Consider the following 72,089-nt stretch of genomic DNA (forward strand, 5'->3'; position numbering starts at 1 on the left):
TTTTGCACAGAGGATGAGACTGCTGAGCTCATCTGTTCTTCTTTGAATAATGCCAGTACGTAGGTTGAACTCAATTGCCATTATTTTGGATTAAAGAATCTCCGTGTGGAGTGACCATCATGTTATTCCTCAGCCCTCCAATGGTCAATTCACCAACTTCAGTTCAGTTTTTCAGACAAATGGAAAACTTGTGATGGTGGCGGGGATTCCCCTAAATGATACTGATAATAATGATAGCACCTTAAGTTACAGATTGTTTTAACAGACAAAGCAAAAGCAGGAAATTTCAGTAAGACAATAACAGAATAAACTCAACACTTTAGCCAAACATAATTAAGCCAAAACAATGAAGTTGAAAAAAGAAGGTATAATCATATGAAAACAAACTTAAATGTGTTTATGAATAAATAAATGCAATAAAGGATGATAAGACAATACCACCACATAGAAATAATTAAAAATAAATATAAAACCAGTGAAAAGAATAAAAAGATAGAATCTGAAAGAGCCGACTCCACATAGAAGCAAGTCTTTAAAAATGGTTTTCAAGAAATGATTTATAGGAAGTTGCCAATTTTGCAAGCCTCATCTCCTCAAATAGTTTGTTTCAAAGAAGAGGGGCCCTGATGACAAAACACGGTCGCCTTAAGTTTGAAGCCTCAACTTTGACTTGACTACCTATACATGTGTAATATTACAATTCTTCTGCAGCTTACAACCAGGAATGAGCGACAACAGGGGCCTTATTTACCAAAGTATGCGCTATGCTGTGGAAATCAGCAAGTTATACAAGCAATATTCTGGAAGTATCCAATCAAAGAAGTCCTGCCTCCTCCCTTCAGAGCCACTCCTCTAAAAAAATGTAAATGCCTACTGCACTACACATTCTGCCCTGTAGCTGTCACAGCTAGCTAGCTGGTAAATAATATTAGCTGGTAGTTTGCTCAAAGCGCTCTCTTATCTCTTAGCCACTCTTGTAAATGCAGAAATGACACAATCATGTAAACTAAATAAAACAGCTGTCACAAATGTACCTCAGTCTAAAAGGCTAGCCAGCATAACAGTTACTCCAGCTGTGCACTTATGCTGACATCAAACGCCAAAGGAGGCGGTTGATGTCACTACATCTGCAGCACTAGCTTGCTAATAGGTTTAGTAATACATCCATCTAGCCCTGAGGAAGACTCCGATCATACACATTGAGTGTAAAGTTCAAAGAAGTGGACGCAGGCCGGTAGGCAGGCAGACAGACCGCCTGACTCTCTTTTCATGAAAGCCTGTTTGTAGAAATCATTGTAAAAAAAAATGTCAAATAGCAAAAGTAAAATATCATGATAAATAAAATGTGCTACCGGAAGGATGATTAACCGCACATCAAGAAACAGTCTTTTACTGTAATTGTTACTGTCATATGTAGAACACACAATTTTACTGTGAAAAAACACAACATTTGAGTAAAGCTCATAGGGAAATAATGGGAAGTAATCATCCCAAAAAATTGACGGTACATTTCTGTCGGTATTCCAGATTTTGCTAATAAATAAATAAAATGTGCTAGGCCACATAAAAAAGATTTAAAAAACAATTTCTTGGTAATAACCATGTAATAGTATTTTACATAATGGCCCAGTAAATCAGGCTTTCTGAATAAAGTCAAGTGATTTCTAGTAAACAAAGGCCTAATTTTTACTGACATTGTTATATTTTAAAAACAGTGATATGATTTTCCATGTAATTATTTTTTTCATCATGATGACAAATATATGCAAGAGCGACCAAAAGAACCCACAACAGGCGTATCATGTCATCCAAATAAAACAATTCAGAGAAAATTATGAAATGGAAGGGTGGCTTGCTAATTGTAAAGAGAGCGAGAAGGAACAGACAGATTAACAGATGAGGACAGAGAGAGGGAGACAGGGATACAGTGAGACAGACTGACAGACGGAGAGAGGGAGGAGAGACATGACTCTCATCCAGTGATAATGGAAATCCATTAGCCTGGCCAACGAAATGTTTAGTTGTAATTTCTGTAGAAGGTCTATTTGTTTTTAATTTCAGAGGATGTCCTTCCCATCTTCTCTTATCCCCTTACTTTTTTCTTTTTCGTCTCATAACTGCTACCAAGGGTCGTACCTGACATTGACCTCATCAGCTTCTCCGCTGTACTACTAGTCCACTGTTCTGATCAGATTCCTTGTCAAGGATAAATAGCGGTGAGTGATTGTAAAGTTCAGTATATGTTAATTTAACATCACAAAGCTTGAGACTCATTTTTTTTTAACACTGTCATGTTCGAACAGTGCAATAGTTGACATTAAGTAATGCATAAATGCATTGCATAATTTAATCGATTTCAACGTTTTGTCCATCTCAGATATCCAAGTCCTTCTTTGGTTTTTGGTTTTTAATTAACTACTAGAATATAGATATTTTGTTCCTTATGGAGACTTGGCACAAACCAATGGATTGCTGCCCCCTGGTGCTTTCTTCACTACCTTGTCTATGTCTTTACCTGCTGTATTTTTTTTAAAGATTAACATTAATGTAGATGGTTGCTCTAAATCCCGAGCCATACAGTTTTTTACTCGATAAAATCATTTAACACTCACCTCAGCAAGGTGCCGCTGGGGAAATCAAAGCTGCCAACTCTGCAGGAATGTGGGAGCAGCCAGCAGTCTAGTTTGTTGTCAATGTCAATATGTGCACATTTTCTGCAAATTCAATGAATAAATAATCCAAAGTTACCACAGTGAACGGCCTCCTTTAAATTGCATTTTTAATTATATAATGGACATATAAAAGGTACCTGCTCATATTTGGTTATTTTTCTCTTCTTGTGTAGAACCTTTGTGCAAATGTGCAATTAAGTGTGCAACAAAATATGAAATATTAATGAATAAAATATTAATTGATAGGAAATCCTATTTATTTGAAAACAAAATAAATGTATGTCTAAAATGTGATTTTTGTGATGTCTGAGTCTGGGATTCATTTAAAGCACTTACATGTACTTTGGCGACTCTCATCTGTAGACTTTAACTCTCTAAAAATAAGGTAAAAAGAAGTTTGTGTTGTTTGACTGTGTTAAGGCTACATTTTGATTTTGTCTGTGTTTTTCTGGTCCATGTCAGACTTACATACCCAAGCCACATCCATGCAACAAAAGTAGCCCGTCTCTTGGGTCTTGACAGGTCAGGCTCCTTTTCCTGTTTGGTGTCACCCCTCTTCTCCCCAAGGAAGATGCAAAATGTTGTCCAGACGAGAAACTATTATCCTTAAGAGCACTAATGCAACACAAAAAAAAACAACAGAGCATAATAAATATCACATTTTTGGTGAACCTGGGACTTCCTCTGAGTCATATTCTTCTGACCTCATTTGCACTTGATTATCCTTGGAGCTGAAGGCTTACATAATTAGCTCGGGCTTGTAACTGTCTGACCAGTGAGTTATATCATGTTCCCACCAAATCACCTTCTATGACCTCTTGCAGTAGCCCTTTTTACACAGCGTCTCCGCATTATCTCCGGAGCGGTCGTCCGCCAATTCTCTGCCGATGCTGATTCACACAGAGCAAAGCATCTCCGCCGTACTGCCGTGTAATTCACACAGAAAGCCGGCGCTGCAGCTCCTAAAGAGGCGTGACGGTACACGTCATGTTGATGACGTCAGTGTTTCCCAGGTGTCCCCCTGAGGACGGATGCTTCTTCAGGTACAGCTGTGGTATCTGTTCTCTTCATATAAGTTACCAAAGACAGTAACAGTTACTACGTTACTTTTGTTTGGGCCTGTAACATTGCTTTGTGGGACATTTCTCTGTATTTAGTTGAGTGAAGGATCTGTGTAGTTATCAGACTAGTCAGACCCCTGCTCCGCACCTCCGGATTATCTGTTCACACTGGGGCGGTTCACCAATAATGCAGCCCTGATACTATGTCCAGAGGCGATCAGCGCCAGAGCAAAATTTCCTCCCTCTCCGCATCTGAAACTTTAACACAGAGGAGGGTGCGGAGAATTGGCGCAGGATCCAGGCATGCAAACAGCAGTGTGAATGGGGCTAGTAACTGTGGACACTTGGCAACCATTTTTTGGCAACTTATCTGGAGGCTTGTTAACAGAAGCACAAGCTTTCATCAGCTCAGAAACAACAATTCATTTCTCTCCATAACTGTAGGCTTCGCCTTTTCCCCTCTGGAATCTGGAAGCTGTCTACCCCATCTGCAACACTGACAGAGTGGCTGGGCAAGGGGGAGAGAGTAGCCCCATTCACACTGCCTTCAGTACAGGAAAAATCAGTGATGGGTATAACGGCGCTAAAAAAAATGCTGTTAATAACGGCGTTATTTTTCAGTAAAGTGTAATCTAACTTATAACTATTTCCATCGTTACAACGCCATTACCATTACCAACAATTAAATGCGGCGTGTTATAAACTGAAGCTACTCATTGAAGCTGTTGTCATCCGACTCAACTCTCAGCCACAGGAGCTTCAAAGCTGTTTTTTTGTTTTCTTTGGTGAGGGAGGATGGAGGGGCGTGACAACCACATCAGTGATGATGATTGTCTAAGGTAGAGTAAGAGTTTGTAAGCCAATCAGAGGCAGTGTTCAGTTTACACACGAACCACACACAGCAGCCTCAAACACACAAACTAGCAGAGGTGAGCTGCAGCAATCGCAAGTCCAGAGGGAAAGTTGGCGTTTTCAAAGTGGAAGTACAGACACTACTTTAATCTCCTTGAGTTAAAAGGCAAGAACGTACATGTGAAGTGTACATTATGTCCCAGAGTGAAGAGTTTGTCCACGTCCATTGTAAGCAACTCTAATCTAATGAAGCATCTCTCAGCAGCACACGCTTCTACAAAACTAGTGGCCAAAAACACCGTTGTTGACACTGTTGATGATGACAGCAGGCCAGGTGTGGCTGTCCAAGCAGCTACAGCTGGATTTTTCTGCTCCAGCTTCACAAAAACTTGTGACACAGACTGAACTGAAGGTTCTGTGTAGATACCTGTCTATGTAGTTCTACTCTATACAACTGGCTTGTGAAAAAATCCAAATTCTTAGACATATTTAACTTGGAAAAAAAGGTAATGCAATAGTTACTTTTATAGTGGAGTAATACAGTTACTAACTCAGGTACTTTTTGGGAAGTAACTTTTTAAAAGTAACGTGCCCAACACTGGAAATAATGCACCGATTCTCTGCATCGTCAACGTTGTGCATCACAGAGATTTCAATGCTCTGTGCTGTAAAACAAAAAACTGTGAATGTTTGTCAAATGAAACGAAATGCAGCCACCAATTTTCTTGCTTGGATCTTTTCTTGTATGAAGCTGAAATCCTCAGTGCTCTCCATCCCCAATGAGTGTAGTGTTTTCTCTGATTTATTTAGAATTGGGGCTGGGACGTCTGGCAACACCTTAGTGATGGCACTGATTATGATGCTCATTAAGCTCAATTAACACCAGAATGATATCCCAAGACATTCATTAGTGTAAACCCTTTGGCATCCAACCATCCATCCTATGATGGAAATGGTTAGAAATCAGTCAAGTCTCTGATGTTAAGACACTGAATCTTTTCATTGTCTTTCCCAACTGAGTAAAGATGGTACTAAGAGAGGAATTCTGCAATGTACATTGACACAAAAAAATTAACAATGTCCTTTTATATCAAAATAGGCACTAGTTCAACTCCACTGAGTCAGTGTTTCCTGTGACAAGGGATTGTCCTTTCTTATACGATGTTCCCTTATACAGTGTTTTGACTGTGACCTTTGTGTTGGTCTCAGTGAAGCCAAGCCATCTTGAATTGCTTTACTGTATAAAATAAATTGAACCTCCTTTGATTTGCAGGACAGCTTGACCAATTGATCCCACTGAATGTCTGCAGCATCTGGTATCTCTCAGAAAGAGTAAGCCAGAGGTTTTTAAAGTTCTTCAAATTCCTTGCACATCTCTTGAAATAGCTGTTCCTACTTGCAAGAACATTGTCAACAATGTCTTTCAGCTTCAGAGTCAACTGCCACACATCATCTGATTTATTTTTTACTCTGTCACCAATTATGATAGGCAGCAGTCTCAGAAAATTCCAATTCTGTATGGCATGTCCTAACAGTTAAGCTGCTTGAGGGCTAACCCCGCTTGGGTTTGTAGAACCATAAGAGGTGAAGCATTTCAATTGTTTAATGCAGTGATTCAAAGTGGAGTATGTGAACCATGACTTTTTCTTCATGAAATACTTGAGATTGTTTAGATTAAAGTGCAACATCATAAAACAAAACACCTTTGCAGATGTCATGTCCTAGACAAGGTGGCAAACCTGGCTGACAGACAATGAAGTACTTCAAAGAATTGAAAACTGACTCGAACTTTGCCCTTTCAACATCTGGTGTATCTTCGGTCTGGAGGTGATCAACAGCACATTTGTAGCTCTCAATGGTGAGCTCTGGTCCGCAAAGATTTGGATCATCACCCTGAAATTCAGACTGGGTTATTATGCAGTACCTACAGAAATATTGTGAGTGCCTGATATGAGGCAAAATGATCTCCAGCAATGCAATACAATGTTCCACTGACTACAGTCTCGTCTAATACTAAAGTCCTATTCCCCTACAGTTCTTTAAAGTCTGCTTGTAATTTAGAGAACACCTTTGCATGCCCAAATTGTTTGAAATCTTTCTCTCTGCACAATAAAACAAGTGACATGTGGTCTGTCAGACCATACTTGAGATAGTAAATAAGCAGCAGACACATAGAAAGATAAGATTTAATACTTTAATGTAAGATGTAATACTTCATGGCTTGTCCTTGCAGAGCCTAAAGGTGACTTCATAGGCATCCCTCTATAGCACAAGTTTGAGACTGCGCTCTTGAGTATGCTGTCCTCATTTTCCCTGTATGCAGTGTTGGGCACATTACTTTTAAAAAGTAATTAGTTATAGTTACTTCTCCAAAAAAGCAACTGAGTAAGTAACTGAATAACTCCACAATAAAAGTAACTAGTTACCAGGGAAAGTAACTATTGTGTTACTTTTTTAGCGTACTTGGCATCTATGTATATAGAAAATGTCTTTCTGCATGGCGGACCGGCACCCACTCTCCCCGGTATTTTGCCAATGAGGGCTCTGAAGGATTCTGAGTCAACTGTTGATAGCGGGAGCATGTTCTCAACAACATACCTGCCTATAATTGCATTCAGTTCAGTCTGTCTCACAAGTTTTTGTGAAGCTGGAGCAGAAAAATCCAGCTTTAGCTGCTTGGATGGCTCCGTGTCCTTCTTTGTTAGCAGAGCTCACATTAGCCACACCTGGCCTGCTATCATCATCAATTGTGTCAACAACAGTGTTTTTGGCCACTAGTTTTGTACTCTAGATTAGAGTTGCTTACCACGGACGTGGACAAACTCTTCACTCTGGGACATAATGTACACCTCACATGTACGTTCTTGCCTTTTACCCCAAGGAGATTAAAGTAGTGTCTGTACTTCCACTTGTCCACTTTGCGGTTGTCCCGCCCCTCCCTCCTCCCTCCGGTGACTGAGAGCCAAGTTGGATGACAACAGCTTCAATGAGTAGCTTCAGTTTATAACACGCCACATTTAATTGTTGGTAATGGTAACGGTAACAGTAACGATGGAAAAAGTAATAAGTTAGATTACCCGTTACTGAAAAAAGTAACGCTGTTAGTAACACCATTTTAACGCTGATATTCCCATTAATGGAGTTATTATAACTAAAGTTCAGGAACAGGACCACGCCAATCCACTTGCCGACCTGCCACCCAGGTCCAGCCACCTCGTCAACCTAACCACCTGCGCCTCATCAATCAAATCACCTGCGCCCAATCAACCCAACCACCTCCACGCTCGATCTCATCACCATTCCAGCCTACATAAGGTAAGCCAAACCATCTCTCTCCCGTTCGTCGCACGTTCTGATAACCCCCCCCCCCCCAGACCCTCTCTCTCTCCACCAACCCTTCTCTCAGGACCACTGGCAGCCCAGCCTTCGTCACCACCATTCCACGGCAAGGAGACACCAGAGTAGGGACCCGGGCCATCCAGCACACAAGCGGGGGGGAAGATGAAGCCACGCCCGTAAGGACGCGCGCTCATCGAGACGTACCCCCACCCTGAGTCTCGATCGTCTCCCCCCCCCCCTCGGCCACACGATGGCTCGGCCACCCCCTTTCATCCACCAACCCCGGCCCCCTCCTCCTCATCCAACCCCCCGACCCTTCTTCCTCATCCAACCCCCTCGACCCCCCCCTTTTCGTTCCATCCTCTCCAAATCGTCTCAATACATAATAAACTATTTCAACCGTTCAACTTGGCGTGGTCTTGTTAGTGAACTGCCTGTATGACATGCAGAGAACAGATAAAATCCCCAGACAAACAAACTTTGGTGATGTCCTCATCTGATAATTATGAGTCCTTTTTTATACATTCAATTAACTCAGTGTATATGTTTGACCCAACTCGTGTATGTTTTGCATTTCCTTTACAATGTTCTATATGGTCGAGACGGGTAGCAGAAATTGCAACTTCAATTAGAATAAAAAAAGGAAAAGATCACTGAAATTTTCCGACTTCATCTGTGCCAGTATCTGAACCTGCCTCATACATGTGAGTGCCAAAAGCATCTGATTCAGTTGGAAAGGGTGATTACTGAGGAGTAGATTCTCAATATTAGTCACTGATATTACTATCTACAAAATCTCTGTTTCCATAACATGTGAGCAGTAAATGAAGATTTGACCTTGAAAACATTTGTGCAGCCTCTTACTGGACAACTCACAGTACGTCCTTCCCCTACATGCTCCTTCATGTGAGATATTAGATCTTTCATATCTTGACACAGGTGTTCACACAACGCCATTGCACATTTAAAACTGTGCGGGGAGTAAGGTTAAGCAGGAGCAGATACATTATGTCTCAGATAAAAATTAGCCTTACATGCTCCATATCTGCAAAATGTCTACTTGTAACCGTCTTCAAAGAACTTAAATAAACAGCATGATTCATTTCGATGGAATGTGCCATGAAGTACATAGCCCCTCAATGCCTTAATGGACCTGCCACAGAAATTACATCCAAATATTTCACCCTTTGGAGAAAATAACTGAAACCAATCACTTCCTATAACGATCAACAAGTTTCCTATACCTCTCAACTGGAATTTTGGACCACTCGGAGGTCTCTCAGATTTGAAGGGCGCCTTCTCGCAACAGCATTTTTGAGATCTTTCCATAGGTATTCTATGGAATTTAGATCCGGACTCATTGCTGGCCACTTCAGAATTCTCCAGCGCTTTGTCTCCAACCATTTCTAAGTGCTTTATTGTTTTTTCTTAAGGTTTTTTTTGTTTTCCGTGCCTTTTTTCTGCCTTTCTCCCGGTCGAGAATTATGGAGGCTGCGTTGGCAATTATAAATAAAAGTTTCGACAGCATTTTGGGTGCAAATTCAGGAGGCTCATCAGAGGAGTGAAATCTTGAAAGATGATTAGATGGATTACATGCACGGCAGCATGCGGTAAGGAACATTTTTCTATCTTTCAACAGGCTCACCAATTATTATTGCAGTTGTGCTGCTCCAACAAGGGCTCTGGTGCGATCGATCCGGGGGATAATGTCAGTAAACTTTGCTTATCCCGTGCAAATGCACCGCATGAAACACAAACATGGTGGGGTAATTGCTAAATCACTTTAGGTCCCCAGGTAATACTAGTTCTGTGCGAATAGTGCTCATGACTGTATATAGAGAATGAAAAAGTAAACATAACATTAACTAACAGGTGAAATAAGGCAACGTAAAATTGCAGATAACACATGTAAAGGCTAAGCTGACCTAGCAAACGTATACAACCTTAAGCTAGCACTAAGGAAGTTTCAACATTTGAACAAACGCAAATAAACCTCCCAAATTTGACTCTGTGGCGATTTCTGTAGCCATGACTAACCTTAACAAATAAATGTTATGTATACAGAAGTCAGGACATACAATCATGAATGTAACTGTATCCCCACATAAGTGTTATCCTAGCAAAAATAGTGCTAACTTCGAAAGCGCTAAAAATGTTTGGTTTTTTACAATTGAATTTAGGCTGCTAGTAATTTACCCTAAAGTTGAAGCTTGCAATAAGATACTGTAATAAATCATAAAGCTGTACTGAGGTAGACTGTAATAAGATTTAGAAATTAAATGTTAAATTTAAATATTACCATAATTTACCAATGGCAGGTTTATATCAGGTGTTTTAAATAGAAAGTCAAATGTCAAATTTGCAGTTGCCAAAACAAGATCCGATAATATCTTTTACTTTTTCACTTTAGTTTTTTTAATTCAGCAACCAAGGCTGCCTGTTTCCTCATAAATCGTACAGATTTGTTTTTACAGTGAAACTAGTTTGTCTGGTTTTTTTGTCCTAAAGGTGGGAGCTGAGCTGAGGCATCTTATGGGACCAAGACCTTTACCCTGCGGCACTGTATGTATTCCTAACTCTGATACCTTGGACCATTATAGAAGAATGCCCCACTAAAATAACTGGCTTTATTTACATTTAGTCAGTGATTGATTGGCCTGTTATGGTGCTGTATAGCTTTATTGTTGAAATTATACAATAAAGCTTTTTTTGTGCAGTTAAATCTTCAATTGTCATTTTTTTGTATCACATACCATAATTTATACAGTAACTCTGTAAAAAAATTTGATAGTAACATTTTCATACAGTATTTACTTTAGCATGGTAAAAATGTAATACTATGACAAAAGTTACTGTAGTTAGATTTGCAACAATTTTATTATGGTAGGTATTACAGCAACTACAGGATAACTGTTGCTGGTAAGTTACTGTAAATTCAACAATACACATTTTACAGTCTAAGTATCAAACCCTGCCTACAATCATATGCTTTACTCTGTCTACTTCATAGCACTGAGATCGGGATTTCTAGGTCAAATCAGCATTCTTACAGATGTAAGCAGGAGCCATGTTGTTATCACTGGCTTTGTGGCAGTGGTGCTAACAGCAATACCACAATGATCGGAGAATTTGAAAATGTGTCTGTTTCAGCTTTGAGTTATGCCATAAAGGTAGAATGCCTTCTGTTGTGACGCACCTACATCACAGTGAAGTACCTATGGTACATACTGAACTGAACATACGCTGCTCAAAAAAATTAAGGGAAAACTTTAATCACTCATCTTGATGTGAGATCTTGATGAACTAAATATTCATGTTGAAAAATATTTGCTGATGTACATTGTATAATTTGTTGAGAACAAAATGACATAACAACGGTCAATGGAAACCAAAATCATCAACTGACTAAAGGATAGAGTCAACTAGATATTGAAATAACAGGCTGATCCAACTTGTGTACATTTTATCGCAGCAAGTCATAATGTGACTCAGTAGTGTGTATGGCACCCGCATGCCTGTATGCACTCCCAACAATGTCTGGGCATGCCCCTGATTAGTCAGTGGATGGTGTCCCGGAGGATCCCCTCCCAGACCTGGGTCAGGGCATCAGTGAGCTTCTGGACAGTCTGTAGCAGTAGTTTGCGGCACCAGATGAACCGATACACAATTGGATTTAGGTCAGGGGAATGAGTCAGCCAGTAAATGGCATCAGTCAGTACGTTTACATGCACAGCTTAGTCGGATTACAGCCATAGTTCGACTATGCTACTCAATCAGACAACTGCAATTATCCGAGTATACATGCCTGTGAGAAAATCGAACTATTGGCCGGAACATGTCATACCCCGGTAGGATAGGTGGCGCTGTACCCATTTCAACTAGTGGTAACAGAGCCACCTCCGGCTGACCTCTTTACGTCACCAGCAACAACAAACTCTGCCTCGGCATTCGAGAACGATGGCGTACGAAGAGCGAGACGAAGCTATATCTTTGTGCATTTCTTATATGGTGTACATGATAATTACAGAAACTAGATGCACAATGGCGCTCTTGCTTGCGGTGATTTGGGAGGAAAGATGCTGCTGTCGCCATCCTTCTACTTCCGCTGCCTGCGCAGAACACAAAATCCGATCCGATCAGATGGAACGTATACATGCAGGAGTAATGCGACTATCAACTGAATAATCTAGGTGTTTTAATCCGACTATGAGAAATCCGATCCAGTCTGACTTTAGTCAGACTAAGGTGTATACATGCAAATCCGATCATAGTCGGACTAACCCAATAATTCGGTTTTCTCGAGTGTCATGTAAACGCACTGAGTGCCTTTGTCATCCATGAACTGCCTACACTCTCAGGGCCCTGATTTGGCTGCAGGTACCGCCTCATGCTACCATTATTGACAAGGACACTAATAGAACACCAAACTAGAGAAGAATCAGCCAGGACTGATACGGGGAGAGCAGTTGTTTGTGGCCACCACATGCAAAACTGATCAAAACTGGTGAAATTGATTCACAATCACTTGTGCTTCCTAAATTCATAGATTGATACCCCTAAGTTTAACTGACTTGGTGTTATACTGTGACAAGAAAGTGTTCCTTTTTTTATTCATTTTAAATCCGTGTAGATACTTTAAGACAGTGGTCCCCAACCAGCGGGTCGCGGACCGGTACCGGTTGTTTGGTACCGGGCCACAGAGAAAGAATAAATACATTATTTTATTTCCGTTATATTGACGATCATACTCGGAAAGTTGTTTTATTTTGAAAAACGGATTCTCTTTTAACAACATCCGTCTGTTCCTCTCGGCGCGATTGACACGTACATGTTTCAGTCACGGACCGGTATACCCTAAAAAATCAAGCTAGGTGAGATTAGTGGAAAACAAACGTCTTCGGAGAGCTACTTTACAAAGAAAAGGAAGACAACTGACCAAGCTGCCGTATTTGACATGTTAAGAGTGAGTATGTGTTGCAGTGGTAAACATAGAGCCCTAAGCAGAATTTTATTTTGCGCTCTGCGTGCACCTCACTGCAGCGATGCACATCCTTTGCACATTTGCAGAGAATGCGTCCCCTTGCGCAAAATGGGGCCCCCCATGGATCGTGGGGCCCTACGCACAGCACGTGTTCTGCGTGTAGGTAGGGGCAGCGCTGCATAGAGCTCTATGCCGCATGGAAATACGATTTAGCAGGCTTTGGATGCACAGATTATTCTTTTTGTGTGATCAATTTATGCTTGGTTTGGGTATGGGATTTGTTGACCACAAGAAAAATATAGAACATCTCTAGATTTATTCTTTAACTCCTGTCCAGTTATGAAAATCTGACAGTCAACCCACGCTTCACCCTCCACCCCTCTGGCTCCAGATACAGATGACCAGTCTATAAAAAAGACAACGGCTTTGGGATGAGTGTCGTGTCGATTTGCAATTACCTAACCATGATTTGCATGAAGCGTGTGCTGAAAGTTAGGACATGTGCAAAAGATCCGATTTTGTAAATTTCCTGCCTGACTGGAGGAGTTCTCTGTTCTTATGTCGGAGCAGATCTGTATTCACAGCCACAAAGTTCCTGCAGGAAAGAGCTGCTGCAACACTGGCCTGATTCTCTCTGTGCAGATTACAAATTAACATTTTTTCAAACAAGATGTAAAAGGGAAATAAAAAGGAAAAGGGGAAATAAAAGTGTTTTGATCACAAGGACGCACACACTCAGACACACAACTCAGAAAACAGTGTTGTGCTGTTTTAATGGTCTGGACAACTGAGCCCCTCTGCTGTTGGTTGTCCATTTAAGCAGCCAAACTTGGCAGTGGTTCAGATCCTCTCTTTACATGCCAACTTCTCTCTCGCTCACTCGCCTTATGCCTCTCTCTCTATATCTCTCTGCCAACCTTGACGCCAGTCTGCCTGCCTGTCAGGACCAATGCTTCAGGCTGCCATTTAACAAGCCAAGCCCAACTATTCAGACAATGCCTCAATGTTCAGAGTTACTAATGATTATCTTCTGGCCAAGTTCCTGCTATCTTACACTAATATCAAATATGTCATTGTTTTCTGTAAAGCTGCTTGAAGGAGATGTGTGGTGATATGCTAATAGTTTCAACAATGGGGCAAGTAATGGTTAATGGTAATTATTTACTTGCTAGTTACACTACTGAAACCTGGGGATCTGGTGAGGCTGCTGGACATAGCTTGAATACCAAAGCAACTTGAGGACACCCCCACAAGGAAAGAAGAATAACCCAGAGTGATATCCAGGCTAGAAAGATCCAGCAGACACCACAGATTTAATACACATGCCTTCCTCTCAACCTCAATACACTTAGTCCTTTAGAAAACTGACCATTTCTAGTTGTGTTTTGCAGAGCCTGCAAGAGCCTGCAAACAACAAAAATTTATACCTTAACCCTCACTGTCCAGTAAATCAACCTGGTTGCAATTTTTACTCAAAATTCTTATCTCCCAGTGACTGAAAGCGAATTCACCTCAATTCGGAAAGCACAGCCTTGATGACTTACATTGCATTCCCACCATCAGGTATACTTGAAAGCAGCAGCTTTTTTCTGTCTGGCAGTTACTTAAAGGAGGCTCCCAAGTGATTGGACTTCAAATTAACCTAGGCCACAGTCTTCAACCTCTCTGGACAGGCAACAGACTGTTTTTGTGTTGAATAAAAACACAGCCTCTCATCCCTACCACCCTGGAGAAATGGACCATTGCTGAGCCTCGCTTTGTTCACCAAAGTGGACTCTATGCTACAGCGGCAATGCCATTCATCCACGCTGAGGAAAAAGCTTGATTAATGAGGCATACGGACATACGTAATCGTGACCAGTGCAATCGAACTAAGACAGGCTTCATTAGTGTCTGGGCATAATTAAGTATTGCAAACTTAAAGCTGCATTTATTACGGGTTTAGTGGACTCCCATGTCTTATTTTTGCACTGCTTCTGAAAACTTTAAAGTATTGTGAATGCTGTCTGCCTTTGTGCTCATCACAAACTGGTGAGCTTTCCCATTTTGTTTTCCAACAAGGACCGGGGGAGGTGACCGTGCCTGAGTTCGTTCAACGGCACCTGAGTAATAGAAAAGCAACCATTATGTCAACGGTCATTTCCTCCTCCCTACTACATACAGAGTATCAACTCTTTTTCCTTTTTCTTTCTTTTTCCTCTCCACTAAGCCTTGACCTTACCAGGTGGTATGCCAGTCAACAGCTTCACATCTTTACACCTTGGTGATGGTCAACTAATAGCAGCATAGGACACATTTTAGCCTAGATTCAAGGCTGCAACAATTACCAGCAAACAGATATATCTTTGTATGAACTGAAATTTAAATAGGCTATTGTGCAGTCTCTAATATCTTGAGAAAAAGCTCAGTTTTCCACATGGAGATGTATCTGCCATCAATATTGCCATCAGAGTGTGTGCCTGACCACAACACATCACTAGTTTAGTTACATTATTAACTTCTAAGCCCGTCTAACATCACAGTCATCTCATTCTTCCAGCAATCAAATTTACAGCTTTAACAACTGGACTTACTTATGATTGCAGGTAGGGCAAGGTAGCTTGCCCTACCTGCTACCTTATCGGTGACGGCAAAGAGCCCTATCTTTGTGACTTTTGCCATCTATGATCAAGAACCCAAAATACTACTTGTTACTGTCTGCTCAGGACAGCTCTGTTTGCTATTGCCCCTTCATTTTTGTAGCAAACAACACAGTAGCAATGTTACCTTAATTTGCTGATCGGCCATAGGTTAAGCTGATTTTAGAGCGCCCTCTGCTGGATCACAAGGCAATCGATGGCAAATAGCCAAATGTGCTTATAAACTGTACATTTCAGACAAGTTATCACAGCTGTGACCAGCACGGCAGCAGTGTTCCTCAGACACACACATATATATACACACACACACAGACACTAATCAAGGAATCTAATTTCACTGGCAACACATCCAACATAAAATCCATTTAGCCTTCATTTTCTTTCACAAACCATGTGATCCTGCTTACCCCACCCGCACACACAAAGAAACACACACACATGCACACACACATGCACACACATAGACACCTTCAATATGTCAACAAGCCTTGTGACCTTGTCACAAGAACCAACATCAATTTAATTTAACATTTAAGGACTGCTGTTAGTGGCAGCTTGTTCCCCATTTCCTTCCTAATTGGACCACTGCAGCACTGAATTAAAAGATGTATAGTAAAAAAAAAAAAGTATGCCATGGTGAACAAAAGAAATAAAGGGTATTAACACATCTGTACAATGCACCAGCAAAAACTTCCAGACAAAATGTCCATGCATCATTCACCTCATCGATGGTTAAGGTAACAACAGAGATCGAACCCAAACGCACGACACAGAACTCAGGAGAGCAAAATCAAAGTCAATATTTATTTGTGACATGGTGAATAACAACGGTGCAGGAGGGGAAGAAAGGCGTGCAGGAGAATCCCAGGGTCCCGTGAGGTGAGGTGGCAGGTGAGTGAAGTCTCTTTGTTTGGCCTCCTCCGGTGTAATGGCGGAGCCGTGTGTCCACGCGGTCAGCGTCCCGCTGGTCATCTAGTTGCCAAGGCAGTGGACTCATGGCTGAGACCGGTGATTTATCTGGAGCACCGACCGGCAGGCAGATGACAAGAGCTTGAACACAAGCAGGCAGGAGCAGTAGACTGACAGGCAGGCAAGCAAGTAGGCAGGCAGGCAGGCGAAAAAGGCTGAAGCAACTGTGGCAAAGGGATACAAAAAGTCAGGATAGCTGCACAAGCTATGTACACAGAGAACAACACTGAACACGAGTGAACCAGGAACAGGACTCAATACCGCTCTGGCTGAAAGTATGATCTGGCGATGAGTGGCTGGAGATCCAGAGGCTTTATGGAGTGGTTGATTAGTGGAAGGAGTTTCACCTGGCGCTCCTGTAGGATGTCCATGCTGCAAGGGGAGTAGAGAATACTTTTGCTCGATATAGTAATAAATTGTCAATAGAGTATTTCTCTATTTAGACATGACACAGCTTGCTTGAAAACACATCTCATGATAGACAACTGACAGCTCTAATTAGCTTACGTGAGACAAGTCATTGTTGGTGATAATGGCAGCTGGTAGCATTATGATAAGCCAAACTACAAGTTAGTTTAAGTGGTGGGAAATAACCTGATTCCACTGTCCCAGACCATGACTTAGCAGCTGGGAATAAGAGCACAGATAACAACCGCTCCAACCCTCAAGTACCAGTAGCTTATATGACATTCTTGCACTCTTCCACAAATAGAAAAATCCAGACACCACTCAGGTGCCAAATGTCTAATGCTTATGATATTAGATGCCTGAAAACATAAAGTTTTAGTCATATGGAACTGTGTCAATGCAGGATGATTAATCAATCAAATGTCACAAGTACAGTGGCAGTTTGTTCTCATTTTTGATGATATGCAAATGTTGTATTCCAACAAACTCCTCCTAAAGCTTTAACACCACAGACTTCGGATTTTCACCGGCCAATCTTAACACATTTTGTGATGAAAGAGTACTAAGGTTTTGTTGAGCAGCAAGAACTTGGCAGCATAGCAGGAAAACAGGAAGCCGTTGCAACTCCACTGTACATGGTAAAATCTGCCCATAACTTAACATGTTTGATAAGATTTTGAGTCTGATCACAGACTGATCACATTAACATGTCAAAATAGCTTACAGTCATAACGCCACGTACTGACAACAGGAAATGTTTTTTTACATATATGTATTCCTTCCAGCAGGTTGACCAAATCCACCTAAAATTTGGTCAGGAAATCCTGAAGGTAGCTGGATTATAGCATATGGTGAAGGTGAAGGAGTTTTAATTCTTTTTATAACCATTCACCATTAAACAGGAATAAGGTTTTCACACACTACGAGAAACTTGTGGGTGGCTATCAGAAGCAACTAATTGAGGTGAAAATAGCCATTGGTCATATTTTCAGAAGACCTGCAATAAATTCATTACTTAAACGAAACTTCATGAAGGTTTTCTGTGACAAAGTAGAATGTGTTCCACTCATTCATCAAAGAAAAATGACAGCTGTAGAACTCATTGGAACTCAAAACTGCCATTTTCTTTACAAGTGGATGGAAACTTTTGACTGCAACTGAATATATAACCCTTCCGTGTACAGTCCTCTTATTACTAAGTCATTACCCAATAATTACATAGCATTTTATTGGGTAATTACCACTAGAAATAAGTAGGTAACTGCAGAGAAACAGCTGAAAAACAACTTTGCTATTACCCATCAAATCAATCAACTAAGTATGTAGCTGTGACCAGGTTAGGTTGGTAATAACTAAGATAATTTTGTACTTCCAAGGAAAGTAGGCAACCAATTCTTAGAAACACCTCCTCCTGCTACCCATCGATTCAAGTTACAATTGTAGTTATCCATGGTCTATGTTGTAACAACCCAAGTTTAATAATGTACCACCTAGAGTTTGAGATAGTACTTTTAGATAAATAACTTTGTCTCATAAATGTTCGTGGCTCATAAAAAAGTTTATTTAATTTACCATGGAAACTAGGGCCATGCTTTTATTTAAGTTGAAAAATTGCATCACTTCTTAGCTGGTAACACACACCGCCAGAACTGTAGGGTTGTCATTATGGTACATCCTCTTAAATACTGATGTTTTTACAATTTACTCAGTAAGTAAGATGAAGTTGGACTGTATCTGAAAAAAACTAAAAAACTGTCACTTTAACATCTGGGGAACGTTAATGGGAAACATTCTAGTATCCTTCCTGGAACATTTAACTAGCCTTCCCAGAACATGCCTGGAACAGAACAGTAACATAGTTTGTACATCAGGAAAAAATTGACATTTTGACATCAAGGGAACGTTATGCATAAACATCTAGCAAATGTTTCCAGAACCAAAAGAAACATTCCCAGAATGTTTGAGGAACCAAAATTTGTTTCTGAGACAATTTGTATCTGGCACTGATGGTGTGAATTGTCCTGTAACTAATTCTCTAGCCATTTTTAAACACCTAGTAAGACGAGGGTTGCTTCGCTGGGATTTCATTGCAAATACTGGTAATCTGCATCATGAAACTGTTTGGTGTAATAAAATTGATTCAGGGATTAATTACAGAGTACTACTCAGATTGTGCTGCGAATACCTAGTGTTTTTTATGGGATCATTCACTGCAGTTTTACTTTTTCATTATGTGCCAAACATGCTGGTTTTGTACATTTGTGGACACACTCCCATAGCCTGAAACAGGACACGTTCTCTACTGGGAAGAAACAAGGCAAGCAAAGCTTAGTTACAGCTCAGATGAATGTTTAAGATGGTGAGCTGGTGGACTTTACCACCTTGACAAGAATTCTAAACAGGATAAGGTTTTAGGTTTTAATGTAAGTGTTATTAGTCTTGTCTTAAAAACTGTGGTTTGAGCTTATTCTGAATAAAACTATCAAGGGAAAGATCCTCAGAGGCTTGAAATGTAGACATTTTACCTAGCCCATACTGTACCTTCCTCTTTATGATCCCAACTGCAGCACCAATCATTGTCAATTCTTAGGTATAATCAAAGTCTTACTCAGTGCTTTAGTTAATAGCTCCGACTGAACAGTCACTTTGCAAAAAACAATAAAACACAGTATAATCCTGTGACCACCAAAGTGGACAGTCAAGTTCTCAAATTTTGTCCATGAAAGTCCCAGTCAGTCACAGAGAATGCATCTAAACTCCTGCCAGTAATGCAGGATGTCTCAGAGCAACGCAATGGCCATGGGATGGAAATAATCAAAATCTATTTTTATTTTTTAAGTAATGATTCAGCACAGTAAATAAATCCATTGATTTCCCCCTGATGCCTATTTTGTCCACAGGACCTGTCTATTAAGATATAGCAAGGACTCAAACCCATGTAGAACCCAGAAATGTCAGACCGTAAAAGACACAGACCCAATCGGCCATGATTTCACAGCTGGTTGCTATTAACAAGCTAAGTGTAATTTACAATTTGTTAAAAGTTAGTTAGTTAAAGGAGTCATCACCTGGTTTTTTACATATCCAGTCCCTCTTGGATCGCTTTGGATCAATTCTTAAAACTTATTAGAAAAAAAAAATTAAAAAAAATCAAACATAGAGCTTGTTTTGACACTTTTTCATACCGCGACTTTCTCACGCGAGATTATGCGCGAGGTTTTGACCGGTCCGGATGTGCATTGTATTAATAAGTAATGAGGCGCGCGTTGATTGGCCGCAGGAAGGACAGAGCCGGAATGGGGGGCGAGCCTGCATGCACACACAGACTCCAAAACATAAACAGCCCCCTGTCATGGCGCACACACTAAATGACGAACCTTACGGAATTCAGGCATTTATGTATGAGATGTCTCTGAATGGTAAATTCTTTTTTTTTCCGTCTTACTTTTCACACTCAGTTTTAATGCTGGCGGTGACGATGTATGGCGTGAAAATGACAAAGAAATAAGCAGATTTGGCATGCTCACTGGCTGAGGACGGCTGTGAGCTGATGTTTATGCAAGTAGCCTCCTGTGGTACCATCACCACAAGAGCAGAGTCAAATCTCGTGCTTTAGGAACGCGCACTACTGTGCGCTCTTCCTGTTCGGAAAAAGAGCCAAAGCTAAAAAAATAAGCCACTGTCAAACTCCAGCTTTTCAGGCAAGTTTCAACAGAGGTCCAACACCAATATACATGATTTAACGAGAGAAATTGCGATTTCCAGGTGATGACTCCTTTAAAGTTAGTAGCCTACTACCCGTGACATACAGTTGAAACCAGAAGTTTACATACACTATATAAAAAGACACATATGCTTTTTTTTCTCACTGTCTGACATGAAATCAGACAATCACTTTTCCTGTTTTAGGTCCGTTAGGATTACCAAAATTATTTCTATTTGCAAAATGCCAGAATAATGAGAGAAGGATTTTTTTAGACAATTTTTGATTACTTTCTTCAAAGTCTGAAGTTTACATACAGTAAGATTACTATGCCTTTAAACAATTTGGGAAAGCCCAGATGATGATGTCATGTCTTTGGAAGATTCTGATTTTATTGTTTATTGACAACATTTGAGTTAATTAGAGACACACCTGTGGATTTTAAGGCACACCTGAAGCACACTGCTTCTTTGTGTAACATCATGGGAAAGTCAAAAGAAATCAGCCAAGATATCAGGAAGAGAATTGTGGACTTGCACAAGTCTGGTTCATCCTTGGGTGCAATTTCCAGATGCCTGACGGTGCCACGTTCATTTGTTCAAACAATTATATGCAAGTATAAACACCATGGGAATGTCCAGCCATCATACCACTCAGGAAGGAGACGGGTTCTGTGTCCCAGAGATGAACGTGCTTTGGTCAGAAATGTGCATATCAACCCAAGAACAAAAGCAAAAGACCTTGTGAAGATGCTGGCTGAAGCTGGTAAGAGTGTGTCATTATCCACAGTGAAACGAGTACTGTACCGACATGGGCTGAAAGGCCACTCTGCCAGGAAGAAGCCATTACTCCAAAAGAAACATAAAAAAGCCAGATTACAGTTTGCAAATGCACACAGGGACAAAGACCTTATTTTTTGGAGACATGTCCTGTGGTCTGACGGAACTAAAATCGAACTGTTTGGCCATAATGACCATTGTTACGTTTGGAGGAAAAAGGGGGAAGCTTGCAAGCCTGAGAACACCATCCCAACTGTGAAATACAGGGGTGGCAGCATCATGTTGTGGGTTCTTTTGCTGCAGGAGGGACTGGTGCACTTCACAAAATAGATGGCATCATGAGGAAAGAACATTATGTGGAAATACTGAAGCAACATCTCAAGACATCAGCCAGGAAGTTAAAGCTTGGGCGCAATTGGGTCTTCCAAATGGACAATGACCCGAAGCATACTGCCAAACTGGTTACAAAGTGGCTTAAGGATAACAAAGTCAATGTTTTGCAGTGGCCATCACAAAGCCCTGATCTCAATCCTATTGAAAATTTATGGGCAGAGCTGAAAAGGCATGTGCGAGCAAGGCGGCCTACAAACTTGGCTCAGTTACACCAGTTCTGTCAGGAGGAATGGGCCAAAATTCCTGCCAACTATTGTGAGAAGCTTGTGGAAGGATATCCAAAACGTTTGACCCAAGTCATACAGTTTAAAGGCAATGGTACCAAATACTAATGAAATGTATGTAAACTTCAGACTTTGAAGAAAGTAATCAAAAATTGTTTAAAAAAATCCTTCTCTCATTATTCTGGCATTTAGCTAATAGAAATAATTTTGGTAATCCTAACGGACCTAAAACAGGAAAAGTGATTGTCTGATTTCATGTCAGACAGTGAGAAAAAAAAGCATATGTGTCTTTTTATATAGTGTATGTAAACTTCTGGTTTCAACTGTATATAGCTCCTCACCCTCATTGACAAGACGGTTCATAGGTTTCCTGTTATTTCTCACTGGCTGATTGATATGCTTTTAAAAAGAAGCGCGCCTGTCTTAACCAGGTCAAACAGTTTGCCACACATAATTCACAACAGCGCGTACTTTCTTCTCGTGTTTGTCCACAAATTGCATTAAGCAGGCCCAGACAGAAGACTGGTTGCCAGGTTTGACATCTTGTTTTTTTTTTTTTTTTTTTTCACATTAGTGAAAAAGGACCTGAGTCCTGGGTACATATGTGTCAAGATGATTGTCGGAAGAACATTTAATAAGAACTAAAAATGCAGAGCTCGGCCAGAGATTGATATATTGGCCTTGATCAGATTAGAATGGTGTGAGATGAGTGTGTGTGTACGTGTGTGTGTGCGTGTGTGTGTGTGTGTGTGTGCATTGCCATTGTAGACTTGTCTACCTCTACACCATATGAGTACTGTGAAGCAGGCCAGCTGCACTACCTGTTTGATCTTCAGTCTATCACAAAGGAGGACATGCGATGCTGTCACAATAGCCTCTTTCACATATGAACTCCAGAGAATATCCAGAGTATCAGATCAGGATAGTGTCCAGATGTATTTGTTCACACATGCAGCACACAACAGGAGACCATCCATGTCAGATGTGTTCACACATGTTGGAAATACTCTGTATGGTTTGGGTAAGAAGCAGCGCTTAAATACTACCAGTGTTTGGACAAATCCACAATACAGACGAAAGAGGTAAGTGTTATATACATGCAAGCAGAGAAGAGTATGAAACCACTACACTCGGTACACGAAGATCTCACCATCAAAAAGAAAACTGCAGGATTTTGGATCTGTGTCCAGCAGCAGCATGAACGAGCAATATGGAGGCACGAGAGATTGAGTGGGGAAATATTCTAGGCAGATGTTTTGCAGAACCTTGAAGATGAACAGTTTAAACACCATTTTCACACATCCTTGTGTATGTTTGTGTATGTGTTACAGCTGATTAAACCAGCACTAACACAGAATATTAGACATCGCTGACAAGCCCCGGCTTACTACTCATCTCAACTGCAGTGGCGTGTGTGCGTACTTGAGTGTAATCGTGTTATGGTACTTAATAGCGACGTTTTCCAGCATAAACTCTAACCTTGTTGGGACCAGAAGTCCACACTGGGACCAAAAACCTAATGTGGCAAAAACATAATTTATGAGATCTTTGTTGAGGTAAGGTTTACGGTGTGAATGTCAAAGTTAAGGATTGATATAAATTCTTAACGGTCAACAATTTATGGATTAGATAAGATAAGGGTGAGGGTTTGGTGTTTGTGTGTGTGTGAGAGAGAGGGAAATAGAGACACTGAGCACATGTGCATCACTTAAAGTCATGTTAATCCAATCAGCGTGGTTCTCAACAACTTCCACTTGTGTTTGGGTGTCTGTTCAGCACAGTGTATTCTTAGTCACACACATGCGCTTTCTGTGGCCTGCACATGGTTTTTGCTTGCATCCTGTCTTTTTGTATCATCATAATTTAATAAAGCTGCAGCTATTTTCAGTAATATGACTGAACTCTCTCTCTGTGTCAAACTCTCCACCTCTGCCTAGCCTTTAGTGCTCCTCTTCGACCATTTTCACACCAAACACAGTCTGTATATTTGGGCTCATTCAACGTGCGTAAACCAACCAAAAATAGATGACTGAAAGAGTGTGTCACGCTCAACCTGACTATATGGTCTGTTTTCAGCTCTTCTAGAATGCTCTCGAGAGCAAGGGTAGATTAGTATATAGATCATATACCACATCAGACTACTTTTTATCAATGGAATTCTTAATTTGACACATCATTTTAGTCAGAGGTGATAATAGAAATATCTAAGGAGTGAGCCATTTTGCCTTCTTTCTCATCTCTGTTATAAGTGCAGTACCAGTCAGGCAGCTGGCAAATATCTGGTACTGACATTGAGGCCACTTACAATGTAATGTTGATTTTACTTTGTTTTTCATTTGACTGTCTTTCAAGGTAAATGCCAACTGAATCATGATCAATTCCAGCAATGGATGGTGAAGTATTTATGCACCAGCGTCCTCAACTTCAGCATGTGGCACAGCAACGGGCCAGACCAGGGGTGAAAATCAATGCGTCCAGATTGGAGCTGGAGCTGAAAAACAATCCTGACCCCGAAAGAATGCTGATTTTACCCTTTCCCATTGAAGACAAAAGCCAAGGGTAAGTGGGTGTTAGTGGGTTTTTATCCAGTGCGAAAGGGGTATCTCCCCCTTGCTCTCCCTCCCTCTTCCCTCCCTCCCCTCTCTGTGTGGGTGTGATTGTACGTGGGTGTGATTGTACACGTGTGTTGGAGCAGAGCCCCACCAGCTGCATCTGATCCTGTAATCAGGACTACAAGAACTCAGCTCTGCTTCATCCATCTTGCCAGATCATAGAACCTGCTCAGTTATTCTGCAAGCCTAATCCTGTTCTCCTCTCCCTGTAGTTTTGTTGGCTCTGCTCAGCCTTCGGTGCCATCTACCCTGCTCTCCTGCCCTGGACCCCCGCTCCGCTCAGCCACTCTCTGGATTCTTCAGCTACGGCTTCCTCTCTGCTAAGCACAACCAGGCACAAGCTCAGCTTACAGCTTTTGCCTCTGCACGGCTCCTCTCTAGCTCACACCCCATCCCTTTAAAGCTGCAATAAATATTCTTCTTTTATTGAACTCCAGTCTTCTAGCTTCCCTGTGTGTCACACTTGGATTCTTTAGCCTCGCCTTAACACAGAACACCATCTTGACTGCATTTATGTGATTCTCTGAGGAATTATCCACAGCAAAACATCAAAACTATCACCTGAGTTTGTAAGACGTTCTATTTGTTGAGAACATACTCTGAAAACACCCACTGCATGTGCAAAAACATGAATTCATCCGAGCTAGTGGGCTTTGTTGCAAGTCAATTCACTCTTTTTCCCAATGTTTTTTCTGTCTGTCATGTACAGTGGCCGACAGGTGCAAATCACAACAGCAAATCCTAATCACAATGTCAAGAAAGTGAGAAAATCGACAGTTGGAAACCACCACTGCTAATTGTAAAACCACACCGACTTAACCAGAAATAACATCAGAGTTTTGTCAACCTGAAAGGGCGGGACTTTTACTTAGCATACCATAAGAAGCCTCGCCGGCGCACATCCTCACTGGTAATTCTGTGTGTTGCTGCTGTGTGTAAGTATACTTGATGGACAGGCATTGGAAGTAATGATATAGCTTTGTGTGACTGAAGAACTGTCAAACTGGAAGATTTATTAACTTGACAATGCTGTCTAACTATGATTGACATAGAGTAGGCAAAACACCCCCAAACTTTTGCTATGGGTTCAAACACTGTGGAATAATTCTCTCTCCTGTTATGTCCTTACATGCATCTCAAAATCTTGGATTCATCACTAAATAGAACTTTTTTACTGTATCCACTGTCAAATTCTGATATTAGCCAAACTCAACAGTCCTAAGCGGTCACGCTAAAATATAAACTGTCTGCTCCATGACACGACAGTGTGATTGTTTGGAATGCAAGATGATTGATCATGCTTCAGTGTTGGAAAGCCATGTTATCAGCATACGCCTTTGTCGTTACCATAACAACCCATGCAGATGAGATGGTGATATTTGGACACAAAAATCTGTTCTGATCACTTGCAAATAACAGAGCAGAAACTCCATCCTTTAGATTTGCCAGCTGTGTGAACATTAAGCCAATGGGTCTGCCTTACAGTGGTTTTGTTTCAACTGATCCAGTTTCTGCAAACCGTTTAAGAGTTCCATGTGCCCTCAGAAACTGTTGGTTTATCCATGATTGGATGCTGAGAAAGACAGTTTTCGGTTTAAAGAACAATTTGACTTTTGACACTTTTACTTACTTTCCAAATTATTTTAAGAGACAGGTTTAAGTGACGATATTAGAGATTTTCAGTGTGACTTTTTCAGATTTTCAGACTGTGAACACCGATGTATGTATGCATACATAAACATATATGTATACATACATATGTGTACTATAGATAAATACTGTAACATGTATTTCACATGTGTGACAGCCTTTTGAACTTACCTAACCTTCAATACATAAAAAAAAGTCCCATATCTGATTTGCTTTTGACAGTGTGAACAGCACAAGTCGCATTGAATCTAACATTTTCTAATCAGATTCAGGCCACATTTAAATGTGGTACTGAATCGGATACATATCAGATTTTTTGGAATGCGACCGCAATCTGAACAGCCAGGTCGCATTTAATGCGACTTTGACGTCATTCTGACCCGCGCTGCACTGTTTTGTAAATGAATGACAAATAAAGTTGATTGAAAAAAAAGTGTGCCACAGGCGGGAGCGAGCGGGAGCCACGAACATAATCAAAACAAACATGGAGGACAGCAGTGATCCTGCTCAGTGTAACCAGCCACATCCCGATCCCACCACTCCTGGCTCCGACGCCGCATCCAAATACTCCTCTGTACGGATGTTGCCGCTATTGCTCCGCAAAGAGCCATCATTAAAATATGAATTTTCTTTCTCCTCTTCCTCCTTCGTGATATCACCCGCTCACAAATTTGCTGGCTGCCGCCACACACTGTTTTTAGCATTAAGCCATACAGTCCCACGTTACCGGTTGCCGTTGCCATGTTCGCTTCCGTAAACACCGCTGTGGCGTGATGTCATCAATGATCAACTGCGCATGCGGGTCACTTAAGGAGCGTGAGCTGTTCACACAGCAATCCGTAGACAGGCCGCATTTAAAGAGGTAATGTGAACAGCCAAACAAAAAATCGAATTTGAGCAATAAATCGGAATTGAGCATTAAGACCTGCAGTGTGAACGTAGCCTTTGTCCAATATTCTTGTCATGAGAAAGTGTTTCTGGATGGTTGACTGATCTACTTATATTGCGGACATTATTGCCTGTCACATAGCATGTACACTAAAGATCTGCAGTATGTCTCATGACTTTGAACCCAGTGTTAAGATCTCCTGTGCCCTGGTTCAGGAATGAAGCTGAACTCCATGGCAATTTGACATCTTGTGGATTTCTGTGTGTGTGAGAATAGAGGCTCTGGTACTGGTGTGGGACGGCAGTGCATTTCTCTTCCATTAGCTGGGAACAAGGGTTGGACAGAACCTGGTACACAGTGGTGCTATACTTTGTACCAATCCTGACACCTCAGGCCACCAAGAACGGCCCAGTATGGCGCCCTTCTCTTTCTAGTTTCCTGTGCAAGTTCCCCTGACAACATGACATCAAAGCAATTTTTGACTGGATTAATCTCACACACCATATGCTTTGCAACTGTGGCATCGTGTGGCCCAGGGAAGGTTCAAGTCTTGTTAAAGAATGGTAATGCTTTATGTTAAGGTTCTCGTCATAAGCATTAGATAATAAACTTCCTTATTGGATGCTTATTAACACAATTAATCATGTATGAGTGGAGCACAGCATAAAAATGTTTATTATCAAACTATTCATTAATAAGTACTAACAAGAAACGTGTTAACTCCTTAAGAAGTTTACGAGAACCTAATGAGTTTCTTTTAGTTATTTATAATTAGAAACACATTTATTGAGTTTGACCAACTTACCTTTACTACTTTACTGAGCTATTTTAGTTGCTTTATTAAGATAAAAACAAACTGTGTTTGGATAATACACTTCTTCTCAGAGTCTGCTGGTACAACCCAAGTCTCTGAATTTGAATCTGAATTATATCGCACTCAATCTTTGCTTTAAGTGGGAGTAGTTATGGCCGTCCCAAAGCTCTTCTCCAAGGAGGGATACATGAGAACAGCCTTCTTTCAGCTGAACACCATGACATATGATTACCCCACCCCTACATCTGCCAAATTTGATGAGATGGCGAATATCACCTTAGATGGTGCTACAGAGAAAAACATCATAACTCTCAAAAAACACTTCCTCAATTCTTCTCTCTTCCCGTGGTTTTCTTTCACCAATCCATGCACTTTTGGTCGAGGGTGACCAAGTGCGGGAAACATGGGTGTGAGTAAGAGGCTTTGGATGTCACACTCTTGTGTATATCTGAGGAGCTGCTTCCCCTTTTTTCTCCATCACTATTTGAAATGAAGTTTCATGATAAGGAGTGTGGTGCAGGATAAACGTTTGTTTATCCTTGGTTCTGTCCATCATTGATTGATTTTTATACGATCATTTCAAACATGTTAGAACAAAAACATGAGAAGAGCAATGAAAACGGAAAGAAAAGAAACCCTTAACAAGAAATTCATTTAAAAAATAATAAAAAAAGAAACAACAGTTGAAAAGGAACAGGAAGAAGTATACACTCAAAAATTTAACTTGCTCTTGCTGGTTTCTCCAATCTTACCAACCTAAGTTTTAACTGCAAACATCTCTAAGTGTAGCATGATTTGTTTTCCACCTTACACAGACTCCAAACAGTAAATCATCACCTTGCTTTTTTGCAGCGATCTAGAAAAACCACAAGCGACAGAAAAAGTCTTCTGTCTCTTTGCACCTAAGTCACAAGAAATCAATGGGCAGTGTGACCAATACGTTGAACTCATTAGTGTGTGTGTGTGTGTGTGTGTGTGTGTGTGTAAGGCAGGCATTGATGAGAGTCTATGGCCCTGCATATATGTGCCCATGAATAACCCTTTGTCCAAATGATGTACTATCCAGTGGGTGCCAAGTATCTACCCAGTGTTTCAAAAGCCTGGTTAGTGGGCCTCCAAGCCTCATTATGAGCCTGACTGCTATTATGCCATGGACACACACACACTCACACACACACACACACACACGCTCACACACATGCACGCATATCCATGTATGAACTCAAACCTATAGCAAGACCAGTCCTAAACTTATTTTTACATTTAAATCTTAACCCAAATCTGAAGATCGAACCTGCAGAAAAACAGGTCTTAGGTACAAGGTACAAGAACACCCACTAATCGAGGCAGCACCCAGCCAAAAGAGGCCTGGTCAGGGTGCCAGTGCCCAGGGCATCACCAGGGAGGTTGCACCCAACAACCCAGCACAAACACTGCATTTCTTCAGCAGCGAAAGATCCAGCTTAGCAACAGCTTTGTCTCTGTCCTATTGGCCAAACTCAAACAGCACAAACAAACACATGCACAGATGCACAAGGAATACACACACACACATTATCCATACTCTCATTGATAGGCTTTTCATGTACAAACCTTGCAGGAACATTAGGAGCTGAAGAAATCTAGGGATACCAGGGGGTGTTACATAACACCAACTATTAAGATGAATGAAAAGCCCTTTAAAAGTGATGAATATCTTTTGCAGCAGGAGTCAGAGAAAAACAGTCTCTAACATTCGATCTTTTTAAGACATCAACATCTCATTCCACTCAAGTTTTCCCCGGAGACATTCCCTAACATGCTGTGTATTGACTGCCACTTACTGCATAAAGCAAACAGGCGTATAACTCACCTCAGAAAAGACATCTGAGTGAGATGAACTAAAACAGAAGGATATCCTCTTGTCGAGTCTTATAGACACTGCCTCTGGCCAGACAAAAAACGCAGCTACAATAGCTGAGCTGTTTCTGACACTCATATGTGACACTTCTGCTCTAGCAACCAGACCAACCTCCATCTCAACCTTGAACTACCCAGGCCATCTGGACGAAGGTGGAGCGGTCTCCGGGTGATCTCCTCTCCACCTGATGAATAGCTGATGATTATGTATGCTGTCCTGCTGCTGATGCAACTGTTGTTTGAGCCACATCAGTACAGGTGTCCCACCTATGTCTACCACTGCTGCTGTGGCTGCAACATCCAGCTCTTTGAAAACAGGCTTGCTTACTTTGTGTGCACCTGCACCTTGCTTTATTGTTTCGGATGAAAACTGTTAGCTTACTTTGTGTGTGCCTGCTCCTTAATTTCTGGGATGAAAACTCAAGAGCTCCAGTCATCCAAATACATAGCACATTTTTTACCTGGTTGGGGTGTCCATCCCAATGACCAGTGGTAGCTCAAAGCTGGGTCTTTGGCTGGAGCTACCACCTAAGTCTTGAAACCCTTAGGATTGTGGGGAATTGAGTCTTTGGCTCCTTTTGTAACAGACAGAGGGTATGTGGTCTCTTGAAAATATCAGTTTCAAAGCCACAATTAACGGATTAAGCTGTGGATCAAAACACTGCCGATTTCAATCAAAAAGACCTCAGAACTTTTTCACCCAAATTCCAGTAGCATGTTCAGATCCCCACCAGAGACAGTAAAACCTTGAACCATGTTTAAAAACATATTCTGGCTACAAATCCCTCCCAGATCCTCCCTTTGGCCATTCCGAGCACAATTCCCTGCAAATTCTGCCTACTTAATCTGAGCTGATCAAAAGGATTAAACCATCAGTCATAACTAGTGTGGATAAGCGAATCCTCAGCAGCCCTACAGGACTGTTTTGAGTGCACAGACAGGCAAATGTTCATGAATGCTGCAACACTGTCCAGATCTAAAGATATGTGGCAGGCGATTCAAAATGTTATAGGTTTTAAAAGCAGATTTGCCCCCATCAGGCAACACAACAGCTACCTCCAATAGCTGTCTGTTGACTTAAGCTCAGCCCCCAAGGGCTGTGTGCTCACCCCTTTCCTGTTCACACAGTACACCTGTGATTGCACTCCCAGGCATCAAGTGAAGTCTCTAAGTATGCAGCGGACAACACCATCATCATCCGCATTACAAAAACAGTTCATATCAGGAGGAAATCAACAATCTTTCAAAGTGAAAATGCAAGCAAAACCAAGGAGCTGATTGTTGATTTTAGCAAACACACACTGTCTACATAAGTGGTGCTGAGGTGGAGCAGGTGAACAGTCGTAGGTTCCTGGGAATCAATATCACAGAGAACTATCACTTACGGAAGTTTAGGAAGGCTAAATTCCAGAGCCAAATTCTTGACAGCTTTTTCAGAGGAGCAATAGAAAGCATCCTGACTGGAGACATCACAAAATGACACGGTTCATCATGACCCAGGACTCTATATTAGTTAATGAATTAATCAAAACCACCAAGAACATCACTGGTACCATTTACAGAGTGACATCAGTGAAGTGAGATGTCTGCACAGAGCCCAAAGATACTAAACATCCATCCAGCCACAGTCTGTTCACCCTGCTGCAATCTGATAAAAGATACAAAGATATCTGCTGCTGTACTACCAGACTACAGAGTGGTTTCGATCTTCAGGTGGTGGGACTCTTCAAATCATCCTCCACACTCCGCTTTATAAAATAGTTTGCTGTGTTTCCGTTGTTTTATGTGATGTAGCAGAAAGGGACTCAAACTCAGTTTCATTTGTTATTGTAGGGTTCATTTGTCTGTGTTGTTTCCTTTGCTATGGGATGCACTTTGTCCTTTGTGTTTGTGTGAGAGGTGCTGTATAAATACAGTGGAGTCATGAAAAACTCAATATTCATTCCAGGCACTGTAGGCTGTAGATGTTTTTTTAGATTGACCCGAATAACCAATTATCAGTTTTTGACCTTTAATTTCTCTCTTGCAAATCTAAATTAGTAGATGATACTGACAGTTCTAGGTTTCATGCATTTAAACCAATCGGATTTTTCATAATGTTATACAAATAAAAGATGAAATTTGTTTGAGGTTGTAAGTTGTCATTTTAAGTCTATAAAAGGCCACTGCCTTAAAATAAATTGGTGAAAAAATATTCTGCTATCCCTGAACTGATCCCATTCCTACATTTCTGAATAGATTTTCTTTGTCATTTTATTGGTGTATACAACAGAATTCAGGTGCACTGCCTGTGCAGAGCTCCAACATATAAGATTATTAAAAAATGAACAAAAGCATACTAAAGACCAAGATAAAATATTGGGCTGTACATATAAATCTTACACGCAGCCACTGATCCGCAAACAGTCATACACACCTGAATTTGCATTTTGCTAACATATGTTCCTATTGAGTTCCACTGATACTGAGTCATAAGTAAGAATATAAAACTAACTTTTTTGTGTCCAGATCAGAGTAGCATATCCATGGAAGATGGATATTATTTTGCCTTCAGCATCTCCTGGCTCTGGCCCTGAGCTCCTCCCAGGTGAATTTACTTGGAATTACTTCACAGGGAGCATCCAGGACACATCTTGATAAGATGTCCAAATAACCTCAACTGACTTCTGCACAAAAAAGCAGCAGATCCCCTTGTGGATGTTTGATCCATGTGCCTAAGGCTGAGCCCAGATGCTTTGCTGCTTTTATCCATGATTATTCAGTAATAAACACACTGTACCTGGACTTGAAATCATCATGTGCCTTCACTGCCAGTGTCAGACACACACAGTGTTAAACACACACAAATAAATATATACACTTAGGGCTACTTTTTAAAGCCAAATACATTTTAAAATGTATTTAGTGCAGGTAAACTTTTTTAAAATCTAAGTGACTTTAGATCTTGCCACTACTTTTCTGCTGTGATGACTGTTTATCCTACCACTATGGCAGGAAGAGGGGTAAGTTTGACAGTCCTTGGTTCAGGGCTCCTTAATCCAGGGACCTATAGGGCTCATCTGGTTTAGCTCACCATCAATCTTCAACTCAAGTGGAAAACCCTGACCTGCAGTCATTGGCCAGAATAGTTCATTAATCAATAGGTTAAGCATTCTAAATTCGTTTAAAGGTCCCATATTATACAGTTTTTCAACAATTTCACACAGCTGTCAGAAGTCCAACAACACTGTATTTGAAATGTATTGCCCCAAACCCATCTGTGATCCTGAACTTCAGCTGTCTAAAAGTTGCTCTACTGGGAGCAGGCTGTTTCTGTGCCTGCACCTTTAAATGCTAATGAGCGCCATCTGTCAACGTCTGCCTTGCCTGCTACACACCCCTCTCAGGGAGAGGATGGCGCTTACGCTAGCGGTAGCATGTGCTAATGTTTACGGTGGATGTAACGCTATGGCTCGCGGAGATGCTGTCATTCAACCATACCACTTTGACCCAGAATCAGACCCAGAAGGAGAGGCTCCTGAAGAGGTACAGACTCTGCGGCTGCAGCAGGACGTTTCAGAATGGTTAGTGTGTCTGAATAATGTTACTTTATTCGTATGTGTTGTTACAGTTACTACCATGTAGCTAATGGCTAACAGCTAGCGAAAGCTGTGTTTGTCTCCAACACAGTCTCCAAACTCTTGGACACTGTTCGCATCGTCTCTGTCTCTAGTCTGCACATGTTTCCAGACTTTTCACTGTGACAACCAAGCTCCATCGTAATATTATTAACACTTAACCCGCTTCACACGCCATTACATAGCGGACCAAAGCAGAGCTAACTAGTTAGTCAATTTCCAGCTGACTTCACCAGACTCGTAGACAACTGTAAATACTATCAAACCGCGGCGACACTTACCTGTGGCTCGGGTGCAGTTGATGGGTCCGGTATGGTTGGGACTGATCCTTTTACGATGGTCAGTGTCGAGGCAAAGCCAGTTTTGTACTGACCCTCGTTACTGAAGTAGTCCCATGTGAAGTTGTTAGCACACGCAAACTAACACGAACCGTAGCTGGCATGTTGTTAAAAATGAAATGCAACCACTATTTCTTCTGTTGTTCTGTAGATGGGACAGAATATAGGCACTGATGTTGATTTATACAACCAACAACAAAGCAATTTGCATGTTTAACTCTGAGCGATGACATTGTGGAACACTGCTATCTCACCGCTGGACACACCGAACTTCACCTCGGGGATGGGTATCTCCTATCATCGCGCAGAGGAGGCTGGTCTACGAACATCTCTCCTTGCGTTACATAACGAAAGAAGCTGAATGTGAACAGCCTGTAGGAGATCCGTATATATATATATATATATATATATATATATGTACACACACAACGCAGCGGACCCATATCCAGACAGACAAAAACTGCACTAAATGAGTGTTACGGCCAATTTCCACTGGATACGTCTCCGCTTTGTTACGTCTATTCGGAGCTGATAGGTTGATGTGTCAATTTCCATCAGGTCCGCTGCACTGCGCATCTGCTCCGTCCTAGCTCCGGCAGTTCGGAGCCCTCCGGAGCAGATACGCAGGACTTCTATATCTGGCGAATGCCGGTGCACAACTCAGCAATTCAGCTGAACTTAGCATGGAGAAGACAGGAAGTCAAGCGCCGAAATAACAAACAGCATCTGGTTACTTTTCAAAATAAAACACTCCGTGTTGACACCAGCACACAAATCAAAAAAAAAAAGAGACGAAAACAAGTTCTTCTGCTAATCCTTAGGTCGGGAACACTTAGTGTCCTATAACTGCAGTCGCGAGTGATCATGTGACTATTGCGGGAACTCCTCGGTCTTGCGACATCAGCTGTCTAACGTACTGCGCTGTGGCGGACTTCAACCGCAAACGGTGGGGATTGCCAGACAGCGGAGCAAAACCGGACCGGAGCCATAACGTAGCGGACACGTATCCAGTGGAAATTGGGGGATACTGGCACGAACATTATCGGTGCACTGAAATGTTGGAAGACATACACACATGCAATCTAGATCATGTTATGCAAATATTATAAAGTGATAAAAAGCAGACAAAACATGAAAACTAATATGGAACAGAAAATTGAACAAATTTTGCCCTTTATCTGCAGTTATATGTATGTAACAGGCTTAACAGGCTATTGTAAGGCTCATGGCTCATGACAGGCTGTAACATGGACTTGTACATTATGAACATAAACACGAAAATGCTGGAATACGTTTCCGTCTCCACCAGTGAGGGAGTAAGCTTGACTAGTTTGGTCTAGCTACCAGAAGACGCGGATGTCAACAAACAGGTACGTGGCTGCTTGCACAAACACACTGTTTTAACTACTTTTTTATTCATTTTGAGTCATACACGCTACAGTGCTGTGTGCTAAGGTGTCTGCTGATGTTGCATAACTTTTGGTGTGAGATGTGGAGCATGTTAAGAAGCTTAAAACACAGTGTAAAGTTCTGACCCCATGCTGTTAGCGTTCAATGCTAAGTCTCCGTTCACGGACCTCTGTAATGGCTGGACCAAATGTTTTTCGCGTCTTCGGTACTGGCAAGTCAAGGGTAGCTTGAGCAATGAATCTGCATGTTTAAATCGACCGAAGTTCTCCTTTAATGTTGTGGCCATACTTTTTTGTGTTTTGTTTTGTGTCCTTCTTTCCCCTCAGGTGCCCTCTTCCCGACTCCTCCTTGCCAGCACACCTGATCCCGATAACCATTCAGGCCTGGTGCGAGTGGGCAGGCAGCAACTGTAGTGTACCATGACAGCTAAAGTGACTGAGGCAACAGCGACATTTTCTTTAGAAGACACTTTTTTTTCTTGATTATATTTAAACAAATCTTCTTTTTTGTTTAAAGTAGGGCTGGGACTTTAACGCGTTAATTACGATTAATTAATTACACAAAAAATAACGCGTTCAAAAAATTAACGCATTTTAATCGCACTAATTTTTGCACCGTGGAACGTTTCTCACTGGATGAGTTTCAGGGGTACCGATTATACTGGAGCACCAACAAACATTCGTGCATAGCGTTCATACAGTGTTGGGCAGTAACATCGCTACAAGTAGCGGCGTTACTAGTTTAACTACATTTCTCAGTAGCGTGGTGGTAGCGTCGCTACTTTCTGAATGAAGTAGCTTAGCTCTTTTATTGACCAAGTAGCGCGGTAGTGTCCACACAAGCTACATTTTTATGAACACCTCTGAAGTTCAGCGCAGCGGAGCTTTCTGTTGCGGTCTGAAATTAAAGGATAAGTCGGTGATGCCACCGCCACACATGGCCGTGTATGTGGAGCCGACAGAAGCACTTCCGTATGACGGTGACACCACGGACTAATCCTTGCATACAACGTCTCTGCTGCACGGGAATACAGACAGGTTAGCTTGAGTGAGTTACGTTACTTGATGGAAAGATGGCAGAGGGTGAGGAGGACGGAGACGAGTTGATCCCGAGGGATGCAAAAGACAAACTTGGATAATAAACAAATACAGTAACAGAGAGACATTACTCTGAATTGTTACTTTTGTCATTTTTAACCAGCACAGGATACAGCAAAAATGCAATTTCTACAAAACCAAAGTATGGTGATTAGTCAAAATGATTATCTTAAAATGTATGTAGATATAGCTACTACTACAGAGTGGGCTTAATAAAAATACCACTTTTGAAACTGCCAGTTATATGAGACACTGTTTGATGGATAGAGTACTTTATTAATCTCAAAGGGAAATTAAAGTGTTACAGCCACTTGACATAAATCAAAATCCAAAAACAATGAGGTAGGTAAAAGAAACAAATACAATTAAAGGCTGAATTATATACAATAACTAAATAGACTAACTCAAATATAAATTATAAAGCTGAAACTAGAAGACTAGAGAACCTTAACGAAAACTACAACTATAATATACTATTTGCTGTTTAATTATGTTAATATGCTAAAGTGTAGGACACTGTCCATTAGTGTAAGTCAGGTGGATATTGCTGTGGTAGCAAGGTGAATGACTGTCCATGGATGTTAGAATTAAGTGTGCATTGATAGTTGAATAATAAAATATACAAAATAGTGAGAACACAAATTATTGTTTAATAAACAATTGAACGTAACATTTTTGCCTGCTTATCTGTCTGATTGATAATTTTATTGATCACTGAGATAGCTTTGACTTGGACTGAAGTTGTTCCAATTTAAAAAAAAAATAGCTTTTATGTAGTTAAGCTACTTTTGCCATTTTGCTGTAGCTTAGCTTGCTACATTTCTCTGGGGAGTAGCTTTGGTGTAGTGAAGCTTCATTTAATGTAGAGTAACTTGTAGCTTAGCTCACTACTTTTTTCGAGTAGCTTGCCCAACACTGCGTTCATGACTTCAGACAACAACAATGAACGAAGAAGCAGATGAGACCGCTCTGGTTGGCCCCGTGGATGGGAAATTTTGTTTTAAAAAGCGGACGGATGGCAGCGTAGATAAGAGCACGGTTGTGTGCAAATTATGCAAGAAGGAGTTCGCGTATCACCGCAGCATATCAAGCCTCAGGTATCACCTAAATGCTAAGCGACTATTTATTATGTTGTTGTTGCAACTGGCACTTTATGTTGAACTGTTAATTGTTTTGGCCAAGGTTATTTACAGAGAGTTGGACTGAAATTGATCTGTTTAGATCAACTGTTGGTAAAGTCTGTTATGGCCTCTGAAGATAGACGTTTTCTAATAGTCAGGTGTATTGTGTTTTACTTAAAAAACAAAGTGTTATAGTTTACATAAGGTCTACCTACCTATAGGCTACCTGAATCTCTGAAATGTATCCCTAAATAAGCTATTACTACACTTTATGGCAAAAATTGCACTGGTCTGTTGGTCTTGAAAAAAAAAAACCCAAACAATGTTTTGTTGCTTAAGCTTATGTATTCAGTCATTATTCAATGGTATACTAAAATCCATGTGAAAAAAATTGCTTCTCACTGTTCTCAGGTCAAATATTTATATGCGATTAAAATGCGATTAATTTCGATTAATTAATTACAAAGCCTCTGATTAATTCGATTAATTTTTTTAATCGAGTCCCGGCCCTAGTTTAAAGTGCTCCCCTCATCCCCTGACTTTACGGGGACGTAAGATATTCAGGGGCTTGTCAGGAATAATAAAAGGGTGGGTTGTTAATCATGACTCTTAGCAGAGACAGATCACTCTGATCATTTTGAAGGGGGAAATCTGCGACGCCAAAGATGGCGCATATCCCGCCCCTTTCACCAACAGCCAATCACCTGCGTTGTCACAGCCGAACCGGGAAAATTATAGCCCAATCATGTTGTTTCACCAGCACATGCACACAAGTAGTTTTTACGACAGAGACAATAGAGCCAGAGCACAGCAGCCGGCACAGATTCAGCCGTACGATGGACATCGGTGTCGTAAATCCTCGCGCATGCGCAGTGGAGTTCTCCCTGTAGGAAAAGAGCGTTTTAAACATCATTTCTACGGTAAAGTCGATGTTTTTTTGGTTTTTATTTGTATCTTATTTCACTGGCGAGTATGTCTGTATGTTTTTTACGTCCTGCTATCACATTAAAGGGTGGATTTGACCATGCCTCCATTTATTTAGATAGGGGTCTGGTCTCTTTGGGCTTTTCGAGGCGTCACCAAGATGGCCGCTGAGTGGCATGACTTGCCTAGAAGGACTTTGCTCTTAGTCTCACTAGCAGCAGGTCTCCCTAGATCGTTGCTATGCTGGTTGCTATGGATGCTGCTAAGCTTAGATCTGCATGACTTGACATGTTCAATTTCTGTTTTGTGTTGACTGCCTTAGGTGGCCTTCATTCCATTTCAATTTAACGATTGATGCAGCTGCAACCTGAATCCAAATGCCACTATATCTTTTAAGCAAAGGAGTTTTATGACCTTAATTTGTAAAATGTAAATCTGATCATCCAATTTTAAGTTTTTAAGAATATGTGTTTGATGATTTATATGAAAATCAGATTTTCTGACGTGTAAAGATTTGTCTAGTCTATGCAAACAGTACATAGGTATGTTAGACCTGTGAATAGGAACAGGTTGGTATTTTCAGCCCTAATCCTTGCATTTCAGGCCTTTTCTCCAAGCCTGTAGTCATGCAATAAATCTTAATTGTATATTTTGGACCTTCACAGAGCTCCTTGTTTGTGTCCATGTCATAAGAAAATTAAAACTTTGTTCTATACCTAAACCCAATGCATCCTTGTAAAGGTCTTACAGATTCTAGCTCACTCTAGTAACAGTTGTGCTAAGAAGAGGAGCAGCCAGATTGTACATCTATCCTGAGTTTGTTTGTATGGGATCAAATGCAGCCAAGCTTTGTTCAAGCCCACAGAGCTTTACATTTACATTCTAGTCAGATACCAAACATGTCAGGCTGTATTTCATGGAAGTGTATAGGCTACTGTCCATGAGTATGCCTGACACATCTGGACTTTTACATTTGATGTAGCCTAATGCCTCTGGTACAGCCATTAAAAAAGGCATTTTAAATTTCAGTTCAGACTTTTTTCTTGATTACTTTTTGTGAAAAATCAACTTACGACAAAAGAGGCACTTTTAAGATTTACCGTAGTTTCGGTTTTGGGCACGTTAATTTTGAACGGGAGTGCATGGGGCAGGACATGCTAGCATCAAAATCGCTATTTTTAGAACACTAAGAAGGCTCGACACAACATGAAACTTTGCTCGTAGCATCACTAGGGTCTCTACCCATGAACAAGAGCATTGAGAACATTGTTTGTGTACACAGAGTTTATGAAAAAGAAGGTTTTTGAACTACTCACGTTAGCTGCTGCAGCTCCTGCGCGTCGCCGTATGCCAGACAAAAAGTGTCGATCCCCGAGTGCGACCTGACAGCCAGGAGAGTAATGGTGAACCGCTCCTCCTCCTGAGTAGAGACCCTAGTGATGCTACGAGCAAAGTTTCATGTTGTGTCGAGCCTTCTTAGTGTTCTAAAAATAGCGATTTTGATGCTAGCATGTCCTGCCCCATGCACTCCCGTTCAAAATTAACGTGCCCAAAACCGAATCTGCGGTAAATCTTAAAAGTGCCTCTTTTGTCGTAATTATGCTTTCACACGAAGGTTTGACTCATAATCAATCCCAAATAAAGCCTCGGTTGCTTTTGGCGAGAGTTTCGCTTTAAAGGGACTTGGGGGTGCAATTAATAGCAATGGTATAAGTACTAAGCCTACCAATCAGCCATCACAAGAGCAAAGGTTTTTGGCATAACACCAACCTGCCATCATTGAAAACCTCAAAGCATATCCACAAAAAATAGGTAAAGCATTCATAATATCAAGCAACTAGCCAGCAAATGCATCCATTATCATGTCAAGATTCATATCATGTCAACTTAAAACTACTTTCTGTATTGTTTTGGCCTGTAAACTACACTTTAAATGCTGTTATTTTAAATCATTTTGCCAGCAAAGAACGTGGATCCACCTGTCTTCAGGTTAAGCAGAGAGCTTAATTCCTCCTGTAATATTATTTGTGTCTAAAGACTAGGACAGCCTCTGAGCCTGCTATTTGGTGTAGTAGACCTCTTCTATATGTATGTGGCTGATAACCACAATGCATATTTAATATTTAATATTTAATAAGCATTAAAAACCTTGAGTTTGCGCAGGTGCACTGTTTATCCTTGTTGCTGGACATTCGTAGGATTCCAAGCGAAAACTGATGTGAAATTTAATGTACAATGTCGTGCAAAGCATTTCATGAGAATGTGTTGGCAGTGGATAATGCTACAATTCAATACATAAGCATCTTTGACATAAAGCCAGAGCTGTTACTTGGTCACACGGTTGATAGGATTAACACATTTTTTTTGTTTTAAACTAAAATCATGTCCGGATCTTACTAGTTGCTCCTTAAAAGCTAAAAGCTTTGATAACACCTTTTCATCACAGCTATGCAATCAAATGGGCCTGTAGCTTTTACAGTCTGTTGGGGTTTTACCACTCTTTTACCACACTACTGTGATAACTCCCTCCATCAGGGTTTGGGCTAGACAGCCTATTTGGAAAGCCTCTGTGTACATATCCAATAGTACTGGGGCCAGTTTACTCACGTAACATTTAAAGAATTTGGCTGTAAAGCCATAGAGGCCAGGGGATTTACCAAATGGAAGGCTGTTAATGATGGCCCCAACCTCCTCCACATCGATGGGTGCATTAATGAATCATGTTGTTCTTCTGTTAGAGTAGAAAGTTTCAGGCTGCTAAGGAAGGATCTAATATCTTCACGGTTTGCTTGTAATTCAAAAGCATACAAGTAGAAATACAAATGTCTATACTCTATACTGCGTTAATGTCTGTAGAATTAGTTACAAGCTCCCCCCTTGATCTCTAATCACTGGGATGGCATTCATACTCTCCCTCTGTTTTATATATCTTGCCAACATTCTTCCTGCTTTGTCCCTCTCTTCAAACTGCTTCTGTCTGGCTCTGAATTGGGCATAATCAGCTTTCTAAGTGAGGAAAGTGTTAAACTGAGACTTAGGTAGGTTAATTGTATGGGTGTCATGTCTTGCTTGTAGGCATCCTCTGCTCTATGAATTTGCTGCTCTAATTCAATTTGTTTTGCCATGTTTTTCTTTCTTAAATGTGGCATGTTGAATGATATATCCTCTGAGGAAAGTTTTCATGGCTTCCCATGATAGACCCATTGAAGGGGCTGTTGGTGAGTTGGTTTCTTTGAAGAGGGTAATTAATGGACAACGCGGAGGCCTTAGAATCGTCCGACATGCAGCGGACGAAGTCCATTAATTCCTGATTATGGACACCTCGAAGGGCATTATCCTGCTTATACCATGGTCACTTGCCAAAGAAAAGAAATTAAGACCATTAATTTATATTCTCATGCGTTTTACAATCAAAATTTAACGTTTTTCATAACTAAGTTTCCCTGGTAACGCCTGAGGGTTTGAATAATACCTGGAACAATCATTACCCTCCCGTAAGGTTCCTATGCGATGGAAACGTTGTTCACTCCTCTCGTAAATAGTAGACCATAGACACGACTTGGCAACGGGAGATATTCTAGTCCGCTCAGTGATGAGCCAGAAAGCTAACGCTGTGCGAACAAGATTCAAAGTTAATAACATTGAGTACGGTTGACAAACAGTAAATATAATTTGACAGTATGTTTAACAACAAGACTAGCTAGCCAACCAGTCATGTCATTGTCTCCAAATCAATATCAAGATTTTCACATACAAATGATCGGCCGTGTGTAACGTTACAGTGGCCGCAGCCTGAAGTAGGGAGTTGAACAGCGAACGGGATGTGAGATTATTCGCGTATCAGTAAGTTTAGAGGGGAAGTGTACTTTCTGCAGCATGTGTGTTACAGTCACCATCCTGTGGTGTTCAGAGGATAAGGCGCTGAAAGACTGACGGACTGCACTCAGTGTTGGAATTAAATAATCAGAGTTGATATGCCAGCTAGCACATTAATTTAGAGCAGTGAACAGACAATTTGACTGGAACTACTTAGTAGGTGTCCATATATCAGGGATTAATGGATAACCTGCAGCCAATCAGAATCAAGTATTCCCCCAGACCATGGTACAACTGCATTTATATTTGATTAATCAAGATAGCGACTAACCTATGATGGCTGGACCTACACAGTATAGACAAATGTCCCTCCCACCCAGGATATAGTTTTCTTGTCTCTTGGTCTAATTAATGTATTTCCTGAAGGAACCTTACATCACAAAGCTTTGACTTTGTCACACCACAGTGGGGGGTTTCTTGTCTGTGAATTTCCGGCTTTATTTTGAAAAGTAACTCTCCTCTCGTTTCAGGTCACTTGCCCTTCCTCATGTGTCACCACTCTGACGTCTCCCCTGATCCCTGATTGTTTCCACCTGTTCCCCATCACCCTCATGTGTTTTATAATCTGTGTCTCCCTTTGTCCTGTGCCACAGTGTTTCGTATTCGTTGTGCACTCCAGCCTATGTTCACAGCCTTGCTCAAGCCAAGTAATCAAGTTTGCATTTCTTATCTTGATCCTCTTAAGTGAGTGACTTTTTGTTTGTAATTGAAGCATATTTAATTTCCTAGCCTTTTGTTTGCCTCCATTGGAGTGCCTCTTTGGTTTCCTAAATTTTCATAAGTCAGCCGATAGAGTAGTTTTTTAGTTTTCTTTGTCCAATCTGTGAATTGAATTTTTGCAAACATAACAGCATGGTATATCAAGTACAAAGCTGGTATAATGTCTAAACATGCTAACCTAAGTCACGTTGAAACTGACGGGAGAATATGGAATCTGGTTTATTGTGGCGCCAGTGCATTTCTCACATGAGATATAGTGGAGGTTTAGATGCTGGAGGAGCAGATTAGCCATGTTTCCAGACAAAATGGAGAGAGGTTTTCAGGAATAACTTTCAAAAGGGAAAGTTGTAATTGTTTTTCCATGTCAGCTAGCATTGATCATGTTGTCGTGACCCGCTGGCCGTGATCCTGGCCTCCTTCATGGTATGTGTGTGAATGTAGTCTTTGCTTTCTTTTGCTCCCTTTTGGTGTGCTTGGTGTGTTTTGGTTTGGCATCTGTCTCCGTGTTTTGCGCTTTCCCTCATGCTCTGGAAGCCACTGGTGGGAGTGGTCATTGGAGCTTCTGCCTATACACCTGCCTACACACCTGCGGCTCATCACACTACTCTAGCACACCGGTTCATCATCCTACAATCAACTCACTCTTATAAGCCAGGCTGACCTTCCAGTCCCTGCCGGATTGTTGAATCAGCTTGTACCATCTGGCCCTGAGCCTGGAGCCCAGACCCTATTCCCACTCTCTGACTCATCTGAAACCCCAGCCACTCAAACCACGATCTGTTTGTGCTTTTTTTTTTCAATAAATTCACCTGTATTTGAAACTTCAACTCTGGTCTGCATCTGAGTTCTGGTCACCGGTCCTGACACATGTTGCATGATGTCTGGAGACAACAAAGAAATCCAATGAATGTAATGCACACAGTGAAAGTGATAAGATGGTGACGAGCACCATATTGTGGAAACATTGTTTTTTTTGTATCATTCAGCTTTTGTTTAATAAAGCTTGCCCTTAGTTTCTGAATCCTGTCCGCCTCATGAGTGTTTCTGCATTTGAGTCCTACCCTTTTTTCACAAGTGTAACAAGTAGACTTAAAAAGCAAATGGCTCTACCCGTATGATAGCTGTGGAACTTTCCAGCAGGTGTTACTATTGTTATGTGTGTGTGTGTGTATGTGTGTGTGGTGTGTGTGTGTGTATACGTATGTATATATATATATATATATGTATATATATATATATGTATGTATATATAATATGTTATTATATATATGTATTGTATCATATATCTATATATATAGTATATGTATATACATGTGTCTCTCATCTATCTATATATATATATCTCTTATATATTCTATCTATCTATCTCTCTATCTCTATATCTCTTATCTATCTTCTATCTTATCTCTCTATCTCTCTCTCTGTGTAGTATCTCTCTCTCTTCTCTCTCTCTCTCTCTCTCTCTGTGTCTGTGTATGTCTCTCTCTATCTGTAGTCTTGTGTGTCTGTCTCTCTCTCTCTCTGTCTGTCTCTGTATGTTTGTCTTCTCTCTCTCTCTCTTCTGTGTCTGTCTCTCTTCCTCTGTCCTCTATGTCTCATTATGTCTTCTCTCTCTCTCTGTGTCTATTCTCTCTCTTTGTGTCTCTCTATCTCTCTCTCATCTCTGTCTCTCTCTCTCTCTGTCTCTCTCTCTCTGTGTGTGTGTTGCATATCTCTCTCTCTCTGTCTCTCTCTCTCTCTCTCTATATATCTCTATCTAGATCTATATGTGTATGTGGTGTGGTGTGTGCATATATATATATATATATATATACACACACACACACACTATATATATATATATACACACACACTATATATATATATACACACACACGTGTGTGTGCGCGCGCAAGCGTAATTAGTCACAAAGCGCAGGTGTGTCACTCGATGGTCAGGACTTGTACGCCTTGCCAGTGAGTGTCTGTAAATTAGCGTTGCTAGTATTTCAAATCAAGAACTGATATCACATGGATGAGTGTATAATTTCATTGGTTAATTCTGGGTTTTGTGTTTAAATTGCAGGTTTACAACCTATCTAATTAACGTCACTGACTAATTAACGAGCTGACTGTCGGCAGGCTAGCGTAGCGGTAGCAGTCAAGCTAGGTAGTGTGTGAATTCATAAAGTGACTGGAGTTGTATCTGTCATACTTGTCCTAATAACCCCTCCAGAGGGGAGTTTATTGAGACCCGGAGTCTAGGAGGGAAGTGGCCGGTGTTTCAGATTTACACAGGTCCATGTTAATTGGCGACCGTGAGCCGAATGCGTCTGTGGTCGCTGTAACTACACCAGATGTTGAAAACGGGAAGAGAAGACGTAGCTGTCCTCAGATATGCCTCTTTGTTCAGGTTTTCTCTGTACAAAACATACCAGATATGTGTTGGGTCTCCTGTCTGAGTAAGTGTGTGGCTTATCCTCAGTCGCTGTGTTGTTGCTGGTATATGTTGCTGGTTGTTACGGAAGACGTTGTAAACAGGAAAAGGGAGAGTTGCTCTTCCTGTGAATGTTTTATCTCTAATAAACCTTAATGAAATGCACTTACTCATCTTTGGTTTCTGTTTGAGTAAACCTGCATCACATAAAGGAACTATGGAACCCTTTTGAAACGAAAAAGGAAAAAAAGGAAAAAAAAAGTACGGGACTTGAACTTGTACTCAATGAGGGAAAAAAAACTGTATAACCGACGGTATAACCTATTTTACTCTTCACAGCATACACACAGCCACCCTTTGGACACAAATAAGCAGCCGTTCGAAACATTTTCCCCACCAAATTTAAGCAATTTATGTTAGTGTCTGCAAGATAATGTTACAGGCCACTTTAAATGTGTGCAACAAAAGCCCAAAGTATGCAACAACTGGACAATACCAAAATCAGTGAAAATAGCCCTAGTCATTTTCCATCATTCAAGCAATTTTTTGTCTTCAATATAACAATGCATTCAAATTATATAGCACCTATGACAATCTGTAAGCTAAATCAAACTTCATGATCAAATCAAAGAGCCACTCTGTTACCATGGGCTTGTAATATACGCAGGCAAAAAGAAAATTAAATGTCCATTAAAACTTTCCCTTGTGTTTTTGTGATATATTTTCAAAAAGGTCCCAACAGTTGAGACAGCGTCAGACTCTTTTCTATTTAGCAGATGTTGTTTTCCAAAGCAACTTACAATAAGTAAATTTGTCATTTTGACATTGGTGGAGTTCGTTCCACCACTGAGGCGCCAGAAAAGTCGTGATGTCGCTGAGAGACCATAGTTTTCTCTCAGCAATGGTGGTACTAGCCGGCCAGCCTATGTAGGGCAGCAAAGAGGGACAGTTGGCAGAGCTTTACTTGCAGGCAGGACACAGGAACTCCTGCTGCAAGCTGGGTTCCCCCACACAAACCACGTGAAACCAGAGGTGACAGGATTCATATTCAATCTGAGAGATATGCAAGTTAGATTTTTAGAGAAATTACATCCACACTTTTTGTAAAGAACTGTAGTCTTCCTACTCAGTTATCCACAGGCGTCTCTGAAGGGCCCCCTTCTCCCATGTCCCTCTTTCCGCAGAAGCGGCACAAATCTGCCATGTTGTCTATTATCAGATATTTCAGTTTCACACTGGTTCAAGTGTATGCAGTTTTCAGCTAGGCTGATAAATAGATTGAATCTTACCAGAGTGGTCCATTATGGCAAGGGCCAATTCCCTTCTTAGATGGTCTATTCCCACCTCATCCACTGGGAAAATGATAGGTTCCCCTTTCAGCAATAGCCCTGCTTTCTTAAAGCACAGGTTACCGTCAGTGTCACTCAGTTCACACATTTAAAATGCTTCATATGGTACATAATCTTACTTTGCATATGATCACTCCACATGATGTGGAATCTGGGACACTGGGCAACCTAAAGGCAAAACATTTTCAAATGTCAATCATACGCCTTTGGTTTAAAAAAGAAACTGACTGTTTAATTCAATCCAATGTATTATTGCTTCAACTTGAAAGATTGTTTTGTTACTAGGCCTAAATGCAAAAAACTCACTGGCAAATTTGGGTGACCCCATTTACTTACCCATTTGCAAATGTCAGCCTCCATTCCAGGCCAGTAATATCTACTGATAATCACGTGGTGGGTTTTTTCCACTCCACAGTGAGAGCCCAGTGGACTGCAGTGCAGTTCTTTAAAAATTAAGTCTGCCTCTTCTGCTGAAGTGACCACTTTTGCCAGGTGCTCTTTTTTTATCCTGTCTTCGCCTACATATATAATGAAGACAGCCATCTGGACAAAAATATCATTACAATATTTTAGTCTTTTACAACACAACAAATGTACTTATTGTAATTGATGGTAGATCCATTCAAATTTTACCCTTGAGTACATAATGTTGATGCTCTTCTCTTGATCGAATACCTCTGGTGCTTAGTGAGGCCCTCAGGAATAGTACCATGGACTTTGTAGTCCATGATTTCTTTCACCATTGTATTATCCATGTTTTTTGTTTTACTACACTCTGTGTATTCTCCTTACTTCCAACACAGATACCATATCTGCATAGCTTTATATATGTTTTTTCCCAATTGTTTGCTGATGAGATAATTGGAACAGGCTTGGACTGATGCATCCTGATTACCCTTTGCCATGAGGCCTATTCTGAGGAACAACAAAGCCATACTAATACCCATGTCATTTTGATGGGTTTCTCAGCAATCCAATTTGGATGTAATATTTGTGTTCATATATCTAGTAATATATTGTATGTTTTAAGTAACTGATTTCTACATTTTAAACTTTTTTTTTTTTTTTTTTTTTTTTTTTTTTTTAACAAATAAAGATTTCATATCCTCTTTTGTTAAACATTTGTAGTTTGGTTTTTTTGTCAGCTTGAGCTAGCCCTCCTCATGTAAGGGCTTTCTCGGTAGCAACCTTTTGCGTGTGTGTGTGTGTGCGCTATATAATTTGAATGTATTGAGACAAAAAATTGCTTGAATGATGGAAAGTGACTGGGGCTATTTTCATTGATTTTGGTATTGTCCAGTTGTTGCATACTTTGGGCTTTTGTTGCACACATTTAAAGTGGCCTATAACATTATCTTGCAGACATTAACATAAACTGCTTAAATTTGGGGGGGAAATGTTTCGAACGGCTGCTTCTTTGTGTTATGAACCATCACAGTACAGGCACAGTGAACAGACACTGCAGTCACAAGTTGATCTGGCCTCTTTCTGCATCCAAAAGGTAGCTGTGTGTATGCTGTTTAGAGTAAAATAGGTTATACCGTCTGATTATACTGTGGCTCTGTTGGTTTAATGAGTTATTTGCTGCGTTGCAGTTTTTTTTTCCCTCACTGACTACGAGTTCGAGTCCCGTACTTTTTTTTTTCATTGTTCATTTCAAAGGGTTCCATAGTTCGTCTATGTGATGCATGTTTACTCAAACAGACACCAAAGATGAGTAAGTGCATTTCATTAAGGTTTATTAGATATAAACATTCACAGGAAGAGCAACTCTCCCTTTACCTGTTTACAACGTCTTCCATAACAACCAGCAACATACACCAGCAACAACACAGCGACTGAGGGAAAACCTGAACAAAGAGGCATATCTGAGGACAGCTACGGCGACCACTGACGATTCGGCTCATGATCGCCAGTTAACATGGACCCGTGTTAATCCCAAACACCGGCAACAACGCTACTACAACAGAGGAGCCGAAGCCAAGAGCTAACGGGGCCGTTAAAGCGCTGATTAACTTCCACAACCGTAAGACTGTGTGGATAATATAAAAAATGCAGAGCTAATAAAGTGGCTTTGTACACAACGCTGCTACCAGCCATAGCAGCCGGCAAAAGATGTCTGTGTCATTCGCGAACGAGCCATTTGTTTGGAACAACTATTTCAAATAACTATTTCGGATGAGTCTTTTGAACAACTCTATCATCGATCCCAGCATGGAACGAAGTAGTAGCATGCCATATAGCGGCTCTGGTGCATACGCCAGGGGGATAAACAGCTCTCAGTGGGCCCGACCTAAAATAAGGCTCACACCAATAAGTTCTCCGGGGACAGGAGGCACTATTGGTGCTGGAAAGCTAAATGGGAGAGTATCCCAGCGCAAGCAGAGCCTACGGGGTCGCAGGAATGCAAGAAACTTCACTTGCTAGACAGTATAGATGAGACTGTGAAAAGTGAACTCAGACTGTTGTGTTGCAGGGATGCAAACGATATCTTCAGGGAATTAGAGAGCCGTTATGGTGATAAAGCACATACAGCAGAAGAGATTGTGTTGGAGCTACAATCACGACCTGCCGTAAAGACCCACCAGCCACAAGAGACATTAGAGGTTATCCTAGCAGTGGAGAGAGCAGCATTGGACCTCACAGACCTGGGGTGCACAGACGCTATACAGAATCAGCTGGTGATTCGGTCTTTAGAGAGTAAACTCCCTGATGTCATGAAAAGGGAGTGGCTCATGTGTGTGAGAAACCCTGTTAACAATGTCCACCCAGGAAACCGTTTCGACAGGCTCTTGCTGTTCCTGGAAGACCAAAAGTCGTTAGTCGTGAGGTTGGAGCAGTTGCTACCCAGCAAGCCATGGCCTGCTAATGCTCCTGAGAGATCAAACTCCCAGGAGAAGCCGGGTGACAGACGGAGAGAAAAGAAGTTGTTCATTAAGACTAGAGCAAGTGAAGTCAAGAGACTCCCAGCAGATACCATGTGCTGTGTGTGGTGATGAAGACCACGGAGGTAAATTGTTTAGCTGTAAAACCTTCAGGAGAGCCAATCTGGAGGAGAAGAAAGCTCAGGTGAAAATGGCAAAAGCATGTACAAAGTGTTTGGATGTTCACGGGGTCGACGGTGCCTGCACACCAAGGTTCCTCTGTCGTAAGGAAGAGTGTAAGAAAGGCGACATTCCGGTGGGGTGCGGGGTGCATTGCACAGGTTGCCATGCGAGAGACTGTGAAGTTGACCCAGTTCCTTGACATGAAGGAGGAAAGAAGAGTCATCGAGGAAGACTCCTACATCAATGACCTCCTCACGTCCCACTGCGACTCACACTGTCTAGACAAGATCCTAGAGGGAGTGGAGAAGATACTGAGAGCAGGAGGCTTCTAGAAGCCCTGGGTCTGGTCTGGTCAAAGTTGGAGGCAGGATGGGACAGAGTCCAAGCCAGTGACTCTGTTGATGCCCAACCAGCTAAGGGAGGAAGATAACAAAGCCCTGGGGGTTGGTTACCTCGTGCAAGAGGACCAACTTAGTGATGGTCTCCATCAACTTCAACAATTAGTATGTGGGGCTGTCTTTGCCACACGTCTAAAGGGATACGTATTGAAGCATGGGCAATTGGACATGGAGAAGTTGTACCACTTTGACAGTCAGACGGTGCTAGGAACCATCCAGAGAGAGTTACGGATTCCAGGATACCAGGTGAGGGCAGCATTGCTGATCTAGTCACAAGGGGTGCTCTCCTGAACTGTTGGGTGAGAACTCTGTGTGGCAGAACGGTCCCGAGTTCCTGTTTAGTCCAGTCAAGGATTGGCCCATGAAGACCACTTCAGAAGTGGCAGCCAGTGCTAGAGAGATGGTGAGTAAACTCCAGAGAAAGTCCTTTTTGGCAGTCCTCACCAGATCTCAAACCAAAAAGTTGGTAAAACCCGTCGCAGATGGAGATAGCGGAACTCCAGCGCCCTCAGAAAATGGGACAAAATTGACCTCAACTGAGACTAAGGAAACGGAGACGCTGTGGGGAGCCACGCTCATAGACCAAGTGGATCCAACAAGGTGCAGTTCTCTAGTTAAGCTCTGTAGAGTAGTCGGTTATGTCCGCAGAGCTGTGAAGAAGTGGTTGGCCCGTATAGGGAGGGCCTCTATGCTAGCAAAGTGGGAGGCGGTATTGACAGTAAAGGAACTTGAAGCTGCATTCCAAGACCTGTGCCTGGCCGCCCAAAAGGGAGCTAAATTTCCTGTGACGACACTAAACAGACTTGTTGTCAGCAGAGATGAAGCTTCAGGACTCCTGCGATGCCGTGGTAGAGTCCAGGCCATTACCCAGGGAGAGACCGGTGTGCCCCTGTTCCCCTACAATGCGTGGATCAGTACCCTTCTCACACGAGAGGCCCATGAAGCTAACCACGATAGTGTTGCTGGTACACTCCTCCGGGTGAGGCCGAAAGCATGGGTGGTGCAGGGACCAAGGATTGCCAGAAATGTCATTGACTCCTGTATGCACTGTCGAAGGACCAAAGCGAGAATGTGCAGACAGGTGATGAGTAATCTCCCCCTCGAGCGAACTGGACTTCTTTGGCCCCTGCATCTTTAGAGACACTGTAAGACGAAGAACAAAGATAAAAGTCTGGGGCGTGGTGTTCAGCTGTATGGCTTCAAGAGCAGTGCATACAGACATCGTGGAAGATCTGTCTATGGAAGGATTCCTGAAAGCTTACCAGCGCTTTACAGCTCTTAGGGGTCACCCACGAAAGCTCTGGTCGGATCAAGGGACCAACTTTGGGCTAGCAGGCTAGCATAGCGGTAGCAGTCAAGCTAGGTAGTGTGTGAATGTTTATTGTGTATGTGTACGCAATAAAATTCATAAGTGACTCGAGTTGTATCCATCGTACTTGTCCTGGTAACCCTTCCAGAGGGGAGTTTATTGATCTACAGAAGGTAATTTATTAATAATCTGGACAATATGCATATATAATCATCGACATAATATAGTTTATTTATTATAATCCCAACAATTAATCTTATGATAGTCATTGTCATGATATATTGCTTGCATTAGGTTGTGTTCACATATGTTACGTCTACATATATATATATTATGTTATTATCCTGTATTACAGCATGATATATTACATTACAAATTTGCCCTGTATTACATTATCATACCTCACGCTATCTCTTCAGACTATATTAGGTTATAACATACTGCATTTCTTATTATAATATCTCATATTACATTATACTGTCTTATCTTATCTCAATTATCTAAGTACATCATATAGGGTTAAATTATATAACACTGTACTATGTCAATATCTCTCATATCATGTTGCATACTATTACTACTTATTTAACTTATTTATCTATTTTTTTTGTTCCTTCAGTTTTACTTTCCACCTCCTCTTTTCTTATTTATACTTTATTTACTTACTTATTTTTATTGTATCATCTATCTATACCTACATACGTTTATAATACCATACTATCTGCCTCTCAGCCACTAGCACACATGCACACTCACTCACACACAGACACACACACACACACACACACACACACACACACACACACACACACACACACCTATATTACCTCTATACATATCATAATAACTCTATGTTGTTTTTTTGTTGTTATCTGTACTGTATGTCCACTATCTGTATTTGTTGATGTACTTGTCCCCCATGTCACCTTGTCTTTCACCTAATTTCACCAATAAAAAATAAAAAATAAATAAAAAATTATAATCTGGACAATAGCCGAATAATGAAATGTTTGTATTTCACTCTATGTTTAATAGATGTCTAGGCGCCTCTACTAATAGCCGGAGACCCAGCCTATTCACTACTGCCATGGGTCATGAAAGGGTTCTCTGGTCCAATCCTTTCAGAGGAGGAAGAGGCTTTCAACATGCATCACAGTCCTATTTGTGTTAAGGTTGAGCAGACATTTTGGCAACTTAAAGTGAAACTCTCACCAAAAAGCAACCAAGGCTTTATTTCTGATTGAATTCGAGTCAAACCTTCGTGTAAAAGCATAATTACGACAAAAGAGGCACTTTTAAGATTTACTGTAGTTTCGTTTTCGGGCAAGCAAATTTTCAATGGAGTGTTGGGGCACTCGTAAACTAGCATAAAAATCGCTATTTTTAAAACACTAAGAAGGCTCGACACAACATGAAACTTCGCTTATAGTATCACCAGGGTCTCTACACATGAACACGAGCACTGAGACATTGTTTGTGTACACAGAGTTTACTAAAAAGAAGGTTTTTGAACAACTCACGTCAACTCGCCGTCATGGCAGACAAAAAGTTTCGATCCCCGAGTGTGACCTTACAGGCAGGAGAGTAATGGTGGACCTCTCCTCAAGCCTTCCTGTTAGGTCGCACTTGGTGATCGACACTTTTTGTCTGCCATGATGGCGGCACGCCAGAGATACAGCTTCTAACCTGAGTTGTTCAAAAACCTTCTTTTTAGTAAACTCTGTGTACACAAACAATGTTCTCAATGTTCGCAAAATTAGCTTGCCTAGAAACGAAACTATGGTAAATCTTAAAAGTGCCTCTTTCGTAATTATGCTTTTACACAAAGGTTTGACTCATATTCAATCACAAATAAAGCCTCAGTTGCTTTTTGGCGAGAGTTTCACTTTAAGGCAAGCATATTCTAGCAAAGTAGTCAGATGTTTACCACTCCTTCATGCCAACAGTTTTGGTTGCATGTTGTGTGTTACACAATTTGTTTGAGAAGGAGAAGCAGTGGGTAGCTGGCCCACCCGCCCAGCTAGAACCCCATTGGAAATCCCCCACAAGTGTCAGCACTGTTGATCAACCCAAGAGATAGACCCAGGCAATCAGGAATACTCTTGTCCCTCATGTGGCAAACCAACTTAACTTGTCTTTAGGACAGGAAAGACGCAGCCATTCATTAGTGAAATGAACATTTGTCTTGTCAGCTACTTGATTATTGTGTGGTGAACAGGTAAGTGTGTGTTGCAGTGCAGGACAAGCCAATCAACCATCCGCATTGTGAAATTGGCAATAATGATAATAAAATACAATAAAAGATTCACTTCGAAAAGTGATGAAGTGTACTTATACAGTACACATAACATGAGCGACAAATATCCTATGTTTGTAGGGGGAGGCTGTTGGTTATGTGAGGAAAATTGGGCAGGAGGTAGACCCTGACCTGTTGCCCTGTTTCCCTGACTCAGTCATTACCTCACTTGCATGTGACTGTCTCTTTGCTGCTTGTGCACAGCACTCAACCACTGCACTGCTTGAGTCGGAACAGTGGAAATGGACTGCGTGGTTGATCTTGGTCTTTCTCTGCTTGCTCCCGGTGAGTCTCAGGAGGGCATCAAAGATGGTTGTCATCTCCTCTCTCCTTGAAGTAGGCTTTGTGTGTGTGCAGTGGAAGAGGTCCAGAATCTTTGCCTGAGATACGTTTGATTCCGATATGTCAACATGTGCTTCCAGTGAGCCCACAGAGTCAGGTCAACTGGTGACTCTTGCTCTAATTAAAAGGAAAAAGTTGTCAGTATATTCCTCATTTATTTCTCAAAAGTTCCCTTCTCCTTCCAATAGACCTTCAAATGTATAGTGCTGTGGTTGTTCCAAAGAGAGGATAGGTTTTAGTAGTCAACAAAAAAGTAAGCAGAAAGTAGAGCTATACCTGTCAACAAGCTGTAATTAAGGGCTTTACTGGACAGTCTGAATCAAGGGTGTCCATGTGATCTCCTTCAGGTCCATCAGATGAGTCAAATAGACTTGAAATCATGGGAACATAGGGTAGCTAGTTTCCTTCTAAATGTTCAACAATAATTAGATCTTTTAATAACTTGATACCAACCTAAGCTGTTGATAGTAGAGACCAAAGATGACCTGTTGACTCCATGCCTGGCCCCCCCATTATGATCTCTTGTCTCACTCGATCTGCTCTGTTCTGAATTTGGCTGAAATTGGTGCGCCCTGGTCTGGACTGCCTGAGCTGCAATGGAGTAGATGTGCAATGCGGTGGAATTAAAGTGAATGCCTAGAGTACAGTGATGCGCTGCTGTGGTGATCAGAGACAGACTGAGCACGGATCGGGTGGAATTTGGAGGTTAAAAGCTCAGCACTGATCTAAAAGAGCCCATTATTAATTTCAATAAGTCAGGAAAGCCCTTGGAGCTATTTCAAAGCAGCTACAGGTCCCAAGATCAACTGTATAAACAACTGTTTGTAAGTATAATGTGAACTGGTCAGGATGATCAGGGCTAGTCAAAAAACACCAAAAGACAAGTCTGCAATTATTTAGAAGCTGCTGGAAGACAGGTGTCAGTACCCACAGTCATCGGCTGAGAGGCTGGCTTGCAAGATAGAAGCCCTTGTTCCAGACAAGGCACCTTGATGTTCGACTGAAGTTTTTTGCTGATCACAAAATAAAAAACCTCCTGGAGGAAAATTCTGTGGTCAGTTGAAACAAAAATGTACCTGTTTGGCCACAATGAGCAGCAATATGTTTGGAGGAGAGAAAGGAGAGACCTTTAACCCCAAGAGCACCATACCTACTGTCAAGCATGGTGCTGGTAGTTTTATGCTGTGGGGCTGTTTTGTTGCCAGTGGATCTGGTGCTCTATATTAAGTAAATGGAATAATGAAGAAGGAGGATTATCTCCAAATTCTTTAGTATTATAAAATCATCTGCAGAAGATTGGGTCTCGGGTGCAGTTGGGTGTTCCAACAGGACAATGATCCCAAACACAAATCAAAAGAGATAAAGGAATTGGTAAATCAGGTTAGAATTGAGATTTTGGAATGAGCTTCCCAAAGTCCTGACATGAACCCCATCAAGAACATGTGGACTGTGCCTGTTGGATTGGGAGATTTCTCAATTAGAACACAAAAGGGGCTTCATGCCAGCAACTTGAACATGCAACAGTCTGTGCAGGCCCACATGGAAGGTCATTCTCTTACCAGGCTGAACTAAACCTCAGAGCTGTGATCAAAGTCACAAGGCTTGCAGAAAGCACAGAATCAAAACTAATGATGACTGAATTCCAAAGAAACAACTACACTCTCATTGTCTAAATACTGGTACGAAAATGTGGATGTGATGTTTTGTTTTGTTTTGTAGGCAGAAATGGGCATGCCCTATTCCAGGAATGTTGCATTATATAAGGAACACAACATGCAAAACACAGAAAGTTAGTTGGTAACTGTACCATGAACATAGCGACAGGTCTGTATGTCTGTGTGTGTGTGTCTGTGTGTCTGTGTGTGTGTGTGTGTGTGTGTGTAGTTATGCATGTGTATAATGCTATGCACACACTGTCTGTGTTCACCGCCAACATGTTTCTTCCTTCCTTCCTTTCTTTTCTCTTTTGTTCCTGCTTGTGACGTGCTTCTTGCTGCCAAGCACTTCATAGTTCGCTGCTTTATTACTGCAGACTGGTAGATAAAAACACAGAACACAATGTTCACAAACTGTTAATCTGAGCTTTTGTGGCCTGTAAGCAAAGGCCAGATAAAATAAATAAATAGAATTTTCTTCACAGCCTCATGTTGTTTACAGAGGCATTTTTTTTCACAGACTTACAACTTTATCACGCATTATCTTCATATATTCACATCGCATTCCTTATTTTTTGCAAGTCCAACATTTTCCAACATTTGCAACTGTTGTGTGTCTGTGTGTGTGTGCTATGTGCTTGTATGTTGGCCCCCTCTCAGGGGGTATAATGCTTCCAGTCAAATCTCAATGGATTTGTAGGTTTTTATTGAAGTAGAAGTAACTCAGCTGCTTTAAGGCTTCAGGAAATTGAAGCACTCTTGAAGCTGAATTTTTGAGGGGAGCACTTTGACTTTGTGGAGTCTAAAAGTACAGACAGGCATGTTTTGAGTCAAATAAAAACAAACACTGGGTTTGAAATGAAAGGTGAGCAAGTATGAGGAGCTATATTGTTTGTTCATGCCCCTGGTTAGCAAAAGGTACAGTTCTTCGAATAGGTAATATGCTATGCTATATGGATAGGTATTTTCAGTGTCAGCTCAAAGCAAATTTTAGTTAATGCAAAGACACAAGTAGATGTGCACAGGTGCACATTGGTTCTCTGCAATGTCAAAAGAAATGGAAATACATTTGTGTCAATTAAAAACATTTAAATTATGCGCTTGACCTAAACTTATGTCCGTTTAATTTTTGACCAGAATTCATTTTGAGAAGGCATTCACATCAGCTTGTCAGCGTCAGCTGACTCATACATATTCATAATGCATCACTGGGCCACTTACAATAATGGTATAGAATAGTCAACTGCAGAATCTGTATTATAGGCTGTTCAGACCTGGTATCACAGTGTCTCCTGAGTGATCCGATTACAAGTGGGCAGCTCTAAATACAGGTGTAAACACCCCCAAGATACATTGAGGACACATTTGTGATCGAGCCAGCCTGTCGTCTTGTGTCTAAAATCCGTCTTGCCCCCCAAAAGCTGTTTGAACACACTATTTCATGCGATTTAAATTTTCACACGAACAAAATTTATTGACCATAAACATCAAATTTACAAATACACTAAACAGTTATATAGGCTACTTATTTGATGCCTATAGAGAAAGTCCTCAGAAAAAATGTCTTATTGCCATTTCCTTTTTATTTGAGTACAAATTCGTCTGTCCAGTTATAGTGTATTTACATCTAGAGCAGGGAAGTGAGATCCCATCACAACCGGTCACTCGAATCAAATTTAATGTGTTATGTTAATGGTGTGAACTGAGTGCTGGTGTAAAGCTGTCCACTTAAGATCAGATCACTCAGGATAGATGTTAATACCAAATGTGAACAGCCTCCCAGATTCAAATTCCAGTACCATTTAATCGCTATCGTGTTGGTGTTTTTCCTGAATCATCATAATGAAAGTTGCATAATGACATAATCACAACTGACCAATCAATTAACATAATTACCTACAATCTGGGTAAAAGACTGGAATAATGGGAGAAGTTATTCATCATAGCATGTGTGGACGGGTCTTTTCTAATCAAAATCATGTAAACCTAACCAAACAGCAGCAGAAAACTAAAAAACAAATGGAAAATAATAGGTGAACATATAATCAATGAACGGTGTAATCAAGCATCACATAGCACCAACTGCCTTCTTTCACCTCCATAAAATAGGCCATATACACCCCATTTATCAAAAAATCAGATGCTGAAATCCTCACACATGCCTTCATAACTTCTTAAACTAAAGTTGAAGTTGAAGGAGAAATGTTCTAAGAGTAACGTTAGTTACAGTGTTCCAGAAACCCACCAACACAAGGTGCAACGCTATGACATCACAAGATTGTGACTGGTAAACTGCAATGATGGTCCTGAAACAACGAATATCACTCAAGTTCTCCACCCATTTGAGTCGGACATGAAATACAAAATGTTTCAGGTAGAGGTAGCCCCAAAACCCCTACTTTTTTTAATCTTGGATCCTGATCATTTCTACTAGTCCAACAACCCAGTTTGTCCTCAGGGTTAAATTAAGTTAGAATACATATCATGGATGGATTATTGGACCCAGGATTACTGGGTTGTAGGCTTAGGCCCAAGGGCCTGTGGTTTCAGTTAGCCCCTAAGCCTGAGCAAACACTTCCTTGTCAGAGAGTTAAAAGGCTCAGGCATATGTTATTATAAAGAGGATATTCACTTTAAAGTAGTCCCAGACAGTTTACTGGATCAGATGGAAAAAATACCTCTTGCAGCCTAATGTTTTAAAGTCAGTGTTTTAAAGCCAAAACCTTCCTTCAAACCTTCCAGGCTCTGTGGGGGATCTTGGACCTGCAGAGAAAACAGCAGGATACATTTTCACATATTAAAGTGGAGGTTGCTGTTTGTGTGTAAACCATAAACTTGATCGGCAACAACAGCGCCTCAGTTGATAGAGTCCCATGTACAGAGGCTGTGTCCTCACTGCAGTGGCCCAGGGTTGAAGTCCAACCTGTGGCCATTTGCTGCATGTCATCCCCGTTTTCGCTCATCCTGTTACTGTCATCTCTCATGCTGTCTTATCAAAAAAAGTCATAAAAGACAGAAACTATATATCTATATAAACATAAACATTTCTCCTCTAGGTGAATTTCGTCGACGCAAGAGCTCTGTTCTAGGAAGCCAGATCAGTTAGTTGGACCATGACTTTGGCCCAAACTGAAATATCAACCATAAGATTACTGAGAGACTTTCTACAATCACTTGGGGGTCCTTAAAGCGCCCCTCGGGAGTATTTTGGTAATTTTATAATATTTGCTATTTTCCCTGGCAATGTTCTGCACATTTTAAAAATGACATATGACTTTAGTAGAAGCTGTGAGTCTTTGTCATTCTTCAATAGGGGTTATAAAAGCGTTGTGGCTCCTTTAAGAAACAGTGCATAGTGTGTGAATGGTCAAGGAAGCAAGAGAGATAGCCCTGGTGCACCAGGCTTTAAAATTTAATTTAAGTGCCAGGCTAAAAATGTTATTTTTGTAGTGGGCAAAACCCTGTAATTACAACATCACATGCACTGTGGCTCAAAAGCTTGCATTGTGACAGAGGGATGTTTGACACTAGGTAATTTTATTTGGAGCATCATAAACCCTGGAAATGAGTCATTTGGTTATCATAAATTAAGCCATTTGGTCCAATAAAATTAGGAAAGGCTAGAAGAGCCACACGATTAAATTATCTTATTTCTATTCAAGTTAGCCGGGCACATAATATCAAGTATGTAGCAGAAGTTGCTCTATGGGCCCCACAACACAGAAGATCCAGGTGATTTAAAGCTGGGTAGTTGAGCACTTTTGGCTTCATGTGTCACTGAGCAGCTTTCATAGGAATGAATGGGCCTCCACCTCCAACTCTGTGTCCAAAATTATGTAGTGCCTGGTACTAAGACTACCTTTAAAAATGCCTGACAACGCCACCTCCCACTAAGGGGCAGGAGGAACCCTTAAACCTTTAATGTCTACAATGCAATTTGTGACCCACTCTGACTTCCCCGAACAGAAACAATTTACCAGAGGCGTATCCTGTGCAAAAGTTAAGTTGGCTTCATTACAATATATAGATCAAATTTCACTAAATATAGGCATGAGGCAATAAAACAATCTCATTGGGTGGTAAAAGTCAATCAGTTCTCCTCACAATAAGGGCGGGTCAGCCATACACAGCAACAATAAAATGACTGTGGGAGACAGAAAAAGGAGACAGCAATCCTACCACCACACACATGCACTACACACGTAATAGCACTACACACTTAACCTCTATTTACATATGATTTATCGCAATGAATTACATGCAGTTTCATGACCAAATATACACACCACTACAGAGTGTCACCCGTGCAGTCCCACCACAGAAGGAGGCTGTGTGTCAGTGCGGACCCGGCCTTTCACAGAGTCAAGCTGTAGGTACAAAAGAGAACAGAAACATTAAATGACATCACCATCCAAATGACTACTACTCAGTACATCAAGTATTGTAGAAAATGTACACTAATTGCCTCAAGCCTACAAATCAAACAGCAAAAAGTAAATTAACAGTAGAAAACAGTGGCTGGCCTGGTCCTTTAAAGAAAACACAGAATGCATTAGTTGCCATCCCAAGGTTCAAGATATTGCACATAAGTAAAACCCTAAAACATAGTAATAAAAATATAAGCCTACTTTGCAAGGGCACACAAACTCCCATAATTAAATAATGCGGGAGCAGAGGGAGCAATCCAGTGCATCAACTATTTAAAAGGAAACAAAGTTATAAATACCAGAAATCTAAAAATACATAAAAAAAATACAGATAAACACATGTATATTGTTTACCAGTATCTGTGCCACAGCATCCGTCAGTGGTCACGTCAGTCCTGAACTGAAACATAAATAAAATATACTTAAAATATCTTTCAGGTAATGTTACCATTTCCACACAGGTTAAAACACTTAACACAAAGAGCGCTGGCAGCACACGGACACATGGTGACATAGGTGAGACGCAAACAAAAGGCTAGCACAAACCTTAGCTATGTCTGGCTTTCACCCTGTATGAGAGGGAGAGTACACCACACCATGTGCTGCAGCCAAGTCAAAGGGCTCTCCACTGAGACAAGCAGCACTTTATCACTTCCTGATTGACAGCCGGTCACATGACTGCAGGCAATCAGCTGGTCATGTGACCATGTGTCCATGGCAAGTATCACACTATCCCCACACTTATAATATAACATACTTAGTTCAGGGGGGCAAAAGGGAAAGTTCAGCAGAGAAGTTGTCTAGTGGCAATATATGTACAGGTTACAGTTTGACCATGGATAAACTCTGCTGCTCCTCCATACACAAGAAAACCTTTTCAGTGACAGCACTGACCCTGCCAATATTCCTGCTTTTTGTCCATGGTAATAGTGATGCTATTGCTAATCCAGGCTGGTGTTGTTGGACAGAACAACAATTAGGTTGCTGTTGACTGTTAGACAGGAAGAAACATTGACTGGAGGGGGGTTTTAAAGCGTAAACTGTATTAGGCTTGGTGATCTCTTGACTTGTCACTTAGCATCATTGTCAAAATATCAGACATCAGCAAAATTAATAACATTCAACTCACCCTGAGCTGTTAGGCCATTTTTTTCACTTGTTATTTCAGGTGTCTGACACTTCACAAATTGTGATTTAGTCCGCTTTGGTTTGTACATCCATGCATGTTTGTTTGCCAGATCACAAAACTGATTGGTTTCTTGTTTTATCCAGCCTACACACTCACATCAGTAGTTGGCCCTCCTTTAGTCCAGAGGGTGGTCGTTATGCCCCTCAAGCTGTATGGTGACTGCCAATTTTACCAGAAAAAGTAAATGGAATGATAAATGAACTGCATTTCTAAAGCACATCTCTTGTCTTAGCCAGCATTCAAAGTGCTTTTCAACACAAGTCAGCGTTCACACATACATTCATGTAGCAAAGGCTAACATGCAAAGCAACACCCGCTCATCAGGAGCGATAACCATTCATTACCACATTCACACACTGTTGGGACAGCCACCAGGAGCAATTTTGGCTTCAACATCTTCCCCAAGTATGCCTCATAATGCAGACATCAGGGGTTGGATTGAGCCTGTGACAACTTGGTGGACGACTGCTCGACCTGCTGAACCACAGCCAGCAACAGAGAAACTTTAGCTAGCTTAACATGAAACATTGCCAACCCACACAATCAAAAGTTCAGGCCATCTCTGAATCCAATTCATATTTTACTTTGTCATTCATCATAACTTGCTGACAATGTTGCCTCTTTAATGTTGTGACGAGGTCGGTGACAGTGCCTGCAGACTGCCATAACAGGGTGGCGGTTCCCTTTCCTGAGACAGCTTATGCCATGGTGCTAGAAAGAAGATCCCGACTGATCCAGATACAAGAGAAGCGATGCGGGTTCCATCCTGGTCATGTTACAGTCAACCACCCCGATAAGGCCATATGAGTCATCTGGTCCTTATATTAGTGAGCTTTGACAGTGTAGTCTGCCACAGTGTCAGTAAGACCAGAAAAAATGATGATTGCATAGAAAAGATTTCCTGGTAAGTGAAGAGACGTTTTTGTGTGTGTGTGTGTGTGTGTGTGTGTGTGGGAGTGTGTTGTGTCTGTTGAACAGAGGAACTTATTTTGCACTGCCTTTACATGTGTATTCAGTAACACCTATGTTAGGGATTTTTAAAAAAAGGCCCTCTGCTGGACACAAACCCTGGACCTGTGAGTCAACACACATACTCAGGACCACACATTAACAATCACACAGGCAGATAGTGTGAGGGAGAGGATTAATTAAAGGCAGAGAGGAAGTTTCTCTGAGACAACCAGGGGGTCTGTATCATAAAGGAGGCTGAGCTTAAATCTCAACTCTTGAAATGACTTAACCTGAGTTGATTAAACCCGAGATGGGAGTTTTTCAGTTCCAAAACAGCAGATTAGAATAACTTTAATCAACTCTGAGTATGCTCAGCCTGAGGGAAGTGTGTTGGGAATGATAAAAAGCCATCGTCATTGTCCTGTGTTGATGAGTTGTGATCATGTGGGGGGAAAAAAAGTTTTACCAGAATAATCTAAGTTCCTTGATTTAGTTTCAGTATTTAAAAAAAAAGAAAAATCTAACTTTTTAGAAACATTTTTTCATGTGTGACACCAAGTGACATGTGACATAATAGATGCATTTTGTGTTTAGTGTGCATGGAGAAAAGAATATGCAGTGTTACACAAACAAAAAATGTTTCCCCTTGAAACACATTTTTTTGCACTCAGCTTTAAGCATATTTCCTGGAAAAAAATATATTTGTTCTCCTGAAAAAAAATATGGAAAACAAATTAAGTCATTAGAACGATGATCCTGTACAAACTTGTTTCCCACAAGCTTGCAAATCAGAAACACAGGAGAGAAAATAACTTAGCTCAAACTTAGAAAATGGATCGCCACAATAATTATTTCTCACTTGCCCTTCAGGCCTTCTGTAATACTATGATTCACCATAGCAAATGGTAAATAAAGAGTTGAGCCTCAATTTTAATTCTGCAGAGCTAGAAATATGAATGCAAGTAAATACAGACCGTGACATTAATCTTAAACACAGGAGTGGAGAAAGGTCAATAAATTTATGCTAGTACATTTTTTTCAGTATAATCCACAAATGTAATTACATTTTAAAAAACTGTAATTGTACCTTGCAGAACTTGGGAGCTGATCTATTGCTGCCTCAATTGCTTAGTTTGTTTTAACATATTAGTACATCATTACAGACTGGACTGGAGCGCCAGGACAGACATCTGCAATGACCGAGTTAAAGGTCCCATATTATACCATTTTTCAACAATTTCACATAGCTGTCAGAGGTCCAACAACACTTTGAAATGTATTGCCCCAAACCCATCCATGGTCCTGAATTTCAGCTGTCTGAAGGCAGGAACACACTGGCCCAACTGTCTGAAGCATTTGGGGACACTCAGAAAAGGTCGGGAACAAATATGTTTGGTGTGTTCAGCTGCATTGGAAGCTTTTGGAACCAAGCGGGTGTTGTCTGCTCCGATTCAACGTGCAAAGTCTGAGAAGGTTGGCTGTCAGCCGTCTGAGCCATTGGATTCTCTGATTGGTTGTGTGCTAGCTGTATGACCATTCTAATTGGCAGTGTGCTAGCGAATCAGCGCGGTGTGTGGGAGGGGCAGAAAACTGTGTGCGCTTTGTTTTTCTATGCACTCCATTCCGTCATTTCCTGTTTTCATGTAGCGACATCCGCTTATTGCATCTCACGCAAGCGCAGAACGTATAAGCTACTGTGGAGTTGGCAGCACGTCGAAGCGGTGTGTTCAATGCAATTTTTCATGCAATGCAAACAGGTCAGACAAGAGGCAACAGAGTGGTTGGATGAAGGCATTTGGCTGTTGGTTTGAGTCTGGGCGGTGTGTTGGGGCCTTAACAGTCGCTCAAGTGAGCTCTACAGAGAGCAGGCTGTTTCTGTGCCTGCACCTTTAAATGCTGTATCGCTGTGGCTTGCTGAGATGCTGTCGTTCAACCATACCAGTTTGACCCAGAAGGAGAGGCTCCTGAAGAAGTACAGACTCTGTGGCTGCAGCAGGACGTTTCCGAATGGTTAGTGTGTCTGAATATTTTCTTAGTTTGTTCATATGTGTTATTACATTTACTGCCATGTAGCTAATGGCTAACAGCTAGCGAAAGCTGTGTTTGTCTCCAACACAGTCTCCAAACTCTTGGTAACTGTTCGCATCGTCTCTGTCTCCAGTCTGCAGGATTCCAGACTTTTTACTGTGACAACCAAGCTCCCTCGTAATATTATTAACATTAAACTTGCTTCAAACGCCATTGCATAGCGGACCAAAGCGGAGCTAACTAGTTAGCCAATTTCCAGCTGACTTCACCATACTCTCGTAGGCAACTGCGTCGAGGCAAAGCCAGCTTTGTACTGACCCTCGTTACTGAAGCAGTCCGACGTGAAGTGGTTAGCACACACATACAAGCTATCAGGAAGCGTAGCCAGCACATGGTCATTAAAAATTAAATGCAACCGCTGTCTCTTCTGCTGTTCTGTAGCTGGAACAGGATATAGGCACTTGTGTCGATTTATACAGCTAACAACCAAGCAATTTGCGTGTCTAACTCTGAGTGACGACATTGTGAAACACTGTTATCTCAACATTGGACACACCGAACTTCTTGCGTATGGATGCCCCTGTCTCGCATATCTCCTATCATCGCGCAGAGGAGACCTGCCTATGAAAATGACTCCTTTCGTTACGTAACGACAGGAGCTGAATCTGAACAGCCTGTAGGAGCGCTGTTTTACCAGTGGGTGGGCTGCAGAGACCATGCAGGACTCGTTTGCTTTCCTCATTCTAGGAGTTGGTTGGCTCAGGGAGGACCAGCTTATACATGTAGAGACCAGAGAAAACGTGTTTTTCATAATATGGGACCTTTAATGCAACCTCTCTACCTGTCAGTGGCCCATTCAGTGCTGCAGTGTGACCCCAAAGATCCCCAGGGCCCTTTTTCTACCAGTCCCTGCTCTGCTTGTCTGTGATAAGTTTAATTTAATCTGATAATAGGAGTCAAAGAGAAACTGCCAGCCTGCCAGGTTAGGTTAGGTTATTAGAACAGAATTTAAGTTACCTCTCTGTTTGGAACTGAAAACCCAGTTCCCCTGACTTCAGACTTAGACCTTGTCCACACGTACCAAAACAATCTTTTTTTTCTCTGTCTTCCTCTGCATCGTTTCAAGAATATTTGCATCCACACGGATCCACTGAAAACGACTCAAAACGCTGTAGTTCATATTCCAGGCCTCTAGGTGGCACTTGAAATTCACCAAAAACGGAGAAGAAGAGACGGAACATGCGCATGAAGCTTGCGCGCTGTTTACAAACAGACAGTAGACGGAGAATCTGAAAACAAGAAGAAGAAGACGAAAATGGCTAGTATAAGGAAACCAGAAGCATGTGTGTGGACCGATAATGAGGTAGAACTGCTGCTGCGACTCACACTCGACTACAAGGCGAGTAAGTTGCAAGAAACACGAACACAAGCAGTAGTCCGCCGTTGTTGTTGTTGTTGTTGTTGTTGTTGTTATGAGACATAGCGGGGTTCAGCAGGTTGGGGCGATGGCGTCATCGTTTTGGAAAGTATGTGGATTCGATGTCCACACGAGAACGGGAGGGCTGCGTTTTCGGATTTTTCCACCCTGAGACCCGTTTTTAAAAAAAGCGTTTTCAGTCGCTGTGTTTTCAGTCAGGATCCATGTGGACGGTCAGCCAAAACGATGCAATACATGTGCGTTTTAACGCGAAAAGGCAAAAGAGCGTTTTCGTGTGGACAGCCTCATAAGGGGGCAGCATGGTTTCCTATGGAAACTAATTTGCATAACCTGCAGCCATGACTCAGTCAATGGATAACAATTGGTATATACTGCTTAATATCAATTCATATTAATTAATATTTTCTGCAATGTGATGCTAATCACCATTTCCATATGCAACACAACTGTCAGAAATACAAATCTCAGGTTTCTGTAACAATTTGTCAGATGTAACCTTATGTGCTAACAAAACTTGACACGTCATGACAATGTTAGGTCTTGAGATAAACATGCATGTTCAGACATTTTTTGTCAAAAAAGTGTTGCCCACTGCTCAGAACAGTAATGCCAAGCTAGCACAACCCAAACTAGAAACAGTAACATCTGGCTGTAATGTGCTACCAGCTTAACCCCTGTAAAAATTGGCGTGTCTTTCCTAACACAGCCAGACATCCAAGCAAGTACAAAAACACAAGACATACAATTTTGTAAGCCAGCTAATTGTAAAAATTGAAAGTAGGTGTGTTTAGGAAGTAAGGAAGTGCATGTGCAACAGTGTACTGTTAATATGAATTACAGAACAACCTCTGAGTGTCAAAAAGCTTGTCTGACCTGCTGTCCGTATTGTTTGAATAAAACAGAACAGCATAAAACATAATTGCATGAAAAACAACTGCCTGCCAAAACCCCACAAGACTTGGTATCAGGCCGTCAACTGCAGCTGTGTTGACGTAAGTTAACTGCAAATATCTTTTCACACTGTTTATATCTGAGCCTGATCACATCACTGTTCATGCTGTATGATAAACACAGTCCTTACAAGTTTTAATAAAAGCAATGTTTCTGAACTAAACCAACTGCCCTGCTACATCTCTGTCTTTTAAGAACCCACATGTTACGACCCTTATTTTGGGAAATCAGGAAGCGATGCAGCAGTAACGGTGTGGATGGCAGCAGAAGCAAACCTCCTTGAGCAGAAATGGATAAAGGAAGGGTCTTTTGAATGGTAAGTTCAGCTTCAAAGCCCTGCCAGATGGTTCTCACAGCAAGTGCAAAATGAGTTGCACTTACTGTCAATGTGGACTGAGTTACCAACGGAGTATATTGAGACTCAAATACCACATGTTGGCCAAGCACACAGCTGATGCAGAGAGCACTCCTCCCCCTCGCCAAAGGCAGACTACCCTGGATAGTTTGCAACATACAGTGGTATGAAAAAGTTTAGGCACCCCTCTGAGGCTGTATAATATTTTACTCTGTCTTCACAGAAAATGACCAAAGTGGCATGCCATTCATCTTCTAATAAAAGCTGATTACTGGGGTACTTTCCAGACAAAGATTTTTAGTGTAGCAAAATTAAATTGTATGAAATTAAATCAGACGTGAAAAAAAGGCTGAGCAAAAATTTGGGCACCCTTGTCATTTTGTTGATTTGAATACCTGTAACTACGTAGCACTGATTAATTGGAACACATCATTGGTTTGGTGAGCTCATTAAGCCTTGAACTTCATAGACAGGCGCATCCAATTATGAGAAAAGCCAATAGCAAGTTGTTCTTCTCTTTGACTCTCCTCTGAAGAGTGGCAACATTGGGGCCTCAAAACAACTCTCAAATGACCCGAAAAACAAAGATTGTTCAACACTATGGTTTAGGGGAAGGCTACAAAAAGCTATTTCAGAGATTTCAGCTGTCAGTTTCCACTGGGAGGAACATAGTGAGGAAATGGAAGACCACAGGCACAGTTCTTGTTAAAGACAAAAGTGCCAGGACAAGAAAAATATTGGAGAGGCAAAGGCGAAGAATGATGAGAGGATGGTGTCACTGTGCATCATTCAACAATTCAGCGCACTTTGCACAAGCAGAAGCTGTACGGTAGAGTGATGCAGAAGAAGCCCTTTCTGCACACACACCACAGAGTCAGTTGAGGTATGCAAAAGCACATTTGGACAAGCTAACTTCATTTTGGAATAAGGTGCTGTGGACTGATGAAACAAAGATCAAGTTATTTGGTCATAACACGGGGCGTGGTGGCGAAAGAATACAGCATTCCAAGAAAAACATTTGCTACCCACATTAAAATTTTGTGGAGGTTCCATCATGCTGTTGGGCTATGTGGACAGCGCCAGTACTGGGCCAGTACTGATAAAGTTGAGGGTCGCATGGATTCCACTCAATATCAGCAGATTCCTGAGAATAATGCTTAAGGATTAGTCACAAAGTTGAAGTTACGCCGGGGCTGGATATTTCAACAAGACAACAAACCAAAACACTGCTCAAAATCTACTCAGGAATTCGTGCAGAGGAACAAGAACATTGTTCTGGAATGGCCATCCCAGTCCCGGGTCTGAATATCATTGAAAATCTGTGGGATGATTTGAAGTGGGCTGTCTATGCTCGGCAACCATCAAACCTAACTGATCTAGAAATGTTTTGTAAGGAGGGATGGTCCAAAATACCTTCATCCAGAATCCAGACACTCCTTAGAGACCATAGGAAGCGTTTGCAAAATGAGGCTCTACTAAATATTGTTGGGACTTTTCTGTTGGGGTGCCCACATTTATGCACCTGTCTAATTTTGTTTTGATGCATATTGCACATTTTCTGTTAATCCAATAAACCTAATTTCACTACTGAAATATTACTGTGTCCGTCAGTTATTTGACAGATCAAAATTTAATTGCTGATCTAAACACCCAATGATTTATAAATGAAAATAATGGAAATTGTCAGGGGTGCCCAAAGTTTTTCATGCATGAGATAAACTTTCAACAGTGATAGCTACATGTTGCAGGCCAATTAATATTGCTTAGTTAGCCTTTGCGAGGGTAAAGTTGGACACTTCATTGTGTTGGTATAACTAAGGAAGGTTACATTCAGGTCGTATTCCCATTTGTTGTTGCTTGTTGGCCTTGAGTTTGCCATGTTATGCTACATGTTGTCATGCTTTGCAATGTTAATTTGCAATCAAATATTTTAATCGATTGAAAGCCCTAATTTAAACCCAGTGTCTTCAGTTTTACACAATTTGACCACTGGGTACTTTTTACCACACTGCAGGACACACAGGTTCAGTTCAAGTATATACCAGCCATTACATGTTGTAGGTAGGTAGTAATATGTTTTTGTTGTCAAGACTTTTTTCTTGGTCCAAAGTTGAGGACTGAAATGCTGACAAAGTACACAGAGGAAGGTATGATGAACAAGTCAACTTTAATAAAGTCACGGACAGTAACAGAAGCAGGAAGGACAACGCAAAGTAACTAAAGGTTGCTGGGAAGACCAATTTTAAAAAGTCCAACAAACATTAATCAATCAGGGACACAGAGGACTAGGGAACCAATGTAGATTCATAGACAAGTAAAGGAATACAAATGAACTAAATGCACAAGGACTAAGTGTAATTTTTAACTAGGTACTCAAAATGCAAAGCAGTCTCAGTGGCTCCATGATCAATAAAGGACGTATGGAGTGAGAGAGGGTAAGAATGGAGGATGGTGGAATGGAGGTGGACAGGGCGTGAAGACAATAACTGGCAGGTGAGGATAGTGTTTGACGTGCCAGCTGGCTCTGATTCCAAACGCATCAAATCCAAAGGCCTGATCAGTAGCCCAACACTTCTAAGTTTGACGATCTAGGTACCCCTCTGGCATCACTCCTTGAAGGGCTTGCTTAGTGAAGTAGTATAAAGAGAGCAAGAAAAGTTTAAGTTCGGGGGCGGTTGGGGGTAGTGGGGTCAAGAGTCACGACTGATTTATGTAACGTAAGTGAACATACATTAATGATGTCATTAATGTCACATACGTTACTTTTGTACTATTTTTGCCAACAACTTAACCAAACTGCAACAATTTGCCAGCATTACTAACATTGCAAAAGTCATATGTCATACAAGGCAAACTGTTTGTCAGCACACTTTCTTTTTTTTTAAAGTCTTACCGGACATTGCAAATAATGTTGTAGTGCTAACCTGACCTTGAGACACAAGCGTAACTGACAATAGAGCAATAGGTAGAGCATCATAGTATTAACCTTGACCTAAGCCTAAGTAGCGACCTAACTGGCGGAGAGTCATACATGCTGGCAGCAGTGCAGGTAATGACCCTAAGACAACAAACTGGCTGGAGCATCGCTAGCGAGGAATGGCTGAATGAGCAGCGTTGAAGTACTGCTAGCATGATGAGCTGATGGAAGCAGGTGCAGCATAAGCTGCCAGGCAGATGCAATTGAACAAAAGTAGAGAGAGAGACATGCCCCCTGTTTTCACCGACAAACACAGACAGAGGTGAGGGAAAAAACACTAGAGGAAAAAAAACACAAGTTAATTAGTGTTATGGCACTATCGTAACATAACACTACATTTTCAAAATAAACAGGAAAACAAAAGAAAGACCCAAAACCATGACATCTCTCCAAGTCTCTCTCCTTTTGCTTCATGTCTCTGAACATTTATGAGGACCAGTGATAATGCTACATTGTAAACAAAGTGTTGAAATAATTATATAAGGAAACTGTCAAGAAAGTAAGAAAAAAAATCTCAAACATCGAGACCAACAGGACCAATCCTTTAAACAGTTTTCAACAATCAAAGCTACAAACTTGGTATCTGTGAATAAACTAACTGGGCCACTGTCAATATTGATCAGCTCTGTAGCCTATTTAGTCTTGCTGATGGTGACGGATGACTCTTTGCCATCAAGGTGACACACTATGCTGAAATTGTATGAATAAACCACTGTGTAGTTTATTTTAATTTTGAAGACAAGTGTATCAGGATGATGTGATAGGGCTGTTAACAACTCAAGATGTTTGTCAGTTGGATATCTGTCTTCAATAAAAAAGACATTTCAAAAGATAAAAACTATTTGTCTTCTTTCAGTTCAGCACCACACTAAAAACTTCTTTATTATCTTAAATCAGTATGTTTTTAACTGCAGCCTCAGATTCGTGTTGCAATGCCTTTCTTCATCATCTCATGTGAAACCTGTGTAAACCTGTGTATTTCCCCTCTCCTAGTGTGATATCAGCAGTCAACAGCAATATTAAGTTCATGTGTGCTTGCTTGTAGAGCCAGTGCATTTCTTTGTAGTCTACATTTCATGCTAACGTTGCATGTTAACGGGCTGGGCAGTGCATCTGCTCTCTGTGGTCTGTGACCTTGTAACTGACAGAACTGAGAGTAAAATATAATTATTTATGACATCTGATAAACGCCAACAGCAGCTGTGTTCATAAACTGTGGCTCCGAAAAGACAACTATCCTGTGTGAACATGTGCTCATATGTGCTCAAATGCACGTGCAGGAAATGAAACTCACGCTTTCCAGCAGCCACCTCTGTGGACTCAGTCCAGACAATACATGGGCATGATGACGCTTCCCTTCAGCGGACATAATGTTAAAACAAGACAATTATATATATTATACTTCAAATCATTCATATCATTGTATGTTCATAATGGGGCTGTCCTGTAAGAAAAACATCTCTAAACAGTCAAGTTTTAAAGAATCTTTTACAAATGTATTTTTCAGATAATCCAATAGGTTTTTTTCTAAGAAAATAGAGTAGTATTTTCAGAACCCATAAAGTATGAAAAAGTGTTATGTGAAAGGTAACTAATAACTACAGTTGACATACAAATGTAGTGGTATAAACAGTGTGTATATTATTGTGAGGACTGGACTCATTACAAGGCAGCAGAGCAACAAGCTCATTTTTATATTTCATTCTTTTTAAAATTAACCTTTTTCAAAAATGTATTTTGTTAGTATTCTAGTATACTAACAAGTATTCTATAGAAGATATTCTATGTATTACATACATGTATTACCTATATATCTTGTATGTTTTGTCCTGACATAGGGGCAACTCTCATGGTTTTATACTTTCACTTATTTCACTTCAGGTGTTCAGAATATCAACACAGTTCAGTAAATGTAATGTACTGATCTGGATGCTGTCCAAGCTTCCTTCTCAGCTAAATATATCACTGTGCAAAA

This window comes from Sparus aurata, chromosome 22, assembly GCF_900880675.1.
Source record: "Sparus aurata chromosome 22, fSpaAur1.1, whole genome shotgun sequence".
Classification (NCBI taxonomy): domain Eukaryota; kingdom Metazoa; phylum Chordata; class Actinopteri; order Spariformes; family Sparidae; genus Sparus; species Sparus aurata.